At 40.0% G+C, this 72,089-nt stretch overlaps 1 protein-coding gene across 1 annotated transcript; it reads left to right on the top strand.

Moving 5' to 3' along the window:
- Positions 1–324: 324 nt before the first annotated feature.
- On the top strand, positions 325–19,839 carry GAS2L3 (growth arrest specific 2 like 3). The gene is made up of 8 exons (XM_052641066.1): positions 325–348; positions 6,107–6,275; positions 8,100–8,215; positions 12,486–12,627; positions 13,425–13,488; positions 14,150–14,288; positions 16,755–16,862; positions 18,523–19,839. Exons 1-8 carry the CDS (start codon positions 325–327, stop codon positions 19,837–19,839), a joined length of 2,079 nt encoding a protein of 692 aa, XP_052497026.1.
- The last annotated feature ends 52,250 nt before the right edge of the window (positions 19,840–72,089 follow it).

The following is a 72,089-nucleotide window of genomic DNA, read 5'->3' on the forward strand; positions in this document are numbered from 1 at the left end:
TTAAAACTAAGTTTTATTGTTAATTTTATTTTACTAGTCAGATGCTTCAAGAGTTTCTTTGATATTAATGCCAGAAACTACATATTAAAGTGTTTCAGGTTTTCCTTTTTCAAATGAGGAGTACTTTTATGAAGAAGCTAGGAGTATGATTGAATTCTCCTATCATCAAATAACTCCAAATAGAAGAAAAAGTATTAGGTTTTCCGTCGAATAGAATAAAGCAGATTTCCTATAAGTTGAAGGTTTGGGAAATGGAAAAGCTACCATTGTGTGAATATTAATGTTTTGTTTTATTTTCAGAACAGAAGTGTCATTTCAGTATAGATGACCATGCTGCCTGCAATTCAAGTAAGTGGTTTTCTTGGGAAAATATATATTTAAATTAATGAGATCAGTGTAACAAGATTGCAATAGTTAGTAGAGTTATCACAAATTTTTTTTATTGTACTAGTTTTTTAAACATCAAATTTAATAACAGAAATACTCTATTTTTACTTTCTAGTTCTAAAAAGACTTTAATTTTAAGCATTCATTTATACTGCATATTTGTAAGAATCAAAAATACCTTAGGATTGGTGAGTTCATCTTAATTATACTACCCCAGGAAAAAGAATATTTTGTGATTTTCTTCTCATTAGAATTTAGGATGTGTTTGTAGTTAAAAGAGCTTTCAATGAAAACAAATGAGAAACTTTAATTTTAGATAGTTGTACATGTGTCCTTTAATGCCTGTAAATAACATGGTATTAAAACTTAAAATTTAAAGTGTGGATTTTTTTGGTTAGTTTTTTGGTGAGGAGAAGCAAGATGGAAATAATGAGACAAACCAGAATAATCTTACCTTTGAATTTGAATGATTTCCAGAGTTAGTGCTTATATCCTTTAAAGTTTTCTTTGTTTCGATGTACATAGAACATGACTGAATTTTAACTTAAAAACTGCCTGGAAGGTCTACTTAGAAAGATGCAAGCAACTGATAATAAAGTTTGCCTTGGAAAGTGAGAACTGTAGAGTCAATCAGATTTCATGTCTGATTTTAGTTCTGCCACTGTGCGAGGTCCTGGCAAGTTATTTTACCTCTCTGAGTTCCCACTTCCTTGCCTCTAAGGTGAGGATAATAGCACTTATTTTTTAGGGAATATTTAGGAATGTTAGGAATATTCCTATTATTTAGGAATGTTAGGAATTTAGGAATCAGTGAGATAACATGAGCAAGATGTGTCCTGGAATGTGTTACATAGTAGGCACTTAGGAAGTTTGGTTGTATCATTGGTACAACAAAATTACCCAAATGTAAAACTGGAGATTATACCTGTGTCATGAGAGCCTTTTATTTTTTTCTTAATAAAGAAAGAAGACATCAAGATAACAGTGGGTGATACCCTAGAGAGATAATTTATCAAATGGTTAAGAACAACTCAGGCTGTGATGTTGCTTTCTCTCCTCCTGTGCTGTGCAGCTCTGTCTTCCACCTCTGCTAGTAAACGCTTTCAAGTGTTTTCCTTTTGGGCTTCCCTGATAGCTCAGTTGGTAAAGAATCCACCTGCAATGCAGGAGACCCTAGTTCGATTCCTGGGTCAGGAAGATCCCCTGGTGAAGGGAAAGGCTACCCACTGCAGTATTCTTGGGCTTCCCTTGTGGCTTAGCTGGTAAAGAATCTGCCTGCAATGTGGGAGATTCTTGGGTTGGGAAGATCCTCTGGAGAAGGGAAAGGCTACCCACTCCAGTATTCTGGCCTGGAGAATTCCATGGAATGTATAGTCCATGGGGTCACAGAGTCAGACACGAGTGAGTGACTTTCACTTCACTTTGGGACTTGGCAGTTCATGGCAGCCTCCCCAAAGGTCTTATTTTTTCCTATTTGGGTCCTCTCTAACCCACATTGAGTATGCTCAGAACTTCTTGTTTCTAAAATCCATTTTTATCTGAGTATTTACATGTCTCTTTTTATCCAGGTCTCTGCATGTCATCAATTTCATGTTGATTATGTTTTCTTCCTTATTGAGTGCTTTTTATCATTGCATATTGACCATATTTTTCTCATTTCCAACCTACTGGCCATTAATACTTTCTTGATGAATTTTTTTTTTCACAGTGTTTTCTTGTAGTTCCATGAACCTTTCTCTCATCTAGATTACACAGATCCACCTCTAGTGATTCTTTTTCAAGAGTACTCTTGGCATCCCTCGTGGAAGTTTTTGCTTCTTTCCCTGGTGAATGTGAGAACTTCCTAGGATTTTCACCTCTTTGCTAATTAGATTTCATTATTCCTAAATGCCTTGCAGAGAGGAGGTGCCCAGTAGACAGCTGTTTTCAATTTGTTTCTTATTCACTTAATTCATGAAGGCCTTCCTTGCCCCTTTTTATGTCCATGGTTCTGATTAGTAAATAAACTTACAGTCTAAAAATCAGTGAACTATAGCTCCTAATCTCTTTTGGGTCCTAGTCCCTTTTGAAAACCTGACAAAAACTATGAACTCTCTCTCTCTCAGAAAAGGACTGTTTGTACATAGGCCTAAATTTTTGCCTAAATGTCAGTTAGATCAGTAAGGTGTGTACTGATTCAAGTTTTTCTGTAGACTGCCTATGGTTAGGAATCTTTGCAATATGACAGTTTTCAGTATGTTTGAGAACAATCTTTATACATGCAGACTTTGTTGTTAACATCTAACTTTTAACAACATTGATATGCTAATTGCTTTACAATGTTGTGTTGGTTTTTGCTGTACAACAATGTGAATCAGTCATAATTATATATGTCCCCTCCCCACCAATCCCGCCGCTCTCGGTCCTCACAGAGCGCCAGGCTGGGCTCCTTGCATTATACAGCAGCTCCCACTGTCTGCTTTACACGCGATAGTGCAGACGTCAGTGCTGCTGTCTCAGCTCAGCCCACCCTCACCTTCCCTGCTGTGTCCACAGGTCTGCTCTCTACTAGGCCCATCAGCACTATCTTTTCCCCTAGATTCCGTATATATCCATTAACATATGATACTCGTTTTTCTCTGACTTACTTTGTGTAAGAGGCTCTAGGTTTACCCACCTCACTGCAACTGACTCAAGTTCATTCCTTTTTATCAACCCAGGTTTTTATGGTTTTCTGTTTGCAATAATAGGAATATCCAAGTACTTGTCTCCCTAACATGGCAAGAAATTTAGAATGACTTTTGTTAATTTTACTTCTCCATTTTCACACACAATTTTTTCGAGACCACCTTCCTAGCTAATACCCATTTTTCTTTGACAAACATTCACATCTTCTCTGACTTGTCAGCTCAAATAAAAGACAAATAACATTGTATTGACTATAAAATACCATTGATTGTAAGATGCATCTTGATTTTGATGGTGCAAAAAGTCATTTACTAGTATCTATTCCTCAATTTTTCAGCTAATATTTTTGGTTGCATATCATGTGCTAGGTCTTATACAGAGTCCTGGGATTACAAACAGAAACAAGATGTGCTTATGAAGGGAAGATTTAGTTATTAAATTGCTGCTATACTCCCTTTGAAATAATTCTAAGAGAATTTGGGGAAATAAACAAAATCTTTTTCCTAAAACTTTATAGGATCCTCATGTATTTTCCTGAACCACTGCCCCTCAAACAGTTTTGTTTCTCTTTGTCTTTGGGTACTTTTAAGTTTTGCTACTCCTGCTTGCCTCTGGTGGTACATATTCCTTGTCTTTCTTTGCCTGTGGGATTTTTAAAATATGTGTTTATTTCTTACCACAGGAGATTGAAATGGGCTCTTTTTTTTCCTCCAAGTTTGTCTAGACTAACAATGGTGTTGATATGGCTTTTAATTTGATATAGTTAAGACTTGCCTCAAATAAACTTCAGTGAGTTTAATATATTTTAGGGAGGAAATTATCCACTTCTAAAAATCAAGAAAGAACTAGATTCACTTGATATTGCCTATATTTATGCCTTTTTTTTTTTAGAAAACTTAAAAATTTTTTTACTTAAAAGCAATCACAAACCTACAACTAATTGTTAAGTGGTTCTAGAAGTTATTTGTTTGCTGAACCATTTGAAAATAGGTTGCAGATCTTGTGCCCCCTTACTTCCAAACGTCAGTAGTGTATTTCTCATGTGCAAGGACTTCCTGCTATAAAACAACCATGAAATCATCAGAGTCAGGATATTGACTCTGCAGTACTGCCATCTAATATTCAACCACTTTCAAATATTGCCAGTTGTCCCAATAGTGTCCATTTCAGAATCACATGTTGCGTTTAGTTGTCGTGTCCCTTATTCTCTATCAGTCCAGAGCAGTATCTCAGTCTTTGCTTTCTTTAATGACCTTGACACTTTTGAATATTATAGACCAATTATTTTGTAGAATGTCCCTCAATTTAGATTTACCTGATATTTCTCGTGATTAGATTGAGGCTATGCATCTTGGCAGGAATATCACAGAGGGATGCTGTTTCATCTCACTACATCCCATCAAGTGGCATATGATTTTGATTTGTCCTATTATTGATCATATTCACTTGTGTCACTCAGTTAAGTTGCTGCCTGATAAGTTTCTCAACTGTGAAATTACTCTTTCTTTCTAATAAGTATTTCTGTGGAAGTTCTTTGAAACTGTATGAAAATCTCATCCCTCATCAGAATTCCAGTTTATTCATTTATTTGTATCTGCGTGAACTCAGAGTTGTCCCTTTTTTTCAGTGTGTTATAATTCCCTTACATCATTATTTTGATGCTCAAATTGTTCTTAATTTAGCCGGCAGAAGTCCTTTCAAGTTGACTTCTGGATCCTTTTGCATGTCTCCATCATTCTTTAAGTACTTCTTTGCTTTCTGGTAAAAGATACTGCATTCCTACACCATAGAGTTCATTCTAATTTTCTCTCAGTCCATAGTTACACCTGTCTTCTTTGGCAGGAAGAAACCTGGCTTCAACTTGATAAATCCTCATGTCTCCCATTGTTACTGCCACCTCCCCCTAAGTTGATGCCCTTCTCAGCTCAGCTGGGTTCTGACACCCTGCACTGGGACGTTCCCCCATTGTCCCCAGTGGACACCCTCCTTGCCTTGCCTAGGGTCTGACACTGTGCTTGGGGCTGTACCCATGTGTAGTAGATACCCTGTCACCTCACTCAAGCTCTGGTCCTCTGTTTCTCCCCTCCTGTGAGAACCCCTTCACCACTTGGGCTCGGATACTCTTTCCTCAATGGAAATTTAGCACAGTTTTTTCTCTCAATAATTCTATATTAAAAGTACATCTAATTGTATTTCAAAATTTGCAACTGTTGGTTTGATAGTGTGTTTATGTCAGTTTTTATTTTAAACCAGGGGTTGACCAGTTAGTAAATAGTTTTGACTTTGTGAGTTGGTAGGCAAAATTGAAGCTATTATGTAGGTGCTTATATAACTACCATTTTTAAATGTAAAAATCATTTTTAGCTTGTGGGCCTTGCAATAGCAGGTGATGGACCAGATTATATAGGTTTTTATTATTAGATAACACTGTTGTTAGGATTTAAAGTTTATAAAATGCCATCTGTGCACTCATTCATTTATTTGTCCATTATTCAACAAATATTAGGCCCAGTGCTATATTCTACAAGGGTATTAGTCTCTCAGTCATGTCCAGTTCTTTACAACCCCATGGACTATAGCCTGCCAGGTTCCTCTGTCCATAGAATTCTCCAGGCAAGACTACTGGAATGGGTAGCCCTTCCCTTCTCCAGGGGATCTTCCCAACCCAGGGATCAAACTGAGGTCTTCTACATTCTACAAAGATGTATTATTAACTGATTTTACAACCAAGATGCTGAGACTCTGGTCAGGTAACTTGTTAAACTTATTCAGCTAACAAGTGAAAGAAAAATAATTATGTGTTAACTTTTATCCCCTTGATTTGACAGTAGAATCCATTAGTTAGGGATTCACTTACATTTGTCACAGAATTAAATATGGAAAGTAAGTCAAGTATCTAGACTAATAGTTTGCTTCTAGTTTGTTAACTTTCTGTGAGCTGCTGCAGCTCTATATACATGTATATTAAATATAGTCTATGATTCATTACTTAAATAAACATTGGAATCCTGACTTTGAACAAGTTGCACCCTTTGGTTGATGTTTTCTCTAGGTGTGGTTTGGAGAAGACCTGCCTCTAAGTCCACGGAGTCCTCTGACCCCCAGACATGGGCCAGGTTTGGCTGATGTTTGTCAGTATGATGAGTGGATAGCTGTGAGGCATGAGGCCACCCTGTTGCCCATGCAAGAAGACCTGTCAATCTGGTTAAATGGTTTATTAGGTAAGGCTCGCAAAAATACTCAAAATTATGTTCTCTTACCCAGTAATGTTTACTGAGAATCTTACTCTTTGTCAAGGAATCATTGTTCCAGAGGTTGGGGATCCTCTAGTGAAGGAAATATTTGATATCCTTATTGTCACTAAACTTACATTCTATCTTACAGAAGATATTCTGGTTCACTCTGACCCCCAGGGTTTGAATAGTAAGCAAGTTTGAGGCTTAATGGTAGAGGTCAAGTAGTGGTCAAGTAGTTAAAAGCTGTGAATAATCAATGTTTTCATTGTTAATATTAAAAAAAAAATAAAGTGTATTGGTCTAATTTGGGAGTCTATATTTCATTGATTTTTTTCCCCCCGCTTCAGTTCAGTTCAGTTCAGTCACTCAGTCGTGTCCGACTCTTTGCGACCCCATGAATTGCAGCACACCAGGCCTCCCTGTCCATCACCAACTCCCGGAGTCCACTCAAACTCATGTCCATAGAGTCGGTGATGCCATCCAGCCATCTCATCCTCTGTCGTCCCCTTCTCCTCCTGCCCCCAATCCCTCCCAGCATCAGAGTCTTTTCCAATGAGTCAACTCTTCACATGAGGTGGCCAAAGTACTGGAGTTTCAGCTTTAGCATCATTCCTTCCAAAGAACACCCAGGACTGATCTCCTCTAGAATGGACTGGTTGGATCTCCTTGCAGTCCAAGGGACTCTCAAGAGTCTTCTCCAACACCACAGTTCAAAAGCATCAATTCTTCAGCGCTCAGCTTTCTTCACAGTCCCCCCCTCCTTAAACCTGTGTAAAGCATGAGATTCTGGGTGGAATATATGCTGTAATTAAAATGATTTCTGTTTCCCTGGTGGCTCAGCTGGTGAAGAATCCAGCTGCAATGTGGGAGACCTGAGTTTGATCCCTGGGTTGGGAAGATCTCCTGAAGAAGGGAATGGCTACCCACTCCAGTATTCTGGCCTGGAGAATTCCATGGACTGTACCATCCATGGGGTTGCAAAGAGTTGGACACAACTGAGCAACTTTCACTTCACTTCTGTTTCTGAAGTTCTGAGGGGCACAGGCATATGAAACCTAGGAGGAAGTGTTGGGATGGGTAATACATGGCATCTTACTTCTTTACTCAGAGGGTGTGAGTGCTCTGAACTTTACCCCTGGGGGCAGGGGGTGGGGGAAATCTCTTTTAAATAACAGAATTTTGTGTAGTCTTCCAAAGTTTTCATGAAAAAGTATACATACATCTCATCTATGGTCTTTCAAGATAATTAAACACACACTAAACACTCACTCTAAAGATCTCATATCAGTTTGAAGATTTGGATAATTTTTTGAATATTATTATGAATAATTGTTATGAATTATTATTATTTTGAATATTATGTAATAATGCTTCCAAAAAGAGGATTTTAGAGGTGAAAAGCTGATATTTCCTGAATGCTTGTTATATTGTTCTTTCATTTTTAAATTGCAACAAAATCCATCTTACAGAGAATCTTTCTTGTGCATGCAGCTGTAATGTGCAGTGAATCAAAACTGAATAGTGAATATTGAAATATAAAACACTTCAGTGTTTTTAAATGAAATAAAGTAAATGTCATTTTATTTTTTCTGTGCTTCTATACCACAGATATTTTTGTTTCATTCGACTTTCACTTAATTTGACATTATCTGCTGTTTTAACTATAATATCTAAGAGTGAATACCTGGGGTCTGATCTAGTGTTTGTCTTGTGTTTCAGCTATAATCTGATTACATTTAATTAAATTTTAGCCATATAGTTTGAATTTACCATTTCTGGAAGAATCTTAGCTTTGAAATATGTTCTTAGGTATTGAAGTTAAGGCCGAAAGGCTATTGGAAGAACTTGATAATGGAGTGCTATTATGCCAACTGATTGATGTTCTTCAAAACATGGTGAAAACATGCAACTCTGAAGAACCTGTGGTAAGAAACTGTTTGACAGTAGTGATATTGTACTTCGGTACATATTGATTTGTTTATGGACACTTTTTATTTCTACAAGGTTATAAACTTTTACCTCAACTATATGTAAATCTTGGATAATTTACTTAATCTTTTTGAGCATCTTAAAAAAAATTCTCACTTGTAAAATGGAGATATTAACATTTACCTTATAGAATATAGTTTCGAAGAGTCAGCAAAATTAAATGAGATAATATAGAGATAGTGGTTAGCTTAGTGCCTGGTGTATAATAAATATGTAATAGCTAGCTCTGCCTGAGAATAATAGTACCTTCCTTATAGGATTACTGTAAGAGTTAAATGAAAAAAGAGGTTATGATGGTTCCTGGCACACAGTTAAGAGCTATCTTCATCATCATCTTTTTATTCCTTATATACTATCTTGATGGTAAATTCTATAAGTATTGGTTGAATGAATAATACTTTTCTTAGACAGTTTTCCTCAATTGGCCGTGAGGTTGTGATTTGAAGTAGAGAAGGTTTGCTCTCTTTTTATCAAATATGGATGTTTTCATTCATGAGATCTGAGGTTTGTGAGTGGGTTCTAAGCATGAGCCTAGTGCTGGGAGAAATATAAACTAGTACCATCTTTCTGGGAGAAAATAGGTAATACATATCACATTGAAAATAAAGCATATTGTTTGATGTATAACATAATTCTAATTCCAGGAATTTATTCTAAAAAACCACAAATTCACAAGAACTATTGTGCAAAAAAAATTTAAGAACCTAAATGCTCATTAGTAAAGAAGTTGTTTAAAATTAATTATGGTACCTAAATAGTAGAATATTATCTGTTCATTAGAAATGACTATTTTATTTACCCTAAAGGATGCCTGCAACCTGTCATTAAGTGTGCATATGCACTTACGCAAATCAGACTACAGAATAATGTGTTTATGCAGCAGTATGTAGGGATACATATGCTTGTGTATGTCTTACTGAAATGTGGATGAGATTTCAGTTGCTACTAACCATCTTTGCATTTGGCATTGTTGTTTGATTATAATATACATACATACAATTAAAAAACTCAGAAAGCTATTTTAACTCTGGAAAATAATAGCAACAGGAAGGAAATATAAGGAACTGGTAATAGTGGTTATCTCCAGGGAGTGGAAGGAACTGAGGGGTAGAGGTGGCAGAAAGACATACCCTACTATGCCTGCTGCATTTTAAAAAACCTTATACATGAATTTCTTATTTCAAGTAAAAATTTAAGACAAAACTGAAAACTGTGCAGCCTCAGCAGGATTATTTGGTTCAGATAGTAAAAATAAAAACATAGGATTCTGTAAAACTTAGATCATCGATTTTCGAAGATCTTGAATTAAGAATGGGCTACTATTTCATTGGTGAAGTTCTCCTCAAGAAACTCAGAACCGTGTTTGTAAATCTGCAAATAAGGAAGTAAGCAAAAATTAGTCTGTCTATAAACTTTTAACAGCAATAATTTTGTGTTTGTATTTATGTTTGGAGAGATGTACTGTAAAGATGTGCTTTGGAATTCTCATGTCATTCTTAAAACCTTCTAGAATTAACACCCCAAAAGATGTCCTTCTCATTATAAGAGACTGGAATGCAAAAGTAGGAAATCAAGAAACACCTGGAGTAACAGGCAAATTTGGCCTTGGAGCTCAGAATGAAGCAGGGCAAAGGCTCATAGAGTTTGCCAAGAGAATGCACTGGTCATGGCAAACACCCTCTTCCAACAACACAAGAGAAGACTCTACACATGGACATCACCAGATGGTCAACACCAAAATCAGATTGATTATGTTCTTTGCAGCCAAAGATGGAGAAGCTCTATAGTCAGAAAAAATAAGACTGGTAGCTGACTGTGGCTCCTATCATGAACTCCTTATTGCCAAATTCAAACTTAAATTGAAGAAAGTAGGGAAAACCACTAGACCCATTCAGGTATGACCTGAATCAAATCCCTTACGATTATACATGGAAGTGACAAATAGATTCAGCGGATTAGATCTGATAGATAGAGTGCCTGAAGAACTATGGACGGAGGTTCATGGCATTGTTCAAGAGGCAGTGATCAAGACCATCCCCAAGAAAAAGAAATGCAGAAAGGCAAAATGGTTGTCTGAGGAGGCCTTACAAACAGCTATGAAAAGAAGAGAAGCGAAAGACAAGAGAGAAAAGGAAAGATATACCCATTTGAATGCAGAGCTCCAAAAAATAGTATGGAGAGATAAGAAAGTCTTCCTCAGTGATCAATGCAAAGAAATAGAGGAAAACAATAGAATGGGAAAGACTAGAGATCTCTTCAAGAAAATTAGTGATACCAAGGGAACTTTTCATGCAAAGATGGATACAATAAAGGACAGAAATGGCATGGACCGAACAGAAGCAGAAGAGATTAAGAAGAGGTGGCAAGAATACACAGAAGAACTATACAAAAGAGATCTTCATGACCCAGATAATCACCATGGATGATCACTCACCTAGAGCCAGACATCCTGAAATGTGAAGTCAAGTGGTCCTTAGGAAGCATCACAATGAACAAAGCTAGTGGAGGTGATGGAATTCCAGTTGAGCTCTTTCAAATCCTAGATGATAATGCTGTGAAAGTGCTGCACTCAATATGCCAGCAAATTTGGAAATTTCAGCAGTGGCCACAGGACAGAAAGGGTCAGTTTTCATTCCAATTCCAAAGAAAGGAAATGCCAAAGAATGCTCAAACTACTGCACAATTGCACTCATCTCACACACTAGCAAAGTAATGCTTAAAATTCTCCAAGCCAGGCTTCAACAGTATGTGAACTGTGAACTTCCAGATGTTCAAGCTGGATTTAGAAAAGGCAGAGGAACCAGAGATCAAATTGCCAACATCCACTGGATCATTGAAAAAGCAAGAGAGTTCCAGAAAAACATCTATGTCTGCTTTATCAACTATGCCAAAGCCATTGACTGTGTGGAACACAACAAACTGGAAAATTCTGAAAGAGATGGGAATACCAGACCACCTGACCTGCCTCCTGAGAAATCTGTATGCAGGCCAGGAAGCAACAGTTAGAACTAGACATGGAACAACAGACTGGTTCCAAATAGGGAAAGGAGTACATCTAGACTGTTACTGTCACCCTGCTTATTTAACTTATATGCAGAGTACATCATGAGAAATGCTGGACTGGGATGAAGCACAAGCTGGAATGAAGATTGCTGGGAGAAATATCAATAATCTCAGATATGCAGATGACACAATGCTTATGGCAGAAACTGAAGAACAACTAAAGAGCCTCTTGATGAAAGTGAAAGAGGAGAGTGAAAAATTGGCTTAAAACTCAACATTCCAAAAACTACGATCATGGCATCTGGTCCCATCACTTCATGGCAAATAGATGGGGAAACAGTGGCAGACTATTTTAGGGGGCTCCAAAATCACTGTAGATGGTGACTGCAGTCATGAAATTAAAAAGCAGAGACATTACTTTACCAACAAAGGTCCATCTAGTCAAAGCTATGATTCTTCCAGTAGTCATGTATGGATGTGAGAGTTGGACTATAAAGAAAGCTGAGTGCCGAAGCATTGATGCTTTTGAACTGTGGCGCTGGAGAAGACTCTTGAGAGTCCCTTGGACTGCCAGGAGGTCCAACCAGTCCATCCTAAAGGAAATCAGTTCTGAATATTCATTGGAAGGACTGCTGCTGAAGCTGAAACTCCAATACTTTGGCCACCTGATTTGAAGAACTGACTCATTGGAAAAGACCCTGATGCTGGGAAAGATTGAAGGCAGGAGGAGAAGGGGACGACAGAGGATGAGATGGTTGGATGGCATCACCAACTCAATGGAGATGAGTTTGAGTAAACTCTGGGAGTTGGTGATGGATAGGGGTGCCTGGTGTGCTACAGTCCATGGAGTCACAATGAGCCAGACATGACTGAGTAACTGAACTGAACTGAACTGCTAATTTTGACCAGATTGTTTTCCTAAAAATGACTTTATGGAATATATTGGGTTGGCCAAAAAGTTCATTCGAGTTTTTCTGTACCATCTTATGGAAAAACCCAAACAAACCTTTTGGCCAACCCAATACTTATTAAATAAAGCAAAATAATTTTTGAAGATGCATTTCTCCCTAGTGCTATATAATCTTTAGCTACCTTCAAGGGACTAAACATTTATTAATGCCCATTTTAATGCCCATATTAAAATGGATATCTAATGAAAATATTCTTGATACCTGTTTGAAATTATTCTTTTGTCTTTTCCAGAATTTTCCAATGAGAAAAGTGCCTTGTAAGAAAGATGCTGCATCTGGTTCATTCTTTGCTAGAGACAATACTGCGAACTTCCTTCACTGGTGCAGGCACATTGGGGTTGATGAGACTTACCTCTTTGAATCTGAAGGTTTAGGTAAATGTTGTAGTCGTATTTAATGTTTATTAGGATAGTTTTGGAGAAGGAAATGGCAACCCACTCCAGTGTTCTTCCCTGGAGAATCCCAGGGACGGCAGAGCCTGGTGGGCTGCCGTCTATGGGGTCGCACAGAGTCGGACACGACTGAAGCGACTTAGCAGCAGCAGGATATTTTTGTATGCCTCACTTCTAGTTCTTCTTTCCAAATAAGAACTCAAATACCACATCTCATTTTCCTAGAAAAATTCATGTTCTAAATAGATGTGAAACAATTGGAAAATCAGATTCCAAATCAAATACATGATTAAACTTTTCATTTATAGTTATAAATCCTATATATCTAGAATGGCCTAGACAGACTTTACTTCCTAAATGAATTGGCTATGGGAAAGTTCTGGACTAATGCTTATTAACTAATTAATGTTTTAATCAAGAATTACTCAACAAAGTCTAAAGGTAATCTCTCTTTGACCATATAATTACAGAAATAGCAGAAGGTCAAATGATGTATATTCATGGTGTTTAGATTTACCTCATAAACAGATGCTGCCAACTTGGTTATCTAAATGGATTAATGTTTTTGACAATTCATTTAAAAAAATCATGCTCTACTGGAGAATTATTGATGTATTTTCTCATTTCATTTAATTCAACAGAAGCATCTGTGCAGTGACCAAACTGAAAGCTATCTAAGTTTTTTTACTCGACTGTCTGTACTTCCCTCAAAGTATTTATATATGTATAATTGCCTGTTTAATTTGCCCCTTAAAATATGTGGTCTTATTTTTTCACAGTTTTGCACAAAGATCCAAGACAGGTGTATCTTTGTCTTCTTGAAATTGGTCGAATTGTCTCAAGGTATGTATTCCACAATATTTCAGGCTTGTGCAAAGTCATAAATATGTTTTAGGCTACTTTATTTTATCTAGAATACTATTTTCTATAAATGAAAATATTTTTTAATTTGAATAAAGTAACTTAATTTACTATTTTTTCTTTCTTTTTGTTCCTTTAGTAACTTTGTTCATGTGAGCTGTGTCAACATTTGCTTGTTCCTATAGCTTGCCTTTATTTAATATTAAACTATAAAAATGGGCACTTAGATTTTTTAGGTTAAGAGTAGAATAAGAACATGCAACCTTTAAGCAGTTCAAAGAGAGGCAAGTCCTTTGAACACAAAGAGGGTTTGATAAGAAGGCCAAGGTTTGGTATTCTCCATACCTACTTCAGTTCTATCTTCACTCATGAGTTGATTTTTAAAGGTACCTTTAGGATCCCAGGTTGAATATTGGGAGCATTCAGTAACCCAAATACATATGCTATGGTGTAAAGGTGATAATCTGAATCTTTGGCAGTCTAAGAGACATTAAAAAGCATTTCCAGATGTTCCGATGAAACTACTGGTAGAAGAGAGTCATACAGACTTTATTTAAAATTAAAAAATAACCTATTGTGATATACATGTAAGTACTTGCCTCAGACTTCACTTGATTGATGAGACCTCATAATTGATTTTCAGATATGGGGTTGAGCCACCAGTATTAGTAAAACTTGAGAAAGAAATTGAACTAGAAGAGACTTTACTTAATACTTCGGGGCCTGAAGATTCCGTCAGCATTCCAAAATCGTGTTGTCAGCATGAAGAGCTGCACGAAGCTGTAAGTAACTGTCACACTTTCTTTCAACTGTGATGAGTCAGTCTCATAATTTTCCAGAAGTGTTCCTCTTTCATTTTTATTGTAATTGAAAAGGGGAAAAAAACATAGCACGAATGTAAGTGTTTATTGCACTGTTATTTGTAAGGGTGAAAAATTGGAAGTGATATAAATACTCTCAAATTGGACATTGGTTAGGTAAATTAGGATTCATTATCTTTACAGAGTAATCATTTTATGTGATCATTATGAAGACCGTATAGCAATAAGAAAAATGTTTATTTTGTATAAAGTATGTATCAGAACAAGGAGAATGAAAATAATGGATGTTAGGGTAGAGACTTCAAAGATGATTTTAATTTCTCTAGCTATTTCTTTAATGTTAAAATGTTAATTATACAATAGATAAAACCAGAGGAGAACATTTTTTTTTAGTCACAGTATTTATTACTTCATTTAGATTCACCACCTTATTTATATTGTGGGTTAGTGCTAATTTGTACTGCTGAATATAAGTGGTGTTTGATATTTTGAACAAAGGAAATAAGTTACCTTTAGTCTTGTTATGAAAACTAAAAGAAAACACATTTCTTGAAACCTGTATGTGCTGTATGAATATATTCAATGTCCACCTATACATACCTGATCTGCCAAGATCTTAGGATCATGTCTAAAATAGGGAGCAATTGCTATCTGATTCAGTTTTTTGAGTGCTGTGAAGAGTATAGAATTGCAGTTCTGTGTACCTAAGAAACTTTAATGGATAGAAAATAATGACTGAAATAATTACCTCCTTTCAAATTACTTTTTTATCTGATTTATAAATGGTTTAAATAATTATAAATTCTTTCCTCAAGTTGAGATTATTTTTAGCCATCCTTTGCATGTGGTATGTATGTGTGTGTGTGAATGTGTGTACATATACATGCACATATACCCAGGCTATGAACAAGATAAACTTGATTGAATGGCATATGAAAATCAGTTCTATTTGTAATCATGCTATTTTGTTAAATGAATGATGTTGAGAGATAAATCCAGACACTTCTGATTGGGCCCCAGATGAATCCATAAGTGTCGTCTTGGGTAGATAATTAAGACAGTCATAAATTTCTGTTAGTGTTCAGCTACACTAAGTATATCTGAAGAGACTTTCTTTAATATCATGTCTGTATTCAGTTAACTGAATTTGTTTAGATATACTCTGTATGACAAGTAGTTGAGAAAAATAAACATGGTCTTGATTTTTCAAAAGTGTCATTTTAGGAGAACAAAATATTTTCCATAGTGGCTGATATGTGACTTTTTTTCAAGTCACACATATCTCAGGAAATATTTTCATTGAGTCAATTCATTTTAATTTCCATGTTTTGAATATAGAATTCCTAAATTTTTATTTCAGTTTTTACCATTTGTCAGATATTTACTGTAGTTAAAAATTCTGTAAATCCCTTGAGGAGTAGAGGTAGTTCAACTCTCATCTCCGTAGCAGACTATTTGAAATAAAGCAAGTATTTTTAGAAAAATGTCTCGAGTTGAGATTTTTAGAATTTACCCTATCTTAGGTGAATAGATATAACTATGTCTATGTCTGTTTTAACAGTAACTTTGGAACATAATCTGAATACTCCCCCATAGTATTACTGTAGCATAGCATTAGGAGACAAGTGAAAATTCTAGGTTAAACTTTATCTGACATATATATATATATATATATATAAAAGCATACTTTTAATTCTTTATTCTGTTGGCTTTCTTGGCTTTAAATTTTGTTGTTCTTGTTTAGTCACTCAGCTGTGTCTGGCTCTTGGCGACTCCATGGACTGTAGCCCACCAGTCTCCTCTGTCCATGGGATTTCCCAGGCAGGAATACTGAAGTGGGTTGCCATTTCCTTCTCCCTGACTTGACATACATTAATTCAGGTCTTAAAACAATTCAAGCTTAGTAATGAACTCATACATTTCTTATGAGCTAATGAATGTGTTTTTAATTGACTTCAGTGTGTGCACGTTCACAGACCTTTTCTGGTGATCAGTGAGTACACAGTGAGTCTGACTGCACTTGGGCAGAGAGCGAGAGAGAGACTCAATACTTCATCACTGCTAACTTTTATTAGATTAGTGCATGTCTAAGTCTCAGATGGTGAAGAATCTGCCTGCAATGCGGGAGGCCCAGGTTTGATCCCTGGGTTGGGAAAATCCCCTGGAGAAGGAAATGGCAACCCACTCCAGTATTCATGCCTGGAGAATTCCACGGACAGAGGAGCCTGGAAGGCCACAGCCCATGGGGTAGCAAAGAGTCAGACATGACTGAGCTACTAACACAGAAGATTAGAGATAATAGTTGAGCTGTCTTTAAATTTTTATCTTTGAGTTTGATTTTTCCCAGCTATCAAATAACCTTACATTTTAATGTTAAAGTAGTTTTGGCATAAGTCCTAAATTTTTTTTATTTATTTTTAATCTTAGGTTAAACACATTGCTGAAGACCCTCCTTGTAGTTGTTCTCATCGGTTTTCTATTGAGTACTTATCTGAAGGACGATATCGACTAGGAGATAAAATACTTTTTATAAGAGTAAGTCCACCATTTACATCCTATTACACTCAGATCTTTTTTTAAAAATTAATTTTCATTAAAGTATAGTTGATTTACAATGTTGTGTTAGTTTCTGCTATACAGCAAAGTGAATCAGTTATACACATACATATATCCACTCTTTTTGTAGATTCTATTCCCATATAGGACATTATAGAGCATTGAGTAGAGTTCCCTGTGCTATGTAGTAGGTTCTTATTAATATATTTTTATATATAATAGCCTATATATATGTCAGTTCCAATATCCCAATTTATACCCCCACCCCGCCCCCCATTCAGATCTTATTTTGAGCAACTAACCATAGGGATAGCTAAGACTATTTAGACTTTAGATATAATTGGGGCAAAAAATATCTTTGAATACCTTAGGTAACTTATTTCACTTTCAGACTTCCTAAGAAGGAATAGTTTTCTATCATAAGAAGAAAGAAGCAAAATTAGAACATCTAATAAGATTAAATGTCAGTAAGAAGAAAAATAAATAGAAATATTGTAGTTGATAATAATATAAGACTTTGGGTTTTACATATGAAGCCTTTTTTTTGCTGACACAGTATCAGCATCTATACTAATAGCTAATATACATGCTCATTTTCTTCCTTTATGCCTTTTGCAATCTCTTATTGATTAATTGTCCCTGTTGCTGATAAGGAAATTCAAATTTTACCTGTTCAGCATTCTGTCCACTTCTGATACAAGAGCTGTTTCATTCCCAAGTTAGGAATGTAATATAAAAGTATGTAAAAAAATCCAATTTCATTACCCACATTTTCTTTGATTTCATATATTATCATTAGATCCCCATACCCCACTCAGCTCACCCAGAAACAGGTACATGCACTTTCTGTCTTTTAATTAACTTTTTTTTCTTAAGCAGTATGATATAGTGACAGTGTACAGAGCATGGGATTTGGAGTTAAAATTTGCAAAGCAGTCTCATACAGTTGTGCTGATTTGCCTGTTGAATGAATAGGGGCCTGAGGTCCAGCTTAGGCTGTGCTGGCATACCCAAGATGTACCATTTCTGCATGAAGGCACCATTTGGGGTTGGCAGCCTGGTGAATGTGAGGCCAGGCCAAGTTGGTGATTTGGGACAGTTTTCTTAATCTCTCAGAGCCATTAGTTCCTCATCTGCAGAGAAGAACTAGAAATAGATTATATCAAAGTTTTGGAAAGATTAAATTGATATAATTCATATGAATCTAATTTATTAAATTCTAAAGTATAAGATTTGGTCATTTTTATTGTTCTTCTGCAGTTATCAGTATTTTTTCTCTATTATGAGGCATTTTTTTTCTCTTCTCCCTCTCCTTTACTATCTCTACTCCTTTCTTCCTTCAGTAGTGAATTCTCTACTGAGCAGTGTTCTCCTTGTAGTTTTGCATTTAGTAATTTGGATTTTTAGGATGTAAGCTGTGTGTTTATATCTTCTTACAAACTGGAAGACTCTATTGTTAGTGTCATGATTCAGTATGAATTAAATTTTAATAATACAAGAAACTGTCAATTTATAGTGAAGCTGTTGGCAAATACACTGCATTTCATAATCACAGACACCACAGACTGTGACTGCTAATAAATTATGGCTGCACCTTACAGTTTTACAGCTTTATTTTTTGCTTTCTTTTGGGGAAAAGATGCTTCATGGAAAACATGTCATGGTCCGTGTTGGTGGAGGCTGGGATACTCTTCAAGGATTTTTGCTTAAATATGACCCCTGTCGAATATTACAGTTTGCTACGCTAGAACAGAAAATTCTAGCATTTCAAAAAGGAGTTTCCAATGAAAGTGTGCCTGATTTGCCCGCCAGAACACCTCAGCCTCCTGAAATGAATCCTTTGTCAGCAGTTAGCATGTTTCAGAAACAAAACTCAAAACCTGGCACACCGGTTGGTATTCCAAGGGGCAAAGAGAAGCAGGTACATCTGCCAGCTGCATTGCCGTCAGCGTCTTCCCTGAAAGGAGGGAATCTGGCCCCAGGGTCAGTCCGTTCTAAATTGGCAAATTCTCCAGCAGCATCTTCTCATCTCAAACTCGCGTCTTCAAAGGGCATAACAAAGAAACCACAGGCTCCTTCTAACAATGCGTCATCTTCACATGCTTCTTTAAATCCAGTGGGTAAAAGCACTTTTTCACCAGCTTTATCAAGAGCAGCACCTTGTGTATCTGAGTCGTTGAGAAAATGTATCTCATCACCCAGTACTCCTAAGACCAAGCGTGTTCCGGCCCAGAAGTCAAGAGATGTGCCTGAGTCTACACTTCTGCCAAATAAGTGTTCTGGAAAAACTGAACCAAAGCATTTGAAACACAATCATGTACCTTCCAGGGATCACGTGGTCTCTCCCTCAGCTGCGCATTTAAATTCATCATCAAAGTGTCCAAAGCCACCTAAGGCACATCTGCATGTGAGGCCTAACCCTTCTTCCTTCCAGTCCCCTGCAAAAGTGACAACAACCAGTTCCAAAACTGTCATCAAGAGTCTGGAAACACGGGCTCAGCCCCATGGTAGAGCTCCACAAGCCCAGAAACCTAAGTCGGCCCTGAATTTAAACCAGCCACTTTCTGTATCCTCAGTTGCCCCTGTAAAAGCTGCACAGAAATTGAAAGATAAGAATATGGTTTCAGTTGCCAAAAAGCAGCCTCAGAATAAAAGCACATCCCAGAAGACAGGAACCAGCTCCTCCAGGTCCCCGGGCCGTACCCCACTGTCCATCATGAGTCTTCCCCAGTCTTCTGCCAAAACACAACCTGAACCAAAGTCAGTACAGACTGCCACCAAGAGCCAGTGCTCAGCTACTGGGCCTCCCAAAAGTGGCAAAGCCCCAGCTTCAACCAGGAAACCACCCTCATCTGGCAAGGAGACGGTTAGTGCAGATAAAAAACCTTCTGCTAAAAAGAAGGAAGACGATGACCATTATTTCGTTATGACGGGAAGTAAGAAACCTAGAAAATAAATATAATGTGTCATTCTAAGAAAACAAGAGAAGAGAAAGAGAGTGAATGTGTTAACTTCACATCCTAAAAGGTTTCTCCTGTTTGTGTTTATCCAAATAGGTTCAGACATTAAGTACAATGAGAGGGGGTAGAGGCTGGGCCCAGGAGAAGTCTCATCAGAACTCACATACCTGAATTCACCAGAAGGTACCTTTTTGAGGCAGACAGTGGTAAAATCACCAGGAGGTTCTTATTAGTTATAGACATTTATATCATTTGCCATCCGTGACATTTTTGTTAGTCTCCCCACTAAAGGAAACATAGTCAAATAACGCTACTAGAACTGTAACCATAGTTGCTATATATTGAGTATATGTTAAAATATGGCAGTTATTACCTGCTGATAGCAATAGAGGTGCTCTTATTATGTTATTGCATTATAATTTAAAAGCAACGGTTTGGCACTTGTCTTGGCACCTAATTTAGGTTCCTGATCGGGATTGTTGGAAGGAACAATACCTAGTACTGATGGCTGGTGCACATTTGCTTGCTGTTACACTGGGTGTGGGAGAATTGTTACTACTTAAAAATTCTTTAAGCTTTCCAAATCAGAAAGAACTGATTTTTTAACTGACTTATGTTAACATCAATAATATTTTGCTACCAGTATTTTTGGTAAAAAAACAAATTAAGATATAAAAATATAAATTGAAATTTGGAAAAAAGTTCATGTATTATTTATAAGAACTTATATTTTTGATGGACATTGTGCAATGTGAAAGAAACAACTTAGTCATTTGAGCATATTAGAAACATTTTTTAATAATGCAATTTTCTATGCGTGCAGATGACAGTTTTTTCATTAAAATAATGTTAACATCAAAATTATATTTTTACAGTCTCAAAATTAAGGTGATCGTGAAGAAAAAATGGTGCTGCGTAAAAATTCTATCATGTGATTGTTATTTTTCTTTATAGTAATACCCATTTTAATTAGTTTTCCAGTTACGTTTTCTTCAATCAAGTCATGCTGCCTTCAGTTTTCCAATGTCAAATGGACAGTCAATATGTACCTTTTTCTGTTCTGTAGGCAGATTCTCAAAAGAACTTACTCAGATAAGGTAATGACTACATAGACTCCATCAATCTAATGTATTTGTAAATAATATGTTTTTAAAGAGATTGTGCCTATTTAAAAAATTATTAATGTACTTTCAGAAGTTTTAGGGATGTGTTTAATAACTTTACAGTATTATCAGTTATTCCATATTGAGGTTTATGTTTCCCTATTTTAAACTAAAATGTGTTTCTAAAGAAAAATAATGGTTCACACAAATATGCAATCATAGAATAGGCATCTTAAGCTGACTACTAATGTTTATAGATTATAAAGCATGAAACTTTTGTATAAAACTAAGTGATCTTTTGTCTGAGGAATAAAGACAAAAGTTATATGCAAGCTAGTTTTTGAAATAAGTGATGCTTCTCATAAAAGAGATGGTCACCAGCATGGTTTAGTTTCACTGTTGGTCTGGGCATTGAGGGAGATAATATATACATCTTTGGAAAGTGAAGTCAGGAATCAAGAAGTACTAGAAGCTTTACATCTCTAGTGATAAGAAATATTTACTGTATCTTTCAAAAAGGAAGAATTTTACCTTCAGGAAGGTGTTTATTCCTTTGTAAGACCAAACAGTGCTTCTGTATCAGTAACATCAGGAATAAAATTGTCATGTGGCACAAATTCCAAGAAATAGTTTTTATTTTTTTCAATTGGAAGTTAATTCATAAATAGTCCTATTTTCATCAGGCCACTGATAGTACGAATTTCTAATTCCTATAATTCTGTTTTAATTGCACACTTTGATGCAGTGAGAACATTCTTGAAATACTCATTTTATCCAATATTCATGGTCAGAAAATTTCTCCAATTATATCCACATTGGATGAATTTTTACTTATAGATAGCTTACTCTTCCAAAATAAAGCTATTTTTTTTTTAAGTAAGCAATGGCTGAAAGATAATTCCGTCAAATATATTTTGATATGCTCTTAAAAGACCTAGTGTTTCTAACTGTTTTCACAGTTTTAAAAGTACGTTGTTGAAGTTGGGAAGAAATTTTCATTTCTTAATAATAGTGCATGATTTTTAAAGTTCCTTTTTGTTTAATAAAGTGAATATTAAGCTTAAAGTACTGAAGTACCTGGAAGAAGAAATAATGTGTACTTCCAAGAAAGAATGGAATGTTTTTCCATTGCTTTAATTTTTTATTATGAATAACATATCAAATTAACCTTCAGGGGAAAATGAAATGCTGACTGTTTTTGCATTGTTTGAGCCTTAAAACTTAAATCTTCAAAATGTTTTGATAAGTTAGATGGTCTCTAACTTTCTTCTTCACACTAAATTTACAGTGCTTAAAGAAAGGATAAGGGAAATTTTTTGAGAAAAAGATTGCCATAACCTCTGTGATGTATAGCTGATATAAAAATCTATAACTTTTTAAAAAGCCATCAGTAACAATTGTCAAGATATAGTCTTGTATCCAGGTTTGCATACTGACTCCGTTTGAATCCAAATTTATGTATTTTTTCTTGGAAATGTTTGTATCAGATTTTAACTTAAATATATTTTCTCAAGTATTAAAATTTAACATATATACCAAGTCCTCAATTTACTTTTTTGTGTGTTCTGAGTATATTCTGATCACTTGAATCATGTGAGAAATTACATATATGATGCAACTAAGACCCAGTGCAGCCAAATGAATAAATAAATATTAAAAAAAAAATGTTGGTGTTGATTTATCTTATAAGGAGTGTATATGGTGATGAAGTGATTTAAGAGATTACAATGATAAAACATTAATATATAGTACTTCTTAATTGTCTGCATTCTGCCAGGCACAGTATTTATTGCATGGTGTTGGCATGTAGTGTGTTATCTCTTATAATTAACCTCTTGTGGCTAGTCTTTTATGGTTTCATATAATACATTTTATCTAATTTGGCCAACTTTCTTAAATTACTTTTGATAAATTATTTCACAAATTATAATGAATGAATTTAGTAGAATGGATTAATGTTGGGTGTGATTGTTGAGGACCTCTAGTGGTCAAATGTGGCATTGTTGAAACACTTCTATCAACTTAAATCACTGTTGTTTATAACCTCTGTCGAGTTATGGGAGATAGAGGAATAGGATAGTCATCACATTCAAGAACCTTGGGTTTACATAGCACTATGAAACTCATGAAGCACTTTTAATTACATTAGCATCCAGTCTTCTGAACAGTTCCGTGAGACAGTATTATCTTCTTTAGAATATAAACTCCATAAAGACAGGAATTGCATCTGTTTTGTTTACCAATGTTTTCCAAAGCCTAAGCCAATGCTTGGCACATAGTAGACATTCAGTAAATATTTGTTAATAAAAAAATGAATGAACTCTTTTTTTGTAGATGAGGAAACTAAGGCTCAAGATGATTGACAGTAGTAAATATAAAAATATCCTAGTAGGATTGCTTAATTGAATTTTATTTAAAGGATAATTTTACTTTTACCTACTTATAATTTTACACAAACTTGATTTGTTCTTTGTGTTAATTTGATAAAATAGGAATTTAGTGGCATCTTTTAAAAACTGTTGGAATATCACATCCTCTGTTTTCTTTCTTTCTTTAATTGGTTTTGATTTACTCTTTTTTATTTGTATCATTTCTTTTTAGATTCTGCATATAAGGGATGTATATTTCTCTGTCTGACTTTACTCAGTGTGACTGTCTCTTAAGGAATTGCCCTTTATTTTAAATATTCTAAACTTGAATAAATTTATAGAGATTAGTGTATTCTTACATTTTTAATTTAATATTTATAAAGCACTTACCTGTATTCAAAGTAAGTTCTAGGAATGATGAATGTTTGTACTCAATTCTCAGGACAATGTCATGAAGTCAAGGTGCTCTGTAAATATTTGCTGGATAAATGGATGAAAAAAATAAGTTAAAGCTAGCACAAAATACTTATATTGGCAATTAAAATATATTTCCTGCTAGTGCAGTGGAAATAGATTTTGGTGAAAGGTACTACTTGCAGGTGGCCCGAGAATCTCCAGGTTTAAAAACATTAAAAAAATATATATATATTGCCCTTTGAGTGAACAGAAAAAATAAATTTTCTTCTTCTTCCAGGAAGAATAAATAAATTTAAATTTCTCTCACACAGCCCTGACAAGGTAATACAAAGTTGGGTCATGTAATTTCAGTAATTACTTCAGTAATTCACTGCACCATGCTAGGTGCTCAGTTCAGTTCAGTTCAGTGGCCGACTCTTTGCGACCCCATGAATCACAGCACGCCAGGCCTCCCTGTCCATCACCAACTCCTGGAGTTCACTCAGACTCACGTCCATCGTCAGTGATGCCATCCAGCCATCTCATCCTCTGTCGTCCCCTTCTCCTGCCCCCAATCCCTCCCAGCATCAGAGTCTTTTCCAATGAGTCAACTCTTCGCGTGAGGTGGCCAAAGTACTGGAGTTTCAGCTTTAGCATCATTCCTTCCAAAGAAATCCCAGGGCTGATTTCCTTTAGGATGTTGGATCTCCTTGCAGTCCAAGGGACTCTCAAGAGTCTTCTCCAACACCACAGTTCAAAAGCATCAATTCTTGAAGAAGGCGCTCAGCCTTCTTCATAGTCCAACTCTCACATCCATACATGACCACAGGAACCCAATAATCAGCTGTGGAAGAAGATGCCAGACTGTGGTGTATGTATACTGGAAGAGGAGTGGAACGTGACATTTCTTATTTCATTCCCAAGCCCCCAGGTAACATGAAACAAGTGCCTTTAAACAACAATTTGTGATAGTTTCCATTTATGTTAAGCATCAGTGAAAATAATTTTTGAAGTTCAAGAAGTCCCAGGTGTCCTTAGATTGGGGGGAAAAAAAATCACCACTGAGAATGACAGCCCTCGAAATCCATGAAGCCCAAAGGGGAAGTGAAGAGGCCAGGATGGTCTTTAGAGGCTACTCTAGCAGGAACTGAGAGTTCTGACTTTTCCCACTGCTTCCCCCATCAGCCCTTCACCTGCCTCTCCGTTACCCTCCACGTCACTGCTTAAACATCACTTACTCAGAGGCTTCCATATCCTCCGAGCCTTGGTTGGATGCTTCTGTGTACCTTCTTCACACCTTACACTTGTCACTGCATTGCCATCTAATAGTACTTTCCCACTGACTTACCTCAGTTGCTCACCAATTCCTCACTTGTTGACAGTTGCAGCTCCTGCATTTAATGTCTGCGTTTAATGCCTAAATGTTTGCAGAGGGAAGGAAGTAGTCTTTTACTGATGGAAATGAGCATCTGTATGTATAAATGAACCTCTAATTTAATATTGTTGGCCCACCTACTGTTAAAACGATTCTTTTTCCCCCTGGGGAAATATGGCAGAGTTTGGAAAAAGCTCCATAGATGACCTCCTTATTTCTGGAGGGGAGTGGAGAGAAGGGGGGAGGGTAGTAATCAGAGAGGCCTTGAAGTTATGGATTTCTTCTGTTACATTCAGTTCAGTTCAGTTGCTCAGTCGTGTCCAACTCTTCGCGACCCCATGGACCACAGCCCGCCAGGCCTCCCTGTCCATCACCAACTCCCGGAGTTTGCTCAAACTCATGTCCATCGAGTCAGTGATGCCATCCAACCATCTCATCCTCTGTCATCCCCTTCTCTTCCTGCCTTCAATCTTTCCCAGCATCAGGGTCTTTTCAAAAGAGTCAGTTCTTAGCATCAGGTGGCCAAAGTATTGGAGTTTCAGCTTCAACATCAGTCCTTCCAATGAACACTCAGGACTGATCTCCTTTAGGACAGACTGGTTGGATCTCCTCGCAGTCCAAGGGACTCTGAAGAGTCTTCTCCAACACCACAGTTCAAAAGCGTCTATTCTTTGGCTCTCAGCTTTCTTTATAGTGCAACTCTCACATCCATACAAGACCACTGGAAAAACCATAGCCTTGATGAGACAGACCTTTGTTGGCAAAGTAATGTCTCTGCTTCTGAATATACTATCTAGGTTGGTCATAACTTTCCTTCCAAGGAGTAAGCGTTTTTTAAATTTCATGGCTGCAGTCACCATCTGCAGTGATTTGGGAGCCCAGAAAAATAAAGTCAGCCACTGTTTCCACTGTTTCCCCATCTATTTGCCGTAAGTAATGGGACTAGATGCCATGATCTTAGTTTTCTGAATGTTGAGCTTTAAGCCAACTTTTTCACTCTCTTTCGCTTTCATCAAGAGGCTCTTTAGTAGTAGTTCTTCACTTTCTGCCATAAGGGTGGTGTCATCTGCATATCTGAGGTTATTGATATTTCTCCCAGCAATCTTGATTCCAGCTTGTGCTCCCTCCAGCCCAGTGTTTCTCATGATGTACTCTCCATACAAGTTACATTAGTTCCAGAGAATGCTGCATTTTTATAGAAGAAAAATGTTAGAAAATTTTCAACTGTCTATACAGGTTTTGTTTTAAAACATTCATTTTCCAGGGTTGTCAGAATTTACTCAGAGCATCATATATAGGCTGAGGTTGGCAAGAGTCCTGCTACTACCTCATTCTGTCCTCACACTGAACAGATGAGGAAACCCAGGCCCCAGGGAGCTTGTTAGTAGAGCCCATTAGTTACCGAATCCATACTACCTGGGAGCAACAGAGTGAATGCAAAGTGGTCCCAAGGGGCTATGTGAGTCACCCTGATGGCTGGTTCCTTCAATGGATCGCAAATGCCCTGAGCCCAGCCCAGCAGACTCCTTGTATTACCTGTATGGATGATTGGTTCCAGAGCAATCTACTGGACCACAAGGCAGTAAAACTTCATTAATTTGCTCATTTAGCAAACAGTTCCTAGTGCCTCCGTGACAGTCACCAAGCTTAGTGCTAGAGATACCATGGTAAGACCAGTCCCTGCTCTCCAGGATGTGACAGTGTTTGTTCAGGTGATTAACAACAACAAAGTGTGATCTTTTTGACTGTAGCCCACTCCGTTCTTTCTGGGGTAAGATACTTTGGTAAGAATAGCCTGCCTTTTCTCCTATTGCTTCAGATCAGAAGCCCATAGAAAACAAACAAAAACCCCTGTTATTTGTATCTTAGCCTCAAGAAGAAGAGTCATTCATCACCAATTGTTACTCAGAAAATGGAGCAGGGAGGATCATATCTTAAATAAAGCATGGGAAACAGAAATTTGAGCTTTCTCTGCATAAGCCATTACTTAGAAATTAAGAGGCACACATCTCTTAATGATCAGAGATGCTCTTCTAACTCCATAGGATGTTTCCTGTGACAGTGGGGATTGATTCCCACCATTCCCCCTCCAGAGACTCCACCTTGACCTTAACAAGTCGCCCTGCCACGGACAGAGGCAGGATCTTGAACTAGCTGCCTATAGGAAGGCTGGTCTCTCTCCAGCCACCTGTTAGGTCGGAGGAACACAGCTTCTAACAGATGTTTTCAGTAATTTGATATCTCAGTACCACCTCCCGCTGCCCCAGCAGATAACAGGAAACTTGTCCTGTAAAGTGGATGGCTATGACTCAAAGAACAGCACCTTCTGGGCCTCTGCGGCATCTTCTTGGCTGTTCTGCAGCCCAAAGGGACCCATAGGTGTCCCAAGGAGACCTGCTGTGTTAGGTCAGCACTTCTGTCTGCAAAAAACAGATTCACTTTGGTCTTCTTCAGTACTGGGCTTTATGGATACACAGAATCTAGAGGACAATAGGAATCTGGCAGCAACCCAGAAGTATCTGTGCAGTGAGCCTCACAGAAATTGGAACTGGAGTCGCCCAGAAGCACAAGGAGCTCTAGAGTCAGGCAACCTCATCTCCCTTCTGCAGCCCGAGTTTCCCCTCTTCACTCTGGTGCTCTGCCAGGAACATACTCTAGCTAGCCTCCAGGTTTCAGCATCTCTTTGGGTGTTTTCTTGCACCTTCTCCAAAATTATCCAGCCAACCAGCCAACCAACTGCCTGTTACCATTTACCAGTTCAGAGTCCCAGTGAGACTCTGATTGGCTTAGTTAATTACCATTGTTTCTGTGCAGATTTTTTGCTCCAGGCCACTGCACAGGTTAACCAATGAACTTACTGCCCTCCATATACCCATCCCCCTTGATCACCAACCTGGTGAACAGATAGGTCACGTGGTCTAGAGCCTGGCTACCTTGATGTGAGGACAGCTTAGTTCACTTGTCTTAGAACCAGTTTTCCTTAAAAGGCTGGGCATGACTTATTTGTCCAGTCCTCTTGGTAAACAACCCCAGAGTTAGGTTGGATTTGGTCTGAGGTCCCAAGGGAGGTGTCTTTGCATCAGGGAGCCTTTACTTTCTAGCGTTGACCTTTTCTTTCAAGATCATTGAGTCCAGTAGATGTAGTCCTCGCAAAACTAAATCCATACTTGATGGCTAGAAATGTACAGATATATGTATGTTACTGAGGATGAGTGTAAGTAGTGTTCAAATCAGCAAGTTTTATTTACCCCTGATTTGAACAGCGGGTCAATTTGGGAAAACTGATGTGTGTCCAGCCCACTGTGGGGTCTTCCAAAGCCCTTTTCTGAGAGGGAGAGAGAATGTTCTAGACCCTTGCTTCCCAATTTCTAGAGAAGACATTCCAACTCTTACACTACAGCATCAAAACAAGCAATTGATTTAATCAGTTTGTTTAAAAAAATAGGCAAACCCGTGCTTGGGAATCATGTTAAAAACAACCAGGATTGGTTGACTTTTTCTTTTGGTGGTTTTGGTGTTTTATAGACACCGTCTGAGATGCCCAGAATGCATTTTATCACCCAGAATCATTTCTGTCCCTGAAATTCTGTCCCCCAAATGACTTTCAGTGACTCCTTGAAAGTGTTCAAGGGCTTTTACCTGCACCGAGTCTTCGATTGTTTTCCCTAAGAAGTTCCTGTTAGATGAAATGGCGCAACTGTATAAGATAAATTAAGATTGATTTTCATTTAATAACACTAGCTTTGAAGCTAGTAGAGATGCCAAGTATATTCCCTGCTGTCTATTTGCCTCCTTGGAGAGCAGAACTGTGCTGTTCCTTACAATTCTTCCTTGTTGTTTAAGTGATTACAGGAGGAAAGAAAAGAAGCTATTAGTAGATTTCACCACCATATTTAGAGCTTTATCCTAAAACCTGAAGAGGTTCTGAAATCACGCTTATATAGAACTCACTTTGTGCCAGATACTGTTCTAAATGCTTTCCACGTAGTAACTTATTTAATGTTTACAACTCTATGAGATAGATTCTATGACTGTCCTTACTTTATAGACGAGAAAACTGAGGTACTGAGATATTTCTTCCATTCCTCTGTGTTGAGGCCTGACACTTCATCTTCTCAGACAAATACTAGGTTTTCGGCCCTTTAGCTTTCTCCAGAAGTGGTTCACTGGGCAGAGAAGCACGGGCTGGTCACAAACTGTCACAGATGTCTCTTAATTAGGGCTCTTGGCCACGTGTTCATGTGTCAGACCTGTGGTGTGCTGGCGTGCACAGGAGTCACACAGCCCTTGGCCTCCCTCAGAGCCACGGCTAGCCAAGCATGCCCTCTCTTACATCTAGTTTCTCGCGTTTCCCCAGCATTTCCCCGCTAATCCTACAGACAGGCTCAAGTCTGACCACACTTTCTTGTTTTTCTCCCTCATCCCCAAGTGCCCACCACATGTTGGACAGAATGGGCTAGGCTTTGCTGCGGAAAAGCACCCTTCATGGCTTGTAGCAACAAAAGGTTACTTCTCAGTCATGCTGGATGTCCGTCAGGGCCATCGAGGGCTCTGCTCACCTTAGATGCTTGGGGACCCAGGCTGATGGAAGCTCCATCCTTACAACACTTCCACACTTACTGTGTCAGGGGAAAGGGGTGTGCGAGTGGCCGGCCCCTGCTGTTTGAAACTCCTCCTTTGATCTTCCTGATGCGACTGATTTTTCTCACGGTTCTCTGATCCTTCACTCTTGTGTTCTGACTTGTGCTCCCGGGCTGCCCTTTCCATGTAGCTGCTCCCTAAGGACCATTCCTTGGCTCTTTTCTAGCAAAAGATATTTCCTTCCTTCCTTCCACTCTCAGTAGTCATCAGCCTTCTCCCATCACTACCTCAAAATCTCTTACCTCCAAAGAAACTTTCCATCTCTACCAAATCTGCTCCTCCTCCAACTCCCATGTTTCATTGACATCCCTTCCTCTTCTCATACTGAAACTTTCAAACAATTTTAGAATGTGCCTCAAATCCATCCCCTTACCTGTGCTGCTGCCCAAGTTCACAGCCTTCTCACCTCTCCTGGCAGACAATAGCCTCCCAATAACTCTTTGATCACACTTTCGGTCTCTCTGCCTGGCTCAAGGCTGCACATTGTACAGCTCTAGGAGCACCATTCATGATGTGCTCTAGGTCAATGGCATTGCCTGGAGTTGTGTGGAGGTCCTGCAGGCCTGCACTGAGCCTATGGTCATCTGCCTATAGCTCCACTTGAATCCTGACACACAGACACCTTCCTAGGCTTCCGTTCCAATCTGAGTAAAGGCCAGATATCCTGGCTGTACCCCCCACAGTCCTGATGGGAGTCACCCTCTCTTCTGTCTTCTGCATCAAATGGCATTATAGTGATTTAAGAATAGTGTTTCCTTTACCTGCTCTATGAGTGAGAAACTAAATTAATTGAGAGATTAAATTAATAAGGACTATTTGTTGCTAAAATAGTGGAAAACGTCAAGCCAAAATGGCTTAAGTTTTAAAAGAGAGTGTATTGGCTCACATAAATGAAAACTGCAGAGGGCATGTCTTACTGCTTTAGGAATAACGGGAAATGGGGCTCAGCAAAGACCCTCTGGACTCCTTGCCTCTCTTTACACCTCAGGAAGCCGAAACCGCAGGAGGCCTGTCTGGCAGGAGCTAAAGCCAAGGAGGAGGGGCAGCTGCCACCAGAGATGCTGCCCGAGAGGAGGAGGAATGTTCTGACTCCCGCTCACCCTGTCTTCTGGTGGCCCACCACTGCTGCCTTCCGTTGGCTCACCCCAGAGTCTGGGGAACGCAGCCAGAAAGAGAAAGGGAAGAGGCAGGTCTGAGAGCAAACAGGTGAACCGCCAGCAGAAGCACCTCATTCAGAGTCACACAGCAGTAAGTGGTGGAACCTGTTTTATGCCATAGCTGAAGCTCTGAATCCTGCCACCCGTGCTGCAGCCAGCAAAAAAGAGTGTTCCAGCTGGAGGCATCTGTGTGAGTGGAAGTAGCAAATCCTGGAACATGTGTGGAAATAGCAGAGGGTCCCCTTGGACTGCAGTGTAAGGTGCTTGCAGAGGAACAGCAGAAAAAGGGTCCACACTACACAGAGTCTGAAGGCCTGGCTCAGAAATTTGGTCTTTGTTCAGGAAGCACAAGGAAAATTACCGAAGGAAAAGTAAGAGATAAGGTAATTAATTTATAGCTATAAAGATGTCAGAGAGAGGAAGGAAATGCTTGGAATTTCTTCAAACAAAATCAAAATACAAAGTGAAATAATTCTCAAGAATGAAAGTTACAAACATAATAGAGAGTTGCTTTCTTTCCTACTAATTTTTGTATAGTTGCCATCTTTGATACTGATAACAGAAATTAGGAAATCAAAAGCAACAAAAACAAAAATAAGCAAGTGAGACAACATCAGACTGAAAACTGCATAGGAAAGGAAGCCATTAAAATGAAAAGGCAGTCTATTGAAGGAAATATTTGCAAACCATGTATTTGATAAAGGGTTATCAGTCAAAATATACAAAGAATATACTCATACAACTCAGCAGCGAAAAACCAAACGATCCAACATGCAGATAGCAAGCGACACATGAGAAGATGCTCAACATCACTAATCATCAGCAAAATGCAAATCAAGATCATGAGATATCACCTCACACCTGTTAGAATGGCTTTTATAAAAAAGACAAGAAATAAGTGTCAGCCAGAAAGTGGAGAAAAGGGAACCCTGTACATGGTTTGTGGGAATGTAAACTGGTGTAGCCACTATGGAAAACAGTTTGGAAGTTGCTCAAAAAATTGAAAATAGAGTTACCACAGGATCCAACAATTCTGTTTCTGGGTATATAACTGAAGAAAATGAAAGCTCTGATTTGAAACTATATATGCAGCCCAATTCTCATGGCAGATTATCTATAATAGCCAATATATGGAAGCAACATAAGTGCCCATCAATGGACGAATGTATAAAGAAAGTGCCATGTGTGTGTATGTGTGTATATATATATAATTATATATATCTAATATGTATACCTGGAATTATTAAGACATAAAATGGATGGAAATCTTGCCTTTTGCAACAACATGGATGGACCTTGAGGACATTGTGACAAGTGAAAGAAGGCAGGCAAGTGCCATCCGATTTCATATATGGAATCTAAAAAAAGAAGAAAAAAATGTCTTCACTCTTTGCAATACCTAACAAAGTATTTAGTACCTAACAGATGCTCAATAAATATTTGTGGAAAATATGAATTTAAAAAAGTGTAATGGTAGATCAATGAAATGGAACAGAGAATTTAGAAATAGATCCACACAAATACACTCCATAAATTTTTGACAAAAGTTGTAAGAAATTCAATGGAGGAGAGACGGATAACTTTTTAACAAGTGGATTAATAAACTGTGGTGTTTTCTTAAAATCACATAGCACAACAGGAATAATTACTGCTACATACAACAGCATAATGAATCTTACAATGATTGTCAAAAGCAGCCATATATGAGAGCATAACAACAAAAAATTGGAACGAACATTCATTCATTCCTTCAGGTGAGGACCTACCATGAGCGGGGCTCTGAGTCAGGGCTTTATAGCAGGTCAACATGAATCATTTGCTGGGCTCTTCTAACATTTCCATTCCCTTTTGAAGTTGCAGGAGAACACCCCACGTAACGACCTGTAATCTGAAAGATCTGTGGTTTCCAGAAAGTACACTGAATGAGTGTTCACTTTGTACTCATTTTGTGGTTTTACATCTCAAGGTTATATGCTCAAGCTGGCTTTATTTGAAGTTAAATGGCTTGACCTCGCTTGCAAATGATATTGATGGAATGTACACAAAAGAGATATGTCCACTAAGAAGGAAAATGTCTCTGGGTGAGGGCAGTAAACTAGATTTTGCATCTTTTGTGGGGAGAGACTGAGATAGTGATTAAGCCCCTTGATACCTTCATTTCTTTAATCATAAACTGAAGATACTTGTTATTTAATAAGTATATCATCTTCAACAACAGAGATGCCCCAACTAAAGGTCTGACTGTGAGCCCATACAATGTTAGGCACATCACATAGAGGACACTAAATATTATATAAACTGGGTTCCTACAGGTGGTTAGCTTTACAAATTTTAATCAACAGGCAGTGAGTCAAAAAAATATGAATCCCTAGGTGGTTAGAAAATTTAGTTCAACCTCAACACCCCTGCCATGACCTTACGCTTAAAACCGTTCATTCACTCATTCAACATTTATTAAGTACTTTCTAGCTTCCATGATTTCAGCAGGATTTATTAATTGCCCATATGTGTGCAGCTTTGAGTAATGGTGAATAAAATAGATAAGGCTTGATCCTAAGGGAAGTACTGTTTACGCCCATGGTTTAATACAGATTGTGCTGTCAAAAAGCTCTCTCTTTAGCAGGAAGACAAATTGGTGGGCAGACCTGCAGACAGGATGTGATGCGCGTAGGAAGGTGTTCATTGGGAATGAGTGGTGAGCTCTCCAAGTGTCCGGAGAAGGCTTCTCTAAGAGCTAACGCAGTGGCTGGACCTTGAGAGAAGCACAGGAGTTCCCAGACTTTCAGGGAAACACGTGTTGAGCAGAAGTGGCAGGATGCTGAGGTATGGAAATGTGAAACATCATTCACAGTTTGGAATTTGGGCTCTGAAGGTGTGGGAACAGGTGGGCAAAGCCAAGCCACAGGAAAGCTGTGAACCATGTTTCGGAATTCGGGTTTCATCGTGAGGCGCATGGAGGCAGTTGATGGATGTGAAACAGAGAAGAGACATGATCAGGTTTGCCTTTTAGGAAAACCATCCACCAACATTGTGACTTCTGGAGCCACTACAGAGAAAAGATGGATGCAACTTGGCCACTCACTGGAACCTTGGATGCAGGCATGTGGGTATGTGTTGTGGAAGGAGGAAGGGGGGAGTCTAGGAGAATCCAGGCTTCTGGGTTTTTGCAGCAGCCCCTGTACAACCCCCAGGCTCCAGACTTTCCACACTAAAAAAGCTTTGCAGACGACAACCCGATCTCTCTTCCTTGAATAGATCTTTTGTCATGTTGCTTCCTTGTTACAAAACTTTTAGTGTGTTTTACTCTGAAAATGTGAATTTCTGAGCTTCCTTCCAAGGTCCTTTATTGGGCCTACTCTCTGGTTCCAACGTTAAATCCTTCTACTCACCTGAACACTCCTTATTCACTGCCACACACGCATCCCTTTCGCGTCCATCTCAGTGCCCTCACGCCTTCCGTCTGAATACCTGAGGGGCACCATCCTCAGGTATTAGGCTAGCCTGGCCTGATCTCCCTCACACGGCCTTCTCGGAGCGCTTCGTGCCTCACTGAACTGCTGTGTCTTCGTCTCCTGTAGTCTGGGGCGAGGACATAAGACAAGAATGTGAGCCTCACTAGGGCAGGGATTTTGTCTATTTCACTGCTATATCCGCACCCTTGGAAGAGTGCCTGAAACATACAGGTACCTGATAATGAGTGAATGAATGAATGACTATTTGGTGCTCCATAAATATTTAAGAAAGGAAACATTTTCAAGAAATAGAACACTTGATGGATTTGATCATTCATTAAGTCAAGAAGCATATACTGAGTGATTGCTCTGTGACAAGTAGCGTGATGGTTTCTGTGTATTCAAAAAGTCGTTGCACTTGGAGTCCACAATGAGAACAAAATCATTATCAGAATCAAAATCCGATGAATATTTACATTTTAACAGTACAAACAGTTAGGGAACAGTACAAACAGACTTTTATTTTAAAAAGAAACCAGAATTTCATATCCCTTAGATTTCAGCATTTTCAAAGTCTAATAATACCAAGCTTCGGTAAAGACGAAAGACTATTTCACTTTTTTCAAAGGAGCAAAAGCCATCCTCAATCACAGCTTAATTGAGGGGGAAATTAGTCCAGTCATGTTGGAGGACACTTTTCCCGTTATCTAGTAACAGTCCATGGAGTCACTAAGAGTTGGACGTGACTGAGCGACTTCACTTTCACTGTTCACTTTCATGCATTGGAGAAGGAAATGGCAACCCACTCCAGTGTTCTTGCCTGGAGAATCCCAGGGACAGAGGAGACTGGTGGGCTGCCGTCTATGGGGTCGCACAGAGTCGGACACGACTGAAGCGACTTAGCAGCAGCAGCAGCAGCAGTAAAAGTGAAGATGAGTGTGCAAGATAGTCCAGTAAATCTACTCCTACACAGAAAACTCAGACATGTGCCCGGGGACAAAATCAGCAGTGCTAATGGCAGTACAGTTTGAAACGAACAGTTGGAAACAACCAAAATGCCTCATCAGCAGCAGAATGAGTAAATTAATTGTGGTTGTATCCCAGTGGTGGAATCTTCTGGAGCTGTGACATGAATGAACTTGATATTAATTATTATAATATTTATTATATTAATATATAATATTAATTATATTATATTAATATAATTACTTATATGACTCAATCTCACAAATGTTATATTGAGTGAAAAAAGCAAGGTGTAGAATAATAACGCATAAGGATCATCTTTGCATGAAGTTTAAACATAGACTATAATATAATAGATTATTTGTGAATCGATATAAATGTAGTAAAAGTATAACATATACCTGACAGGGTGACCAACCATCTCTGTTTGCCTAGAACTGTTTTACCACTGAAATTTCTTTATCCTGAAAACCCTCCATGTCCAGGCACAACAAAACACTTGGTTGTTTCACTTGAAGAAGAGAAACATCAGGCTCAGAGTGAGGGTTATAGGCATGTTCCTGGCGGTCCAGTGGCTAAGACTGCACTCCCAGTGCAGGGGGCCCGGTTCGATGCCTGGTCCGGGAGCTAGATCTCTCATGCCACAACAAAAAACCCAACTAAGACCTGGAACAGCCAAATAAATAAATATTAAAAAAAAGATTGGGGGTTACTTCAGGAAGGTAAGGAAATGAAATTGGGTAAAGGTGCACTGGGTATAATTTAGCTGAATTTGTAATGTTCTGTTTTGTAAACTGGAGTATGGGCATGTATGTGGTTATTTGTTATTTTATTCTCCATTCATATATCTGAAATATTTCATAATTAAGAAGCAAAACAAGAAAGCTCCTATAATGAATGCTGTGACGAGTCAGCCAGTGCATCTCCAGCTTTTGGGACTGAAGCACTCACTCCTGCAATGACCTGGAGCGCTGGCAGGCTCATCACCTTCCTCTCACCTGAGTCTTGAACCTCCTTGATCCCTAACTGCCTTTGTTTGAATGGATCCACTTCATTTCTGGGGGTAGCCTGCAATCAGTGACTGCTTGATACATGGAGGTAAAGGCTCGTTTCCTCGTTCCTCAGAGCTCCCCGTAGGGTCAGCTGAGGTGTCTGTTGTGATAGCATCACAGGCCACCTTCTTGTGCCCAGTCCTCCCTCCTTCCCTTCCCTTTCCTTCCCTTCCCTTCCAGGTGTTGTTGACCTGAGAATGCTCCCTGGTAGATGGATGTTAGCACATCTCCATGTCAGTATTTCTCCAGGGGAACTTGACCTGTGACCCTGTCCTTCCAAGAAAAAGGGAGAGAGGCAGAGAGACTGAGATCACAAATTATAAAAATAGTTCCCCTGCCTCTATCTTTTTCTTTAGGCCCTGCCCACCCCTCCTTGTATCCCAGTTGATTTTTAAGTCTCAAGTCTATATACTACACAAAATTCTAGGTCTGGATGTGAAAAAGAAACACTCATTATATTTTAATGAACAATAACAAAATGATAACTTTTTTTGCTCCCACAGAAGGGTTTTGTGGATCAGAGAATATTCTCGCTCCTGATTTTGTTTTTCCCGCCTAAAGAGTCATTCAGAGGAATCAGGTGATTCTATCTGAGCCGAGTTGTATGATTCCGGAAAAACAGAAACAGAATCTAAAACAGTACCTAACAAACCACTGACTTGTGTGATGCATAAAATAAATACTTGTGGAACAGGTAGAAAGGGAAAGTCAGCAAGGTACAGCAATGGGATCAGGCTCAGAACACAGACACAGAACAAAAATAAACGAGAGAAAGAAGGCGCGTCTCAAAGCAGTCATCTCTCCACAAGCCTAACAGATCTTGGAGAAAGGTCAGTCATTTGATCTTGGACCACAACTTAAAAACTGCCAAGACCACTCTCAGTATGATCCCCTCCCTGTCCTGATCCCCATAACCTTGCACCCTTGACCTTGCACCAGGATAACTTGCAATCTCCAAGACTGCAGGGCTCCTTCCGCTAGAAAGACACACACACACACCCCGCCAACATTCCTACTGTGGCTCCTAAGCGTTAGTTGCTCAGTCATGTCTGACTCTTTGTGACCCCATGGACTGTAGCCCGCCAGTCTCCTCTGTCCATGGAATTCTCTAGGCAAGAATAATGGAGTGGGTAGCCATTTCCTTCTCCAGGGAGTCTTCTCAACCCAGGGATAGAACCCAGGTCTCCTGCATTGCAGGCAGATTCTTTACCAGCTGAGCCACCAGAGAAGCCCCTCATAACGTCTCCTGTCTCCCTTGCTGAGTTCACTGATGGGAGCTACTCTGTTTAGCACTGTTTTCAAAATTCTGCTACAGCAAAGTGCTCTTGAAATTGGCTAGATTTAAATCCCAGGTCCACTGCTCACTGGCTGTGTGACCTTGGTCAAGTAACCACACCTCAGTGTCCTCAACTATAAATTGAGAATAACACTCCTAACGTAGATAGGAGGTCTAAGCAAGAAAATGTTTCCAAAGCATGAAGTAAAATGCTTGAAAAATCTGTGTAGGATTTAATAAATGATTGATTAGTTGAATATTTTTAAATGTAAAAATGATGATTCTAAGAAGATGTAGGAAAATAACACATTAATATTTCAATACTATGCAAATTTTTTAAAACTTGACTGTGATGTAGGATTAAAATAAATCGAGTGAGGAAAGAAAGGAGGACTAAACTTCACGTTCCTACCAAACCATCTGTAGAAATGATGAAATTAGAACATTCTTGTGACAGAGAACTGCCTTGTTTGTTGAACTGAATTGCCAGGAGAAAAAAAATGGTCAGGTTCTGTTTAATGTTATAATTCCTATGAGAGTAATTAAAATCTGAAGTTTCTGCTTCTTTTTTAAGAAATAATGTCTGCTTGAAATGAGCTCTAATTGTCCCTATTTACACACTGGCTGCGAGAGCCCATCCCAGGCAGGCAGACAACTCTGTAATTAGCTCCCTTCAAGAACAAAGCAATGACCATCTTTCAGCTGCTTTCTGGCTTTTGAGCTTAGGAGGCAAAGGAGAGTTTTTGGCTTGCGTGCAAAATGGAATTTAAATCTGCCGCAAGCAGCCAGTTTGCAAGAATGATAATTGCACAGTTCGTTACCATTGATTTATACAGGCCCCAGGAAAGAAGGAAGAGCTTCTGGCTAAAACTGTCAAAAGAATAATCAGTGATGTGTGAAATTTTCTCTCTCTGAGATTTTAATGGCTGCATTTAGAATAAAATGGTGAAGTTGACCTATTTCTCATACAGTGAATAAACCAGCTGATATTTTGGGTTGTCTCTTAATCATTCTCATTGATACCACCCTTTTCAATATCTACTATGATCTGCCTTCTATTAGTATTTTGCACATTTCAGGTGAAGAACTTTTAATGAAAAAACTTTAGTATTTCTTTATTTATATGGCCATGTCGGGTCTTAGTTATGACATGTGGGACCTAGTTCCCCAATCAGGAGTGAATCAGGGCCCCATGCACTGGGAGTCTTAGCCATTGGACTACCATGGAATTCCCCCCCCAAATTTTTAATTCATTGAACTATACCTTGTAAAAGAATGTATGCAAAAATAAAAATTGTGCTACTGAGCCCAACAAAAACTTGTGTGTGCCACCAAAATCTTTTGCAAAGCGCATATAAACTGAGTTACCCCCTTCCCCACCACCACCACCTTGCAAAACACATATGCAATACAGAGGCACACATATACACACTTAGCTCAGAAGAAATGGGATGATCCCACTTTGGTGTGTCACATGAAGATGCCTCATTTTGCTTGTTTCATTCAACCTAGAAGTCTCTTTATTATGTGAATTTAATCTGGCTACATTTACTGTGATTACTGATATAATTTGGACTATCTCTCCTTCTTTACATTGAGTTTCTACCTTCAAACTTTCTCTTTTTTCCCCCTTCTTTACTGACTTCTGTTCTGTTCCCCAATGCTACCGTCTTTTCACCAATTTTCAATATTCTACTTCTATTCTTTTAAGGATTACATTAAATAAAACTTTTAATACACATGTAAAATACATCTCTCAAAGAAAACAAGGAACTTAGCATGTTTATCTTCCCTCTTAATCTCACTCATCACCATCTTTTATGTTATTACCTAGAATTTTAGGTCTATGTTGTCTCTAAATAAGAAAAGATAATTATTTCTATTTTTGTAGACCATTATTTCTCTTTTATAGTCAATAATTGAACCCTTCAGCTTCCTCATAGATTTTCTTTTTCCTGTAGTAGTTTTTTCAGGAAAGATTTCTGGATAACATACTATTTTAGTCTTTGCCTGAAAATATCTATTTCATTTTCTCTCTTGCTTTCATTTAAAATTATACTCAATCGGAGGAATAAGGAATACTTTCACATGATCAAAATTCAATTAAGTTATATATTATTTTAGTTGGGTATAGAATTCCAGATTCAGTATTTCTTTTCCTTGGCACATGAAGATATGACTCCATTTATTCTGGTGTCATTTTGCAAATTAGAAATTTTGCATCTGTCTGATTGTCATTCTTTTTAGTTTCTCTCTGCTGGCTTTCAAGAAATTTCTCTTGCTGTTCTGCAGTTTTGCTTCTACAAGTTAAAGAGTGTATTGTTTAAAAAGTTGTCCTACTTGATATACCTTTTAATATACCTTTGATATACTTTTTTATTCTGAAAAATTACATCAGAGCATTATAATCTGTGTTTCATATCTCAGTTTCATTTTCACATTTTTTTCTCATTTCATCTCTGTTTTATTTTGGATCAAGTCCTTCCTTTCAATTACTGATTCTTTAACTAAATCTAGTCAACAGTTAATATCTTTCTCATGTCAATGATTGCTTTCTTATTTTCCATAATTTTTAATTGGTAGTTTTTCACAATTCTTTGTTCTTGATTATAACTTCCATCCTTTATCTCTTTTAAGATTTTAAATGTAAATAAAAGTCCTTTGGGGATTGCTATATTTCTATTTCTTTGACTGTAAAATTTCTTATTTGTTTGGAAGGCTTTTAAGAAACAAGTATAACATCAGCCACCTTTGGCTTAAGAGCTGAAAGAAAAAACCAAAAACCATCCACTAAGAGATCAAGCTCTTGGTCCTATCATTTTCTATTAGGACTTTGTGTAGGTTGTTATCTGCCAATGTCATATCCTCATGCTTAAGAGTTTTTTAGGTTATATTAATTTGTGCCATCTTGTAAAAACTTTGGAGGGTAAGAAGAACAGATACTATCTCCATTTTACAGATGAGAAGGATGAGACTGAGGGAGATGCTATTATTGAAGTTTTTATGGCTTGAAAATACGGCAAAATCAAGATGAATGCCAAATATTTTTATTTCCACTTCCTTGCTCTTCTCATTTTTTATTACTGCCTCTCAATATGCATCTCATTAATGGGGAACCCTTTTTCTCATCTCCTGATGTTTCCTTTCCATGAAGGACACTCCATCAGTTTAACTCCTGACCTCTTTCCGTTCCCTCTCTCCAGCCCTGGGAGGTAGTAATTTACTTGATTGGTAGATTGAGGAAAAATTCTTCCCTAATTCTCTTTGTGAAGGAGCTTGCTTTCCCAGAGAAAAGATCTACTCTGCTCTGCAATTCTAGGAGGTAAGTGGAGGTAGGTGGGTAGGTGGAAGTTAGGAAGGTTTTCTGGTTCATTTCTGCCTGAAATTTAGTACTTAAATTTGCCTAATGCAGTCAACAGGCCCATTTGGTTAATACTCTAAACTGGACCCTCCAATCTAGCTCCTATTATGAATCACATTGATATTCTGGCTTCTATCTTTACTCATTATTTTATTTCTCAACTTGCTCAGAGCCTGGTCAAAGAATAGAGGTTACCACTTATTGAGCATTTCCCTGGAAATGTCCCATTTAATCTGCAATACTCTAGGGAGTTTAGTAATAAGAATGAGGTATGGGAGCAAACTATCATGACCAAATCCTGCAATAACCACAGGAATATTGCATGACTCAGAAAATATATTAGGGACTTCCCTAGAGATCCAGCGGTTAAGACTCCCTACTTCTGCTGCGGAGGGCAAAGTTTCGATCCCTGCTGGGGAACTAAGATTCCCTCTCATGTTGTGTGGTGTGGCCAAAAAATTATATTAAAGAAAGAAAGTATATTAGACACAAAAAGAAGTTAGCTTGGAGGATTCATTTAAGTATTAGCAGCAATTGATAGTCAGAAATGATGAAAATGAAACTCATTCTCTTAGGAGAAAAGTCAATGGACCAGATAACAAATTAACCTCTATTCACTGCTTAAATCTCTAGGAGCAAAAATAAAATAAATATATACCAAGTATGCAGTGGTTCAAAGAAACAGTATCAGAAATGAACACTAAGTTGAAGCATTAAGCTTATGGCAAAAATCTATTTTATAAAATAGCCTTATACATGAGCTTCTTTCCTTAAAGAACATCTTGATAGTCACCTCTTTCAATGCAGCCTGCCCAGATTAACATGCAACCAACTTTGTTTTTAAGGGCTTACTATATAGTAGAGAAAGAAATGGCAATTCACTCCAGTATTCTTGCCTGGAAAATTCCATGGACATGGAAGCCTGTGGGCTACAGTCCATTGAGTCACAAAGAATCAGACACAACTGAGTGACTAAACATGAGCACACAGTGTATACTAGACACCTTTTTATACATGAAATGTACACAAATGCATGGGTAAATGCTCCTTACCAAAGAAAGAAGTTTAGCAAACTTCCAAGTAGGGAATGAAGAAAAATTTACCACAAGAAGCCCTTTCACTCTGGGCCAGACCTGGCAAGGCTGTGAATGTGTATTTGTAGATCCTGGTTCTCATGGATTGCGGATTCATGTGTCAGAACACCAAACACATCCCTGCTCAGGTCAGAATAGATGCCACACAGCGAATCCGAGAGGGATAGGAGTAGTTCCGTATCTCTGCATCATCCCTGGGATCTCCTGGGGCTGTCAGTGTGTGTCGTCCATGTGTGTGGTGGCCTTTTGTTCACCACTTCTGAGCATCTAACAGGAGAGTCACCTCAGGATGCTTATTGCTACTGAGTTTGTTGCTTTTTCATTTACCAATGAAGTAACATGAGACCAGTACTGTATATCATTTTGGAAATCTATGCTGAAGATGGTGTGATGTGTGTGCAATAGATAGCTCAAAATAGAAGTGTTGTAAAGCATTTGGTGGCTTCTCATAGTGATTTTTTTTCTTTTCTATTTTGGAATTTTTTTCCTGGATGCTTCTAAAATGACATACACTCATCTGCCAGCCTCCAAACTTCCTGAGTGGGCACAAATTGAGTCTTACAAATAGAATGGGAAAGACTAAAGATCTTTTCAAGAAAATTAGAGATACCAACGGAATATTTCATGCAAAGATGAGTGCAATAAAGGATAGAAATGGTATGGACCTAACAGAAGCAGAAGACATTAAGAAGAGGTGGCAACAATACGCAGAAGAACCATACAAAAAAGATATTCATGACCCAGATAACCATGATGGTGTGATCACTCACCTAGAGCCAGACATCCTGGAATGCAAAGTCAAGTGGGCCTTAGGAAGCATCACTATGAACAAAGCTAGTGGAGGTGATGAAATTCCAGTTGAGCTATTTCAAATCCTAAATGATTATACTGTGAAAGTGCTGCACTCAATATGCCAGCAAATTTGGGAAACTCCACAGTGGCCACAGGAGTGGAAAAGTCAATTTTCATTCCAATCCCTAAGAAAGGCAATGCCAAGAAATGCTCAAACTACCACGCAGTTGCACTCATCTCACATGCTAGCAAATTAATGCTCAAAATTCTCCAAGCCAGGCTTCAACAGTACGTGAACCGTGAACCTCCAGATGTTCAAGCTGGATTTAGAAAAGGCAGAGGAACCAGAGATCAAATTGCCAACATCCATTGGATCATTGAAAAAGCAAGAGAGTTCCAGAAAAACATCTACGTCTGCTTTATTGACTATGCCAAAGCCTTTGATTGTGTGGATCAAAACAAACTGTGGAAAATTCTGAAAGAGATGGGGATACCAGACCACCTGACCTGCCTCCTAAGAAATCTGTATGCAGGTCAGGAAGCAACAGTTAGAACTGGACATGGAACAACTGACTGGTTCCAAATCGGGAAAGGAGTATGTCAAGGCTGTATATTGTCACCCTGCTTATTTAACTTCTATGCAGAGTACATCATGCTAAATGCTGGGCTGGATGAAGCACAGGCTGGAATCAAGATTGCCGGGAAAAATATCAATAACCTTAGATATGCAGACGATACCACTCTTACGGCAGAAAGTGAAGAGGAACTAAAAAGCCTCTTGATGAAAGTGAAAGAGGAGAGTGAAAAAGTTGGCTTAAAGGAGAAAAACTACTAAAAATTCCAACATATGGAGGTTGAACAACACACTTCTGAATAACCAACAAATCATAGAAGAAATCAAAAAAGAAATCAAAATATGCATAGAAACTAATGAAAATGAAAACACAACAACCCAAAACCTGTGGGACACTATAAAAGCAGTGCTAAGAGGAAAGTTCATAGCAATACAGGCATACCTCAAGAAACAAGAAAAAAGTCAAATAAATAACCTAACTCTACAACTAAAGCAACTAGAAAAGGAAGAATTGGAGAACCCCAGAGTTAGTAGAAGGAAAGAAATCTTAAAGATTAGGGCAGAAATAAATGCAAAAGAAACAAAAGAGACCATAGCAAAAATCAACAAAGCCAAAAGCTGGTTCTTTGAAAGGATAAATAAAATTGACAAACCATTAGCCAGACTCATCAAGAAGCAAAGAGAGAAAAATCAAATCAATAAAATTAGAAATGAAAATGGAGAGATCACAACAGACAACACAGAAATACAAAGGATCATAAGAGACTACTATCAGCAGTTGTATACCAATAAAATGGACAACATGGAAGAAATGGACAAATTCTTAGAAAAGTACAATTTTCCAAAACTGAACCAGGAAGAAATAGAAAATCTTAACAGACCCATCACAAGCACGGAAATTGAAACTGTAATCAGAAATCTTCCAGGAAACAAAAGCCCAGGTCCAGACGGCTTCACAGCTGAATTCTACCAAAAATTTCGAGAAGAGCTAACACCTATCCTACTCAAACTCTTCCAGAAAATTGCAGAGGAAGGTAAACTTCCACACTCATTCTATGAGGCCACCATCACTCTAATACCAAAACCTGACAAAGATGTCACAAAAAAAGAAAACTACAGGCCAATATCACTGATGAACATAGATGCAAAAATCCTCAACAAAATTCTAGCAATCAGAATCCAACAACACATTAAAAAGATCATACACCATGACCAAGTGGGCTTTATCCCAGGGATGCAAGGATTCTTCAATATCCGCAAATCAATCAATGTAATTCACCACATTACCAAACTGAAAAATAAAAACCATATGATTATCTCAATAGATGCAGAGAAGGCCTTTGACAAAATTCAACATCCATTTATGATAAAAACTCTCCAGAAAGCAGGAATAGAAGGAACATACCTCAACATAATAAAAGCTATATATGACAAACCCACAGCAAACATTATCCTCAATGGTGAAAAATTGAAAGCATTTCCCCTAAAGTCAGGAACAAGACAAGGGTGTCCACTTTCACTGCTACTATTCAACATAGTTCTGGAAGTTTTGGCCACAGCAATCAGAGCAGAAAAAGAAATAAAAGGAATCCAAATTGGAAAAGAAGAAGTAAAACTCTCACTGTTTGCAGATGACATGATCCTCTACATAGAAAACCCTAAAGACTCCACCAGAAAATTACTAGAGCTCATCAATGAATATAGTAAAGTTGCAGGATATAAAATCAACACACAGAAATCCCTTGCATTCCTATACACCAATAATGAGAAAGTAGAAAAAGCAATTAAGGAAACAATTCCATTCACCATTGCAACGAAAAGAATAAAATACTTAGGAATATATCTACCCAAAGAAACTAAAGACCTATATACAGAAAACTATAAAACACTGATGAAAGAAATCAAAGAGGACACTAATAGATGGAGAAATATACCATGTTCATGGATCGGAAGAATCAATATAGTGAAAATGAGTATACTACCCAAAGCAATTTACAAATTCAATGCAATCCCTATCAAGCTACCAGCCATATTTTTCACAGAACTAGAACAAATAATTTCAAGATTTGTATGGAAATACAAAAAACCTCGAATTGCCAAAGCAATCTTGAGGAAGAAGAATGGAACTGGAGGAATCAACTTGCCTGACTTCAGGCTCTACTACAAAGCCACAGTCATCAAAACAGTATGGTACTGGCACAAAGACAGACATATAGATCAATGGAACAAAATAGAAAGCCCAGAGATAAATCCACACACATATGGACACCTTATCTTTGACAAAGGAGGCAAGAATATACAATGGAGTAAAGACAATCTCTTTAACAAGTGGTGCTGGGAAAACTGGTCAACCACTTGTAAAAGAATGAAACTAGATCACTTTCTAACACCACACACAAAAATAAACTCAAAATGGATTAAAGATCTAAATGTAAGACCAGAAACTATAAAACTCCTAGAGGAGAACATAGGCAAAACACTCTCCGACATAAATCACAGCAGGATCCTCTATGATCCACCCCCCAGAATTCTGGAAATAAAAGCAAAAATAAACAAATGGGATCTAATTAAAATTAAAAGCTTCTGCACAACAAAGGAAAATATCAGCAAGGTGAAAAGACAGCCTTCTGAATGGGAGAAAATAATAGCAAATGAAGCAACTGACAAACAACTAATCTCAAAAATATACAAGCAACTTATGCAGCTCAATTCCAGAAAAATAAATGACCCAATCAAAAAATGGGCCAAAGAACTAAATAGACACATCTCCAAAGAAGACATACGGATGGCTAACAAACACATGAAAAGATGCTCAACATCACTCATTATCAGAGAAATGCAAATCAAAACCACAATGAGGTACCACTTCACACCAGTCAGAATGGCTGCGATCCAAAAATCTGCAAGCAAGAAATGCTGGAGAGGGTGTGGAGAAAAGGGAACCCTCCTACACTGTTGGTGGGAATGCAAACTAGTACAGCCACTATGGAGAACAGTGTGGAGATTCCTTAAAAAATTGCAAATAGAACTCCCTTATGACCCAGCAATCCCACTGCTGGGCATACACACCGAGGAAACCAGAATTGAAAGAGACACATGTACCCCAATGTTCATCGCAGCACTGTTTATAATAGCCAGGACATGGAAACAACCTAGATGTCCATCAGCAGATGAATGGATAAGAAAGCCGTGGTACATATACACAATGGAGTATTACTCAGCCGTTAAAAAGAATTCATTTGAATCAGTTCTGATGAGATGGACGAAACTGGAGCCGATTATACAGAGTGAAGTAAGCCAGAAAGAAAAACACCAATACAGTATACTAACACATATATATGGAATTTAGAAAGATGGCAATGACGACCCTGTATGCAAGACAGGAAAAAGACGCAGCTGTCTATAACGGACTTTTGGACTCAGAGGGAGAGGGAGAGGGTGGGATGATATGGGAGAATGGCATTCTATCATGTATACTATCATGTAAGAATTGAATCGCTAGTCTATGTCTGACGCAGGATACAGCATGCTTGGGGCTGGTGCATGGGGATGACCCACAGAGATGTTATGGGGAGGGAGGTGGGAGGGGGGTTCATGTTTGGGAACACATGTAAGAATTAAAGATTTTAAAATTAAAAAAAATTAAAAAAAATAAAAAAAATAAAAAAAAAAGAAAAAGTTGGCTTAAAGCTCAACATTCAGAAAACGAAGATCATGGCATCTGGTCCCATCACTTCATGGCAAATAGATGGGGAAACAGTGGAAAGAGTGTCAGACTTTATTTTGGGGGGCTCCAAAATCACTGCAGATGGTGACTGCAGCCATGAAATTAAAAGACATTCGCTCCTGGGAAGAAACGCTATGACCAACCTAGCAGCATGTTAAAAAGCAGAGACATTACTTTGCCAACAAAGGTCCATCTAGTCAAAGCTCTGGTTTTACCAGTAGTCATGTATGGATGTGAGGGTTGGACTGTAAAGAAAGCTGAGTGCTGAAGAACAGATGCTTTCGAACTGTGGTGTTGGAGAAGACTCTTGAGAGTTCCTTGGGCTGCAAGGAGATCCAACCAGTCCCTCCTAAAGGAAATCAGTCCTGAATATTCATTGGAAGGACTGATACTGAAGCTGAAACTGCAATACTTTGGCCACCTGATACGAAGAACTGACTTCTTGGAAAAGACCCTAACGCTGGGGAAGATTGAAGACAGGAGGAGAAGGGGATGACAGAGGATGAGATGGTTTGGATGGCATCACCAGTGTGATGGACTTGAGTTTGAGTAAACTTTGGAAGTTGGTGATGGACAGGGAAGCCTGGCGAGCTGCTGTCCATGGGGTCATGAAGAGTCACACATAAGTGAGCAACTTAATTGAACTTAACTGAACTGAATTTATGTCCCTCCAGTGTGTGGATACAGATTTTGCTCAGAAAATACTTGCTAGATGAAAGACTGGTGAGTATAATGGAGAGCAGAGATGTCAAGCTATAGGGAAGAATAGTTCCAGCAGTGGGAATTTTTTTCTTGAAATCTAAAATGTTTGTACATCAACTTTAATTATGTGCTAGTGGCTTCACACAAAAGAGCTCTTTAGTGCAAGTAATCTATAAGTATTTTGATCTGTCCAAAATAAAGTTAATTTTATTAGGATTACTGGTCAATGTTTTCACATGTTTTCATAGTTCTTGATAAATATCACCAACTGCTTTTCCAACAAGTTTTTTTGGTTTCCAACACCACCAGAGGGATCAGAGCATACCTTCCATACTCTCCCTTCACCAACTCTGGGTAGTAATCGTTTTTTTTTTTTTCCCCCTAAAATTTTACTTACTTAATGAAAAACAATGTGTATGCTCAGTTGTGTCTGACTCTTTGTGGCCCCGTAAACTGTAGCCCTCCAGGCTCCTCTTTCCATGGAATTCTCCAGGCAAGAATGCGGGAGTGCGTTGCCATTTCCTTCTCCAAGGGATCGTCTCAACCCAAGGATCAAATCCACATCTCTTAACATCTGCTGCCTGAGCAGGCAGGTTCTTTACCACTAGCACCACCAAACGCTACTTCATTTTTCAGTTGTTGTTCGTATTTCTTTGGCTACCAGTGATTCGGAACAATTTCTCCTATTGATGTCCTTTGCTCATTTTTTTATCCCCAGTGGTCATAATGGTCCTCTTGCTAATGTGCATAAATGCTATTACAAAATGGTAATATATATATATATATATATATATATATATATATATTAACCTCAGTCTATGTCCTTGTTGCCTGGAGGAGGAAATGGCAACCCACTCCAGTATTCTTGCCTGGAGAGTCCCTATGGACAGAAGAGCTTGGTGGGCTACAGTCCATGGGGTTGCAAAGAGTCAGACATGACTGAGCTACTAAGCATATATCCTTGTTGTGTATATAGTTTTTTTTTCAGTCAACGTATCTTTTGCCTGGTTATATTTTTTGTGTGAAGAAGTTTCAAAATCGTGTACAGTGAAATTTCAGTCTTGTGATGTCTTTAATCACTCCCAAGTTTGGAAAGTTGCACTGCCCCCAGAAGTTTGATAGGTATTTATTTTAGTTTACTTAAAAAAAAAAATGGCCTGAGTTTTGTATATTGAGATTTAATCCATTTGAAATTTATTGGGATACATGTGTGAGATAAAGATCTAAATAGTTTCTGCCAAATTGACAGGCAATTATCTTAGTACCATTATATTTTCTCCTCTGTTATTTGGTGATGGCTTTGTGAAAAATCATTTAAATTCTTCTGTGTAATAGTATATACATCTTCTGTGCTTATTCTAGTCCAATGATCTGTCTGCTATCCAAAGATTACCACACTGTTTCAAATTATCATATAAGACTCTTTTCTAATATTACTGCTGCTTTTTGAAAATTATTCTATATTTACCCCGACTCTTTGTGGCCCCATGGTTTGTAGCCTGCCAGGCTCCTCTGCCCAGTGGAATTCTCCAAGCAAGAACACTGGAGTGGGTTGCCATTCCCTTCTCCAGGGGATCTTCCCAAACCAGGGATAGAACCTGAGTCTCCAGCATTGCAGGCAGATTCATTACTGTTTGAGCTACCAAGGTAGTCCTTAAAATATATTCCTTTTCTTCCCATGAAAATATTCTGTTGGAATTTTGTTTGGGTGTCTTTCACCTAAAAATGAAATCTACAAGGAACTGACATTCTATTTCATTTTCCAATATGGTATACCTTTCTATTAACCAAGTATTTGAGCTCTTTAAATAAGTTTCCGATTTTCTTTAGAGAGGTCATACACATTTCTCATAGAAATTACTCCCAAGTATGCCTTTTTTTTTTTTTAACTTGCAACTAGAACTGAAATCTTTCTCATTATATTTCTTAACTTCTCAGATGTTTGCAGGCATGCTATTGATTTCCACAGATTCATTTAATTCTTACTCGGCCTTTTTAAAACCATGGGTCCTGTCTTCTGCAAAGGAGTATTAGGAGAAGGATTCATGAGAAGAACATTTCTGCGCCACTTAAAATACAGAGTTACCGTGTGATTCAAATGTCTTCTATATAAAAGATGAACATAGGTTTCTTTTATGGGGTGAAGAGAGATATCTATCTCCTCTGTATCCCTGGTCTTCAAATTACTGCTTACTCTGCCAGCCCAGGAGGGCATTCCCAGGAATGCTGCTCTTTCCTTGCCTCACTGGCGTTCCAGCCCCTGCTCTGGGCCTCCTGGCTTGGGCAGCCCATTCAGAGTGCTCTGGCGGCTCAGAGTACGGACTCTCACCAGGCCCTCACGATGCTGCTCCTCTAGTTTTGGTGTCTTCAGCTGCTACCATGGAGTGACTCTGTCTCCATGTGTCCTGTTCACCTGGAAGTCCTTCCAGCCAGACTAGACCCTGGTGTGAGACCGGAAGCAACAGCGCATCTTATTTCCTTTTTGTTCCCCAAGAAATCCAGAGCTAGACTTGGACAATTTAACTTATCCCAAGCTCTTTTCTTCTTTTGATGGTTTTTCAAGCTTCTAAATATTCTTTTCACTGACTTGTTTTATATGTGATTTAGCTAAACACACTACATCAAGTCTTCTCTAAAAATAGGCAAGATATAAATCTTAGCAAAATGTGTCTTATGGTTCGGATTTTGATTAAATAAACCATACCATGTGTGCTTTTCAGACTAACAGCATTAAAAACCACAGAATGAGGCAGTGGGGAAAGAGCACATGTGTTACCTCCTGGGTGTCTATATTTGTATATATGTGTGTGTATGGCTCCTGTGTCCGTGAAATTTCACAGGTAAGAATACTGGAGTGGGTTGCCATTCCCTTCTCCAGAGGATCTTCCCAATCCAGGAATCAAACCTGGGTCTCCCACATTGCAAGCAGATTCTTTACCATCTGAGCCACCAAGGAAGTCTCAAAATATACATGCATAAGTTTTTCAATTGCACTCATCTCACTCGCTAGTAAAGTAATGCTCAAAATTCTCCAAGCCAGGCTTCAGCAATACGTGAACCGTGAACTTTGTGATGTTCAAGCTGGTTTTAGAAAAGACAGAGGAACCAGAGATCAAATTGCCAACATCCGCTGGATCATCGAAAAAGCAAGAGAATTCCAGAAAAACACCTATTTCTGCTTTATTGACTATGCCAAAGCCTTTGACTGTGTGGATCACAATCAGCTGTGGAAAATTCTGAAAGAGATGGGAATACCAGACCACCTGACCTGCCTCTTGAGAAACCTATATGCAGGTCAGGAAGCAACAGTTAGAACTGGACATGGAACAACAGACTGGTTCCAAATAGGAAAAGGAGTACGTCAAGGCTGTATATTGTCACCCTGCTTATTTAACTTATATGCAGAGTACATCATGAGTAACGCTGGGCTGGAGGAAGCACAAGCTGGAATCAAGATTGCCGGGAGAAATATCAATAACCTCAGATATGCAGATGACACCACCCTTATGGCAGAAAATGAAGAGGAACTAAAAAGCCTCTTGATGAAAGTGAAAGAGGAGAGTGAAAAAGTTGGCTTAAAGCTCAACATTCAGAAAACGAAGATCATGGCATCTAGTCCCATCATTTCATGGGAAATAGTGGGGAAACAGTGTCAGACGTTATTTTTGGGGGCTCCAAAATCACTGCAGATGGTGATTGCAGCCAGGAAATTAAAAGACGCTTACTCCTTGGAAGAAAAGTTATGACCAAACTAGATAGCATATTGAAAAGCAGAGACATTACTTTGCCAACAAAGATCCGTCTAGTTAAGGCTATGGTTTTTCCAGTGGTCATGTATGGATGTGAGAGTTGGACTGTGAAGAAGGCTGAGCGCCGAAGAATTGAAACTTTTGAACTGTGGTGTTGGCGAAGACTCTTGAGAGTCCCTTGGACTGCAAGGAGATCCAAGTAGTCCATTCTAAAGGAGATCAGCCCTGGGATTTCTTTGGAAGGAATGATGCTAAAGCTGAAGCTCCAGTACTTTGGCCACCTCATGCGAAGAGCTGACTCATTGGAAAAGACTCTGATGCTGGGAGGGATTGGGGGCAGGAGGAGAAGGGGACGACCGAGGATGAGATGGCTGAATGGCATCACAGACTCGATGGACATAGTCTGAGTGAACTCAGGGGGATCTGATGGACAGGGAGGCCTGGCGTGCTGTGATTCATGGGGTCGCAAAGAGTCGGACACGACTGAGCGACTGAACTGAACTGAAGTTTTTCAGAACATACATTGCACATATGTGATATTAAACATAGTTTAAAACAATGGTCACCTAAATTCACATGTAAAGAAAAATGTAAAAATGCATGCCCTTTTATTCTCTAATAAAACTGCTTTAAATGATATAAATCATAGTGAAATGAGGCATCAAACCATTTCTAAATTGTTTGTTGATTTTTAGAAATTGCTGGTATGACCTTGCTGTCACTGGCTAAATGATTCCTGCTCTGAGCCAGGAGCTGTGTGAAACTCTTCCAGCCACTTCCCTACTGCATGGATGGGCATTAGGTTCCTGGAAGCAGGGACTTGGTTGCAGGCAGAGAGCAACTAAGCCTGTTCACTGTCATAGCCAGGCAGCCTCACAGATCGCCTTTCCCTCAACCCCTGCCCACAATGTAGTCTCTTTGTTTCCAGAATTCTCCTGGCCAGTCTTGAATCAAGTCAAGGAAATGGATGCCACCTGGAAATTGTTACTTTCGAACTGTGGTGTTTGAGAAAGCTCTGGAGAGTCCCTTGGTCTGCAAGGAGATCAAACTAGTCAATTCTAAAGGAAATCAGTCCTGAATATTCATTGGAAGGACTGATGCTGAAGCTGAAACTCCAATACTTTGGCCACCTGATTTGAAGAACTGACTCCTTGGAAAAGACCCTGATGCTGGGAAAGATCGAAGGCAGGAGAAGTGGAAGACAGAGGATGAGATAGCTGGATGGTATCACTGACTCGCTGGACATGAGTTTGAGCAAGCTCCGGGATTTGGTGATGGACGGGGAAGCCGGGTCGCAGAGTCAGACACGACTGAGCGACTGAACTGAACTGAAAGACAACTGCCACCAGGTGGCGCCAACCTCTGCAGCAAGGGCGTGAACCGGTTTGGGTCTTGCAGCACGGGCTGTTAGAACAGTGGTTTCACTAATCCGGCAGTAAAGGCCTGGTGCTTACATGGTGAGTTTTTTGGACTCCACTTTCTGCATTACGAGTATGGGGGTTAGATTTTAGATCGCTATGAGGATGTACCTCAGTTTTCCTCCCTTCCTAACAATATTTGATTTGGAAAATTTTGAAACTTGGAGAAAAATTGTAAGAATAATGTAATATATATAATGACACCCATATTCCTTTCACCTAGATTCACCAGTTCTTACCATTTGGCCACATGCTCAAGCTCTCACACTCTCTCATGTCTCTTTAATCTCTCCCTGTCTAGGTGTACATTTTTATTCCTGAATCATTTGAAAATTAGCTGCATAAACCTGACTCTTCATCCCTAAATGCATCACCATATTCTCCTAACAACAAGGACATTCTTCTACACAATCACAATTACTTTTGGAAAATGCAGTATTGATAATAATATCTAATATATAGATCTTAATATTGAGTTTTCTAAATTGTCCTAATTATGCCATTTATAATTTTTTAAAAATTCAGGATCTAATAAAAAAATCTCACACTGTATTTGTCATAACCTTGAGTCACCTTAACCCAAGATGATTCCTCACCTTTTTGAGCACGCACACGCAAACACACGTGTGTCCGTGTGTGGCCGGTCTTTTATGAAACTGAGTGTTTTGGAGAGTCCAAGCCAGTTTTTTGCATTTGTCTGATTCTTCTTTCATGATTAAATTTGGGTTAAACATTTTTGGCAAGAACACCACAAGGTGATGCTGCATTTTCTTAAAACAGTTTTTAAAATATTCCAGTGATTCTATTTTCACAACATACTTTTTGTTCTAGAAAGAAAATCACTAGTCACTGACTCAAATTAATTTTAACACACACACACACAAACCTTCTTAGACTGTGTGCCTTTGTCATTCTGATCCCATTTTCATGATTATACCATAGATAATGGACAAAAGGAAATTACACAATGAAAACCAGCAGATTCAAGTTCATAAGGGATTATATCTAAGTAAAGTCCCTAGTAGTACTGTTGACACCTGGGTTGTTTGCACAGAAACCTTTCTTTCAAAGAGTCGCCAAACTTCCCTCTGTGTGGCCTTAGCTGTCAATCATGGGACTCAACCTCTTGACCCGTGGTGATAGTTCAAGGGTAAGCAGGATGTGACCTGAACAGAGCCCACTTCTCTAAGAGATTACACATGGATTCTGAAGAAAAGTCTCTCTCTTCCTCTGGGATTGTAAGATAAACTATTATGTTTCCTGGAAGCATTTATGGTCTTCTTCCTTATTTTATGGAGGAATATTCTGTAGAAGAAAGTCCACACACACAAAATGAAGCAGTGGCAAGTGGAGATAGAAAAATCAATAGAATGAGACAGAGTTAGTCCACATGACATATGTTAGTCCCTGGATCTAGCCATGCCTGAAGTCGAGTCAGCTATAAATTTCTGTTTATCCCCTGAAGCTAGTTTGAGTTGAGTTTCTGCTTCTTGCAGCTGAGTTTTGAGTAATGCAATCATGATCTTGGTCAGAATCACAAGAATCTTTTTCTTGCATTGGCAAAGCCTTGGCAATCACCAAAGAGCCCCAGGTACCTGGGCTATAATAGGAATGATATTAATAATACACATTTCAGGGTACCTGTTGTGCAGATTAAGAGGGGACCTGGGTAAGCACTTGACAGTGTCTGGCTCATATTAGGAAATCCATGTACCATGCACAGAAGTCTTGGGCATCTCTCTAGGCTTCTGCCGTTTGCTCTGTGCCCTTGAATTTTCCCCTCACTGGGCTTCTCTAGTGGCTCAGATGTTAAAGAATCTGCCTGCAATGCGGGAGACCTAGGTTTGATCCCTGGGTTGGGACGATCCCCTGGAGAAGGGAATGACAACCCACTCCAGTATTCTTGCCTGGAGAATCCCATGGACAGAGAAGCCTGGCGGGCTATAGTCCATGAGGTTGCAGAGTCGGACACAACTGAGCTACTAACACTTTCACTTCACTGCCCAGACTAAAGCCAGACTTGGCTGAGAACAGTGCTTGCTTGGGTAATGTTCATTGCTCACTGTCAATGTCTTGGTTATATTCTCTCCATTTGTCCTATAAGCTCAGCAACATGAACAGAGTGTTGAATATGTCTTGAGGGTATTCTGCGTTGGTCAGGTTATTATTTTTCCAGGTGAGAAAGAAGCCAAGGGTGAGGCTAACAGAACGGAACTGCACTGACAGTTTTAGCAGCAGGCGCTCTCTGCATGAGCTGGAGCTGAAGCTCGGAGGTCAGGAAATTAGGGACACTGGAACTGGTAAGTTTTGGGGCTAGCGTGTATATTTGTTTTGGCCTTATTTATCCTCTTTCTGCAACCTTTTCCAGGAGGAAGTTTGTCCTTTCAGAGGCTCCTGTATTTGTTGCTGTCGAAGGGGCCAGTTGCAAAGAGTCTTTCAGAAAAGCAAAACTCCCAGGGAAGGACTCATGAGGTTTATGTAAGTACCTGTACAATGCAGGCATACCTCAGGGGTTATGGAATTGCAAAGACTCTCACAATTGCTACATTTTTCTGGACTCCTCCTCTAAGTACCTTAGCATCTACTAAGAAGGGGTACCTCAGGCAGGTGCTAACAAATGTCCTGGTTGACTTCAGGTCTGGAAGATCATTGGAGGTGAGAGCATGGCTGTCTCTGGTAGGAGTCTGTGGCTAGCATGGACTTTCCACCCAGTCCACGGTGTGTTTGGAGCGGGGAAAAGGGCACAGTGGTGACTTCTCATGCCTGAAAATTCGGCCTCAAGTGGGAAGAATATGCTGGGTTTTGTGGAAGTCAGCCAGCCCAGTTTCCCAGGTTCTTGTATGTTTTGGAGTTGAGTGCTGGTAACCCCAGGGCTGGAAGCAGGTGATCTAAGCACTCTTTTCACTGCTTGGAAGAGCCTGGTGGGTGGGCCTAGCAGGATCCTCTTTGTTTGGGGAGCCACTAGATGCTCCTGAGGAAGAACTGGTGCTAAGGACAGAGATCAGTTCAGTTCAGTTAAAACTGGACATGTAACAAACGACTGGTTAAAAATTGGGAAAGGAGAAGGACATATTGTATATTGTCACCATGCTTATTTAACTTCTATCAGAATGCTGGGCTGGAAGAATCACAAGCTGGAATCAAGATGGCTGGGGGAAATATCAATAACCTCAGATATGCAGATGACACCACGCTAATGGCAGAAAGTGAAGAGGAACTAAAGAGCCTCTTGATGAAGGTGAAAGAGGAGAGTGAAAAAGCTGGCTTAAAACTCAACATTCAAAAAGCAAAGATCATGACATCCAGTCCCATGACTTCATGGCAGATAGAAGGGGGAAAAGTAGAAGTAGTCAAAGATTTTATTTTCTTGTGTTTCAAAATCACTGTGGACAGTGACTGAAGCCATGAAATTAAAAGATACTTGGTCCTTGAAAGAAAAGCTATGACAAACCTAGACAGCATATTAAAAAGCAGAGATATCACTTTTCAGACAAAGGTCTGTATAGTCAAAGCTGTGGTTTTTCCAGTAGTCATGTATGGATGTGAGAGTTGGAAGAAGAAGGCTGAGCACTGAAGAATTGATGCTTTTGAACTGTGGTGCTGGAGAAGACTCTTGAGAGTCTCTTGGACTGCAAGATCAAACCAGTCCATTCTAAAGGGAATCAGTCCTGAATATTCATTGGAAGGACTGATGCTGAAGCTGAAGCTCTTACACTTTGGCCACCTGATGTGCAGAGCTGACTTACTGGAAAAGACCAGGACAGAGAGTTCAACAATGGGGCTGAAATGGTGGCTGGCAGGAAGATGCCCAGGGTCCTGTACTGGTGAGCCTATCAACCATCACTCCAGACTTTTCAGAACTAACTGGGGCAAGCAAAATTAGTCAGGGACATGGGAAAGATGTAGAGAACTATGATTTTCTACTGTAAATGATACCCCATTGTTACCTTTTTACTCCAGGACGTGTGGTCTGGGAGGTAGAGAGGGGAACATGGGCTCCACCTGTCATTTCAAGCCCCTTTATTCTGATTATGAACAGCTTGTGCCACACAAGACACAAGAGTGACTTGGGGTTGTTTCGCTTGATTGGCAGAGGAGCAGAATTTGGAGGAAACCTGGTGTCCCAGGCTGCATCAAGGACTCACAGAGGGACTTTTGATTATCAGCTTATTGCTTCCCTTTAAACTCCTCTGAGCCCAGGAGTCTTGGGTTAGCTCTAGAAATATCTAGGGATTTATAAGCAAAGATTCTCGGGAGAAGGTTTGAGCTGAAGTATTAACAAAAGAGATGATCACATCAAAATCAACATAAGGTTTCAGGGCGTCGTCTATTCACCAGTTTCAACAGAAGGGTAATTTCATTATTATAATAAAGCAAAGTAAATTAAACAGAGTAGTACTTAGATCTTGCCTGGAGAATCCCAGGGATGGCGGAGCCTGGTGGGCTGCCGTCTATGGGGTCGCACAGAGTCGGACACAACTGAAGCGACTTAGCAGCAGCAGCAGCAGCAGTACTTAGATAGCTCCAATACAGTTCCTTTGGAAATACCATTTGCAGAAATATCGACTGTTTTGGATCACCCATGTCAATCTGTCATTCTCTAGTGTAACTAATCTGCCTGAAGAAGTGTAAATCTATAGTAGGATTGCTGAAGCTGTGAAGTCTAGTTTTATGATTTGGTATTTGGGAGATTCAGTATGGACAAAGGACATTTACACTGCAATCATAGCTTGGTTTCCTCTGCTTTTTACTAGCTTGTGTGACCTTAAGGAGATCACTTCACACCTCTCAGACTCAGTTTCCATACTGGTAAAATGTAGATAATAACATTCACAGAGTTCCTGTTATTGTATGTAGGAAACAAATATCTCTAAGTTTCAGCATGGGTTATTAACACAGTGTAATATCACAATGTAATATTTATTGTGATCTGATTTTTATCAGTATAAGCAGAAGTAGCTCTGATAAGCACAGCCTGGGCAGATCAGACTGACCGCTGACATGATGTGACAGGTGTTGGCACTTAGGGCCTCAGGTGCGGTCAGGACTTTTGCTCTCACATTTCTATTGGCTGCAACTGTGGGGATGCTGAATCTAAGACTCAGGAACTCGAATCTGAATCACAATGATAATTTTAAATCTTTTGAACTTTGGTCTACTTAGAGCTGAGAGGGTTCAGCACCTTAGAAAAATAAAATTCCAGCACTTGGATTAAAGGACACTTAGAGCTTAACACTTGGATTAAGCTCTAAAGGACTGTGATTATGCTAGAATGAGTATTCAGAAAAACAAACACCTGAAGAGGAAATGAAGTTAAGGTCTAGCTGCCCTCTTTAATTCAAGCTTCTACCCTTGATCACACTGTAAGTCATCCTCCTTGACTGTACTTTGTGGCTCAGACCCCTCAGAATGTGAACCCATCCCTGAGTAGGAGACGCAGAGCACCATGAGAGCATGGAGATGGGACAGTCAGGCTAGGAAGACTTCCAGGAGGAGGCAAAACTTAAAAAGGAGACTTAAGGGATGAGAAGGAGGTTTGCTCCACAATTGCAGGGAGAGCAGAGAAACATTCCAGGCAAAGGGGACAATCCATGCGAGTGAGGGAGTAGATGGATGGATGGATAAATAGATGGGTGGATACACAGATGGATACCCTAAGCTTAGAAATATAGATATCTCCTGAATGTGACTAGAGTTTATGCTAGTTAGTGGCGTATACTGATTCTTCTCCCACTGGAGGTATCCCTGTGGCTCGAGGCATCCATCGTATGATTGGTGATATTCCAGTCTGAATCCTGGTTGTGCTGGTTACTTATTCCCTGTGTGGTTCGGAACTAGTAATTTATTGCAACATCTTGGGTCTCAAGCATCTCAGATGAGGACATTATTAAAAAATGAGGACATTAACATCCACCTCAAAGGTTTTTTTCTTAGAACTAAATGACATTTTGTAAAGTTGTTAGCACAGTCCTTGGGACGAAGTAAATGCTGGGTTAATCATGGCATTAACCATCATCAGCATCAACAACAGGTGATTTCCATCCAAAAAGCAGTGTGTGACTGTAACAGCCACCTGAATAACATTTAGCAAACACCAGCGTGAGCCAGGTCATCTCAAAAGCAGAGATTTTGAAAAGAAATGGACAGGGCAGTCATCTGATGATCTTCGTTGGTCCAAACACACGATTCAGCCTCGAAAACCACAGGCTGCTTTGGGATCCTGGCTACTGACCCGGGGATGGGCATCAGACGTGATGCATGGTGTAATAAGTACTTGGTTCCATCCCGGCAGTACAGAGAAACAGAACAGCTTCTCTGGAAAGAAATCGCAGTGATTGTTGTCCTTTATAAGAGCTGACGCTTACAAAGTGGACTGTAATTCTTGCCCTGTACAGAGAGTTAGAAAGAGAACCATTAGACTACTGTCTCCCAGACTTACTGACTCTGTAAAGGTACTTAACGCCTCTTGAGTTTCTTCATCTTCAAAAAGGAGACACCCTCCCTGACTCCCAAGGTTGCATCAGACAAATGTGAGCATCAGACAAATGACGGAAAACAACAGGCACACAGTCACCATGGTTAGTGGAGGTGCTGACGGCACCGATTCTTGGACGACTTGCTTTTCTCAGAGAGCAGAATGCTACCTGCCTATGATAAATATTTCAGAGATGCTGAATTATTTATTTATTATATACCTGGGTTTACAAGGAAGGAAATTGGTTCCTTTAAAACAATAACATTGATTGGGTTAAATAGCAGAGACAGCACTCTCCCATCCTTATTTACAGACCCTGGACTGAGTTCCAAGAGCACAAAGGCAGATTATGGATGTACCTGCTGACCTGCAGACAAATAGGAGGGTTAAAAGATCAATTAAATAATCTTAACGTGAGCAGCACGGAAAATGTTTCAGCTGAAACATTGATCGTCGTCCTGAAATGTACTACAGTGGAGCTAAACAGATTCATGTCTTCACAGGCAGTGGGTTTCCTGGCTTGTATCCCAGCCCTGGGGGCCTGTGACTGATGTAGGGTGGACAGAACTTAAGGATAGGAAAAGAGAAATGGATATGTATTGAGCATCTGTTCTTGCCAGGCAGTCTACCTAGCCACTTCACCCAGGTAGGTCACTGAACGTCTTTTAATATCTGGGAGGTTAAGTTCCTTGTTCCTTGTCTCCAGGTGATATAGCTAGTCAGAGGCAGGTATCTCCAAAACCAGGATTTACGTAGAGAATGGTCTCATGGACCCAGGGTGGGGGAAGGAGATGGTGGGATGAGCTGGGAGAGTATCACTGACATGTATACACCACCATCCGTAAGATAGGTGGCTGCTGGGACGTCACTAGATAGCAGAGGGAGCTCAGCTTGGTGCTCTGCAGAGACCTGGAGGGGTGGGATGGGAGTGGGTGGGAGGGAGGCTCAAGATGGAGGGGATATATGTATACCTATGGCTGACTCTTGTTGTACAGCAGGTACTAACACAACATTGTAAAGCAGTTATACCGCAATGTAATAAGTAAATAATACAATCAGAATTTGACTCTCAGATCGGTGTTCTTTGTCACCACCAGCCTGACCATTCATTTCATCAGTCAACAAACATCCGCGGAGCTGCTTCCACATGCCAGGCACTTGGGATGCAAAGGCACAGCAGGTAAGTTTTCTGCCTCCAAGGGTCCCACAGTCTGAAGAGGGAGACAGACAAGGGGCCTTCCAGTTTCCATGTGGGGTGGAGATGGTGGGACCAGAGGGCAATTTACTGTGATGCTTCAGGAGTCCTTATTTGTATGTGTCCCTTCTAAATAAATATTCACTCTTACACCTGTCTTTGTAATTTGTATTATTTTTCTTAAAGAGCATGCTCAAAGTATATAAGCTGTGGGACCCAGTCCACCTGGATTCAGCCCTTAGCACGACACAGCAAACCCCATAGACATGCACGTACAATATCTATATCTGCCCAGAAGGCTTCTAGGAGGCTGCCCTTGAAATGAGACTTATGTACAAGAAGTACACAGAGAAGTGGAGGGTGGGGGATGGGAGGGGCCTAGGGAACAGGACCTAGGAAAGTGGTGGTGAGGGAGTCAAAATAGCTCAGTTTATCCAGGATGATGCCACCATACTGCAGGGTTGTGGGGAAAGGTGTGTTGGCTGTGGGGGCAGCTGACAGACAGCGGGGTGCTGGTGAGGGAGGGCAGGAGAGACTGGAGGGCCAGTGTGGGAGGGACTTCTATCTTGGGTTTTTCAGAACTTTAACTCTGATCTTTCATGCTAGAAGGAACAACTGAAGGATTTTTTGGATCCATTTTTTTAGCATTAGGCTTTAGAAGCATCCATCTGATATCAAGACGAAGGATGACCTGGAGGCAGAGTGAGCAGCTGTTACCTAGGACTGTCCTGGTTTTAGCACTGAAGGTTCTCTGTCCTGGATCACCCCCCAGACCCAGGGAAACCAGGACAGTGAGTCACCTGACCTGGAAGAGGGTGGGCCCAAAGCCAGGAGAAACACTGAGGTCTGCTCAGCAAATATGCATCCCATTACCCACCTGACAGCTCCACTTTGATGTCTAAATGGCATCATTAAATCAATGTGCTCAAAACCTCAGAGCGTTTACACTTGCTGTTCCCCAGGATAACCACACGGTTCACTCCTTCACCTCCTTCTGATGTTGATTCTGATCTTACCTTCTCAGCAAGGCCTCCCCCCAAATCCTCTTTTATTATTGCAATCCCTATGCTTAACATTCCCTATCCTTGTTTTGGTTTTGTTCATAGCGCTCCACCACCACCCAACATGCCCAACATATTGAATATTTACATTTTTTATGGTCAGTTTTTTCCCCACTATCAAAATCTTTCATGAAGGCGTAAATTTTGATGTTTTATTCATTGTCCAGGATGGTGTCTGGCACGTAGGACAGGTTCTTTGACTGAGTAAATTGAGTCTTCCTTGATTCATCCGTACTCTCTCAGGCCCCACCTCCAGTTCATCTCAAGTTCTGGTGACTGTCTGTTCATGGTAGATCCAGAATATGAGCTCTTAGCACCTCCACCACACCTACCCAGGTCCAGGCCATGTCATCGCTTACCTGGATTGTCGCGAGAGCCTTCTTCCACAGGCTTCCTGTATCCATCCTTGCTTCTGAACAGTCTGTTCTCTGTTCTCAAATCAGCAGCCAGGGGATCCTGCTGAAATGTGAGTCTGATTACATTGCTCCATCATCTGCTCAGTTCCCCCTTTCCCCTTGCCCCGCCTCATCTCCTCTCCTTCGCTTCCTCTTTTTCCCTCCCTGCCATTGCCTCCTCTCAGGCCCACCTCTGCATCTGGGAAGGCATCTTCTGATGTGTCCAGGTTCTGGTCCTTCCAGCCACACAGGCTCTCTTTGTGTGCCTGAAGCACACTAGGCCCTTCCTTTCCCAACCCAGGGTCTTCCTACTTGCCATTTAATGCCCTTCTCCAGGCATTCCCGTGGCTGACCCATTTCCTTCAGGTCTCAGCTCAAAAGTTTCCTTACCCTTCTCTCCCACACCGAAAGGAAATAGCAAACCCACCTCCACCCAGCTGAAGACCCTTTGTTTTCTCTTCAGGACTTGGTACCTCGCAAGTCAGACGGTGAACTGTCTATTGTTTCTCTTCTCCCCCTATTCAGCCCTCCCCCTGCCTGAGAACATGGAGCTGCAAGACTTGCTGCTGCTGCTGCTAAGTTGCTTCAGTCGTGTCCGACTCTGTGCGACCCCATAGATGGCAGCCCACCAGGCTCCCCCATCCCTGGGATTCTCCAGGCAAGAACACTGGAGTGGGTTGCCATTCCCTTCTCCAATGCATGAAAGTGAAAAGTGAAAGTGAAGTCGCTCAGTCGTGTCTGACTCTTCGTGACCCCATGGGCTGCAGCCCACCAGGCTCCTCTGTCCATGGGGTTTTCCAGGCAAGACTTGTCGGGAAGGGGAAAAACCCAGAACCCAGGCCCATGACAGGAAAAAACTAAAAAAAAATTAATTTAAAGTAAGTAAAAGAGCTTTCATTTCATTTTTAAAATGCCTTTATGAACTAATTTTCTTTCCCTCTTGGAAAAGGCAGAAATGTGTGTTCTTGTCATAGAGAGAGAACTAATTAACCTCCTTGCTGGTAAAGACAGTGAAGTAGAAACAGAATTTCAGAAAAATTGATTCTTTCCCTTTTTCTCTTTTTTCACTCACTGTATTTACCAACTTTCAGGAAGTAGAGGGTTTTGCTGCCCAAACTTTCTTCCTGTCTCTCAAGAAGAAATCTCTTGGAAATTCTTTTAAGAAACCTGTTTGCTGCTAGAATGTGTTGAGAATATTGCTTCCTTCACAAGGTCTGTTTTGTATCTTTAATTCATAGGAGGTTTTTAAAAATTTTTTTCTGTTTACCCCCTCCCACTTCTCCCTACTATTCCCCTTGGATTTTCCATGTGCTTCCTTCTTTGTCTCTTTCAGATGGTCACATGTTCAAACTTTCTGTGTACTCATTTGCCATGCAGTTACACACGCCTCATCTCATTTAGTCTTCATAAGCACCCTGTGAGGTGTTATTATTATTATTCTCTTTTACACACGAGGAAGCTGATGCCTCAGGGTTAAGCAGTGTGGTGAGAGCTGTCAGTACCCTGTCCCATGTTGCCAATGCAATGGGCACTGGTTGGCTTCCCACCGCCAAGGTCTATATATGTTTCTTTGGCCCCAGAAGAGGCCAGCCGTGCTGGGGAATATGCCCATTCCCCATTCCAACACACCCCATCCGTGGCAGCCTTTAACCAATGACTGATGGAGTTGGTGTATAAATATCACAGCTTCCCTGCTCCTTGGGTGGGAGAGAACTGAGGGGCATTTTCTAGGCTGGTTTCAGAGATTCCTAGTAGGATTGTGCTCCAATGGTCCATAGTTTCCTGTCTGGTTCAAGAACCTTCTGTTGCCTACATCTGCTTCTCCCTCTCTTCCCCTACTGGAGTTTCCTGGGGTCACTACCTAGATATGTGTTTGCACTGGAATCCTTATCTCAGGGTCTGCTTCTAGGGAACCAAAGATAGATCTTTGCCTGAGATTGTGTAGTTACCAGATGGCAGAGCTGAACTGCAGACTCAAATCTGTGTGATTCTAAACTTGTGTGTTTCATCATGATATTCTAATCCCTTCCTTCTCTTTAAGAACTTTTTAAAATTCCTATCACTTGTAGTGGTGATAACTTTTTTTCCTAATGTGTCAGATTATAGCAAACAATAGTTTTGCTTTAAAAAATCATCTTGATAAATCAATTGGGAAATGTTAACATTTTCTTTAGATTGAAAATTTAGTTTTATAATGACAAACTATAAGCTATAAAAGGACAAGTCCCCACAAGTCCACAACCTAGCATTAATGGGGACCATATGATATGAGTCATGATGAGAAGAAGAGCGAGAATGGATTGATGATAAGTTAGGAGTACTTTGTTAAGTTAAAAATGAATTTACTGGAAGGTCTTGGTTAGATTGGAGCTTCCCAGATGGCGCAGTGTTAAATGATTCACCTGCTAGTGCAGGAGACACGAGAGATGTAGTTTCAGCCCTTGGGTTGGGAAGATCTCCTGAAGTAGGGAATGAAAATGCACTCCAGTATTCTTGCCTGGAGAATACCATGGACAGAGGAGCTTGGCAAGCTACAGTCCATGGAGTTGCAAAGAGTCACACGACTGAGCATGCACGCACTTGGTTAGATTAGGGACTTGAAAGAAAAGCTGGGTAGTCAAGTTTAAGAAAGGACAGACACCAGGACAGCTTTTGGGAACTAGGGACCCGAAGCTATTGGACAGTATTTTCCGGGAACCATAGTCAAGTTGATTAAGCTTCAATTAATGTTGGTGAAGACTAATTCCAGGGTCAGATGCTATGACTGCTTGAGCAGAGACAGTGGGTGGGGAGCACTTTGATTGATACAAGCAATGGGGGAGATGCCCTTTTCCCTACAAAAAAATTACCTGGCTGCTTTAGAAAAGGAGGAGTGGGGTTCTGTGCCATAAAAATGACAAATATCCTTGTGAAAGAGAAGGGAAAATGTCTGCTGGGGAAATGTAGGAGAAGGGGGAAATGACAGCACACAGAGGAAATATTTAACACATGAGGTGTCTGCAAAGAGAAGCAATTGTGGATATTCCCAGCTGCCGACAGGGTCCTTGCAATGTCTATTCCCTTTCTGAAGTAATCTACTATTCTCCTCTTTATTTCTTTCACCCTAGACACATTGGGTTTCTGGTGTTCCTCTATCACATGAGATACATTCCTTTTCAAGACATCTCTACTTGCTGTTCCAATTTCTGGAACAGTATTCCCTCAACTTCAGCATGGCTATTCCCTTCTCTCCTCCAGGTATTTGTTCAAATTTCATCTTCGAAGGGCTGCCTTCCCTGATCACCCATCCCCTCCTTTCCTCCCCACCTTCTCTGCCTTATTTATCTGCGTATATTGGATATTATCACCACCTCACATTATGTTTTTATTTGCATAATATGTGTGTTCCTTCATGAGAATAAAAATTCCATGAGGGCAGAGGTGTGGTAATCCCAGTTTCTAGAATGATCCTGATATGTTGCAGGTGCTTGATAGATATTTGTTGAATGAACAATGAATGGTTTCTCCTCTCTTCCTCCGATAAGGCTATCAAGTGTAAACATAAGGTTTCAAAATGATTGACAGAGGCAAGCCTGAAATGAAGTCCGAGGGCAGGCGAGAGGGGCACCAAAGATGTCCCACAGAGGCGTCCGTAGGAAGTATGCCTGGAGGATTCTCTGCCCCTCCAACCACTACACATGACGGGGACATGGGGATTCTGGCTTCAGAGGGAATTCCTGTTTCTATATGTCATTACTCTTTCCATGTTTTAAGTGATTCCTGTTAAAGTCTAGTTTCATAGCCTTGTGATCCTTGCACGCTTACAGTGATAATCCCAAGAGGAGTGGTTGGCATGACCATCTCTTATTTTATAGATTCCTAGGGGCTCTGGGAAAATGGGAAGACAAGCCAGCAAAGAAGTGAAATTAATTAACTGAGAAATGCATCAAAGTGTAACTGACCTTGTTGACTCAAATGAAAAATAATCCTTACCAATCTTGAAGATCCACTCTCTGCAGTTTCCGTGGGTCCCTTTTATCTTGGAAGTGTTAGTCCCTCAGTCATGTCTGACTCTTTGAGACTCCATGGAGTGTAGCCCCCAGGCTCTTTTGTCCAGCGAATTCTCCAGGCCATTCCCTTCTCCAGAGGATCTTCCTGACCCAGGGGTTGAACCTGGGTCTCATGTATTGCAAGCAGACTCTTTGCCTTCTAAGCCACCAGGAAAGTTGACTTACATTTCTTATTTTCTAAATCACCAGACAGCAGTATTAAATTTTTGTTGATGTTGTTGCTGGTTTGGGTACAATTCTGCAAAGTAATGTTTGAGTTAAATACATGTCCAACTCTAATGCCAAGTTTTCTGAGGATTAATTAACAGTGAATTAGTTGAAGTCTGAGGAATGATGAAAGACAAGTATATATCACCAAAAATTGATCTAATGACCACAAAGACATAATAGCTAACACATATGGAACACTTAAAATGTACCAGGCACTATGCTATGTAGATATGGTGGAGAGAAATGATCTCATTTAGCTCAAAAGACATTCCAATTTCAAATCTACATTTATTTGGCCCATGTGCCAGGCAATGGATATAGAAAAAGAAATTATAATTTCTGTCTTCAGTTCTCTGTTGTGTTAGATTAATTTATTTTATGTCAATGAAATAACATGGAAAAATCTCTGTAAGTGATTTATTAAATTATCTTCATTGGGGCACACAAAGACCTTCACACTGGCTTCACACCTACCCATCTTCCTTGCTACATTGACTATTTTCTCCTCAAATTATATCCTGCTGCTGCTGCTAAGTCGCTTTAGTCATGTCTGACTCTGTGCGACCCCATAGACGGCAACCCTACTCATTTCTCCAAATAAGCCACAAGATATCACATCCTTAGGTCTTTGTACACGTTCTTACCTTTGCTTTAAATTCTCTCATCTGTCAGCTGAATTCCAAATGCCCTTCAAAACCCATTTCGCACATCAACTCTTCCACGAGGGTGTCTTTGGAAGCCCCTCCCCCACCTCATCTCTGGGATCAAGAGCTGGCCAATGGTTGTGCGTGTCTTTTGTGTTTACCTTCCCAGTGTCCAGTCTCCCTTCTTTTGCTAACAGCAAGCACCCCACTTATCACTAAGGAAGTCACTCCTCCCACTTTTCGCCCATAAGGCTTGGGTGGGACTGATCCCGCCTCCACCTCCACCTGGGAGTGGGTAGTTGAGCTTAAAGTCCCAGTTCAGAGGCTGAAGAGTGGCTCAGGGACGGGCACACGACTCACCTGGGCCGCAGAAGACCAGCCTCAGCACTTCTGCCAGAGCTGTTGAGAAAGAGGCGCCTTATTTCAGCTGAGGTTGTTAAATTAGCAGACAAAGCTGGGGGCCGTCTTTGGCCCATGTGGAAGGAGCCCATGTCAGAGCAAAGCAAGAGGGAGAGGCAGAGTTCTAAACATGCAGACCCAGCTTTGAAATGTCTGAAAAATTTACCTCTAGACAGTTCAGCAATTTATTGTTGGGTAAATGAATGAATGAGTCAATAAATTCTCTCTGTGCTTTAGACTCATCTGAGTTGGGTTTCAGTTATCTGTAATAGGAAGGATGCTATGAAATGGACACTTTCTCATTGTTATATGATAGACAGATAGAGGATAGAGAGATAGCAACAGATAGATGAATAGTCAGATCATATAAACTGTGAGGATTTTAAGGAAGGAACTTGTCTTGTCCCTCAGTGTATCTTTAATACTAGCATAGTGCTCACTGAATGAACAAAGGAGTGAATTTTCTTTAATAATGACATAGAATGCTGCAGAATTTTAAATCGACAGAGATAATCCCAAGGATTTTCTGAGTCATGCTTAACGCATTTATGTCATATCAGTGATGACTTATACAAGAATAACCCTCAAACCCTCCTGGGAGAAAGGATTCAGCTGGCCATACTATCATTCTGATACAATTCTTTTGATAAAGGACAAAAATCCTGCTTTAGAAAATTGCTATACTGTATGATATGGGCCAGAGTTAAATATAGTAATAAAATGTATATGGTACTTGCTTTGTACCAGGCTCTGTTTCAGGTGCTTTGCAAGTTTTAAATCACTTGATCCTCACAGCAAGTTTATAAGATAGATACAATTATTACCTCCATTTACATCTTGGAAAACAGAGGTGTAAGGAGGTTTACAACCCCAGATCTCACAGATGGCACCTGGCCAGTGCTCCCTGCAGTGAGGGATCCAGTAGAGGCTGGTAAGGGGTGAGTCGAGAAAGGCACCTAGAAAATGTCTTAGCGGAAAGGAAGGAGGGGAATAAAAGAGAGGGCTTCGTTTTATAGCAAGAACAATGCACAGGTCCAGATTCTGTTTCACTTAAAAATTCAGTGCTAGCTTTTTTCAAAATTAGGAATGAGAAGTTTGTAATGAAACCTCCCCTTTCAGAGTCGAGCCTCTATAGTGACTGCTTACTGTGAGCAAAGCTCTGTGGCTAGTGTTTGTATGTTGTGGTGGAGAAGATTAATGTCTCCTCAATATCTGTTATTCATTTCATCCATATTAAAAGAAATTGCGTGTTTTAGCTGTGTGTGTGGCTGGCTGGAATAAAATAAATTCCAGTTTCCTTTGCAGTTAGGATGGCCATATGGTTAAGTTCTGGCCAATGGGATGCAAGCATGTGTCATGAGCAATGTTTAGGAAGTGTCCCGAAAGGAGGGAGGCAGGCATGCCTCCCTCTTGCTGGCTGTACTGTATGCGTGATATTGTGATTTATAATAAATATATATTAGGTCTTTGTTCTAGTTTCTGGCACAGAACTCCTAAAACCCCTGGAATTTTGTAAGTGATGAGAGCACTAAGAAGTCTTCTATTATGTTAAGAGGTGATATTTAGAGGCACCTATGCATGGGAGCCAGGGTTGGAACTTTCAGCCCACTTCCCTGACCTCAGGGGAGAAGGGTGGGGCTAGAGGTTGGAATCAGTTTCCAGTGATTTAATCAGTCATGTGTATGGAATGAAGCCTCCATGAAAACCCAGAAGGACAGGGTTCGGAGAGCTTCCAGTGTGGTGAACAGATGGAGGTGCTGGGAGAGAGCCTGTGACCCCAAACCCCTTCCCCATACCTTGCCCTGCGCATATCTTACATAAGTTATAGCCTTTTATAATCAACTGGTCATCTAGTCTGTAAAATGTTTCTCTGAGTTCTGTGAGCAAATAATTGAGTCTAGGAAAGGGTTGTGGGAACTTTTGATTAATCACCAGTCAGTCAGAAGCACTGGTGTGGATCTGATCTGGATGTGGCTGTTGGCATCCGATGTGAAGGGCAGTCCTGTGGGGTGGAGCCCTGAACCTATGATGTCTGATTCTCTCTACTGGTGGACAGCATCAGCGTTGAGTTCAACTGTGGCCACCAGCTAGTGTCCAAGAACCACTTTGTGCTATAGGGATCTCTCCCCCGATTGGAATTTGGTGCAGAACCTTTAGACACTCGAGCAGCTATCCTGCCCATGATGTTTGGTGCCGTGTGTTAGAGTGGCAGTCACACATGCTGAGCTGCTTCTACTAAATTCACCAGTTATGGAAGTCACCCCTCCCCACCTTGGGGATCACAGACTCTAATGGAAGTTCTCCAAATGGAAACGAGAGGAATGGGAAATTGGCATTACATAACATAGAATATTTTTTGTTGATCTCAGTTTTACTTTGGAAACTAAAGTTAGGTAATGTAAGTGTAATGCTAGGACTTTGGTTCAGATTGGCCTGATTCTCAAACTGGTGATCTTCTCCACTATCTAGACTGCACAGCTTCCTATTACTCACAGTAGCGAGCTGGTAAAGACAACCACCAGCTGGGATGAGAGGAAGGACACTGAATTGTAGTGTTTGCCAACCTCCTTGGTGTAAAGATTCCCACCAGGCCCATTTCAAGCTACCAGTAGTTCAACAATGGACCTGCAAAATTCCTGAAACTCTATCTGTCCCCCTGAGCCCAGGTGAGCCGGCTCCAGCACTTCTGGTGTATACTCAGCTGAGCCTGAGAGAAGGCGCTCCAGGCAAACTTCCAGTTGTCTCCAACTGTCCTTCCGTACATTCAGGCTGTGTGGCTTTGGGTCAGTTAGGATAACAGCCATCCAGAGCAAGCAGAACACCTGGGGAGCCCCTCCAACGATGCTGGGCATGATTAAAGAGTAACTTCATGACCTGTGGCCCCTGAGGGACGTTAGGGGAGCTTCATAGGAAGTGACGTGGCTGCCCTGTTCTTTCTGATGGGTGATCCACTTTCAGAGAGATCTGGCCAACAGGATTCTCAAGGGCTCCTCTAGCTGACGAAATGCCTACAATACCATCGCTGGAGCCGGGGGAAGATAGCTCTGCAGAGAGAAGCAGGACTGGAGCACTTGGGTTCAAGAGAGAGAGAAAGCTCTGTGGTCACAAATCCACAAGCAGCATCTGGCAAGGCAAGTTGGAGGGACTCTGATGCTCCCTCCTGTAGTCAGTGGGTGCAATAAGAGCCTGTAATTTGAGCAAGTGCTGGAGGAAAGCTAAGAGGCTTTAATAGGGTGTCTGTGGTGACAAGGGCAATGCAGGACACACAGCTGAGGGTTTGGACAAACCCGCCCCCAGAAAGTTCTCTTACCACATCCTTAGGAGGAAGGCTGGAAACTCTTATTGGAACCCACTGTACATCCTTGGTAGCGTGAGGATGGTGAGTTTATGCCACATCTATTAATAGTTCTCCTGACAGAGTGGGTTCAGTGACGCTCAATAAATCATTTTGTGAACTGCATGAATTCCTGAGCTAAAGAAGGCCTTTGGCTTTGTGGAATAAGGATGTCCGTCCTGGAGGACCCTGTTTGAGAATGAGCGTCAAGGTTCTGCACATGAGCCAAACCAGGCCATCAGCCCCTCCTAGAATTCTCGCTTGCCCGAGCCCTAACCCTGTCATTACGTAAGGGGGACGCGTTGACCTAGCTCTGCTTTCTTTCGTGTCTCTGCTCCCTGAGAAAAATCTGTTCTAAGGTCCTAATGTTTTCAATCCAGCTCGCTTGTTTTGAATTTGTTTTATTACTCCCAAGGTTAAATCACAAAATGCACACTCCTCTGTGTGGATTCTCTTTTTCTGGTGGTAGCATTGTATTTCTCCAGGGACAGAATTGTAGACATTTCACATGGAGGTATTGGCAAGTGAGGGTCTTGCCCGCTCCTTGAGTATCACTGTTGTATGGTCAGGCCACCCAAGATGGCTATACCCTTGTTCTCTGTACATCCCCTGCTCCACCAGTACCTGCCTCACCTAGACCCTAATCACCCGTGGACCTTCCAACGTACTTGTTCCTGGCACCAGCTGGTCATTGTTCTAACTCTAGCTCAGAGCATATATCCACTATGATAGCTTGATGGTGAGGAGTGTGCCCCTGTGCTGATTTCCCTGGTAACCAAAGAACCAACCTCAAGTCAATACCCTCTATAACTAGTAACCTCTCCCTGCCCCCAGGAGAGAAGAATGCCACCATGCCCTGTCTGCCATCTACCACACATAATGGGATGTTGCTCCAGGACCTTGCTTCAGACATGTAAGATCCTCCCCTATTAAACCACTGTTGTCTCTCTTGATGACTCTGGGCTCTTTCTTTGATCTGAAGCTAGGCATGTACAGGCCTTGCAGACCTGTGGTGTGCAGCCCAACAAGTATGGACTCAGGTGTTTTGTTTTAAAGTTCAATGCTTCTCTGTCCTTTTGATATAGCTGAATTCACCTTTGAGCACTTCCTTGCTGTCTGCCACAAGATGTTTCCATATTACCTTTTACTTTCCCTGCCCCAGACCTGGAGCCAGCCATGTTTGCAAGAAGCCCTAGTTTCTTTAAGTGGGAAATGTTATTTGGAAACAAATAACTGAGTGTGAGGTTGCTCATTACTACTGGAATATCATTGCCTCTGGC

Source organism: Budorcas taxicolor, chromosome 5 (assembly GCF_023091745.1).
Source record: "Budorcas taxicolor isolate Tak-1 chromosome 5, Takin1.1, whole genome shotgun sequence".
Taxonomy (NCBI): Eukaryota; Metazoa; Chordata; class Mammalia; order Artiodactyla; family Bovidae; genus Budorcas; species Budorcas taxicolor.

Coding starts and splice junctions, on each gene's coding strand:
- GAS2L3 (XM_052641066.1), top strand. CDS start 325: ATGACCATGCTGCCTGCAATTCAA. Junction 12,628..13,424: donor CTTTGAATCTGAAGGTTTAG/GTAAATGTTGTA, acceptor ATTTTTTCACAG/TTTTGCACAAAGATCCAAGA. Junction 14,289..16,754: donor ATGAAGAGCTGCACGAAGCT/GTAAGTAACTGT, acceptor TTTTAATCTTAG/GTTAAACACATTGCTGAAGA.